Consider the following 72,089-nt stretch of genomic DNA (forward strand, 5'->3'; position numbering starts at 1 on the left):
AATTAGGTTGTTTGGAAAACAACAACAAATAAATGTTAAACATTTTTTGTTGTGCCAAAGTTTGGAAGTTTTACCAAAGCAAAATACCTAAATATAATTGCAAAAAATGTAATTTGTTTTTTGGTGTGACAGCTGTTTTCTTAAGTCAGATCAATCATATATGAAGCTACTGAAGGAGCCGATCTATTTAAAAGGTAGATGCTTCTCTGTAGAATATAAAAAAAATATTCCTTACCCCTACATGCTGATACACAGCTTTTTAATTCTATGCCACAGAATGACTGTAGTCCTTTACAGTCACTATAGCCAATATTATTAACCAGTTAATTGGTCTGTTTATTTTTCTATGAAGCATTTTGAATAACCCAGTGAAAAGTGTTACACAGATAATCTTCCCTACCTCCATGATTGTGGCCACCCGTACAAAACTTTATGGAGGCGCCCCTATTGGCCACTTATATATACAGAATTATTATGCAGCTTTTCATGATTCATTTCTCTCTGAATCAAGTGTTTGTAGATTTTACCGCCTTAAGACAGTTTTCATATTCAACTTTCTTGTAATCCAGTGAACGCGCGGTAGGCGGTGTCAGACCAGAGAACCACGTCCCTCTGAGCTCACTTCCGCTTTTTGGAGTCGTATACCCTTCACTGCTTTTGTTCTCCCATTTCCAACGAGTCCGCACTTCCGAGAAGAGGTTGGTCAGCCTGCGAAGGGAACCAATACGAGGCAAAGCGCGGAGCCGTCCGACTGTAAGCCACATGCGAAGCCCCGTCTACTCTTGGGATACTCGGCACGACATAACAACATAAACGGACTACTTTTTTGTCTTCTTGTTGGAGTTTTCCCCACGCTTTTTCATCTTCCACGATCCACACCGACTGCCTCTGCGAACTCAACAAGATGGAGAACGACGATAAATATCTCCCCGAACTGCTGGCGGAGAAGGACAGCTTGGACTCGTCATTTACGCACGCTATGAAACTTTTAAGCGCAGGTAGACAACTACTAATTTGTGTTTTATCGTGTGCTTTGACTAGCAGCGCGAGGGAGCAGAGGAACACAGTTGCACTCTTGTAGCGCAGTGTGCTTTGGCACAAGACCTAGAATGCCCCCCCAAAACTGCAGCGCTAACACGGAGGGCTCCTGTAGCTCTGTGGTGAAGATAAATGGCGGTTAATGACTTATGACTCAAACAGAAAATAACCTAAACCTCGGGCAGCGTCGCACACTTCCATGTAGTCAAGCTGAAGGATTTCCGTTTCCCCCTCGCGCAGCTGCGACATGTAGTTACTGATGTCGGTCACACAGTGGAGGCTCGTGCTGAGTTTAAACTTGCAAACTTTAATGGCTCCCAGACAAACCGTCCTTTGTCTTCGTCGTTGTGTTTCTGTTGGTTTCACTACGTGTCTGCCAGCTTTGTTGAACAGCAGAGTACAGATACAAGTCAAGTATCCAGGACACCGCTAACCCCAACATCTGAAAGCCGAGATTCGGCCCTCTGTTAAGGTGTAAATGAGCTCGAGGTCCCGGTGTGAGCCGCCGTTCTGTACAGAGACGGCAGCCATGGCGGATCTGGGACTGCTGTTCTAGTTCCTGCGTTGTGGAAACACCCCCCTCTGCCCATTTTAGTTCTTCACTTTGGTCTCTATGTAACTTAATTTTGTTGTGGTATTTAAAAAATATATATATATATATTTTAATGTTTGAACTTCTGTTCAAGTGAAGAAAATGAACTCTTAATACCCTAACATAACGTAGTACATTGAAATTATTATATAATATGATGAAGTTCTGCAGGGTCATAGCAGTGACGCTATTAAAAATAAAAATTAATTTTAATAGAGATGCACTGGTTGCATTTTCTATTAATTGGATCACGCAAACTTTGACACTGAATGTTTTTTGGGTTTTTTTGCATGTTCTTTGATAGAGGCAGTTCGAATCAAATAAAACATATTTTTGCATAAAGCCATATATATTCCCCATTATGTTTCTTTGGACTACTTTTGTTTTCCACCTTACTTTTTTGGGTGCTAAATTGATCTGTGCCAGATGGAGTATTTAGTTCATATTTTCTCTAATTTACTTGTAGTTAACTTTAAGTAAATGTGATTATGATGCATATAAATGTGAGCAGTGTTTTTGCTAAGGGCTGTTTTCTGTCAGTCAGTTGTTAGGATTTCAAGCCAAGTTTCAGTCAGCCCAAACAGGGAGCGGAACTAAATGAATAGATTGTAGGAAAGTCTTTAGATAACATACAAACAAGCACTTATCTCTTATGATTTGTTAAAGTAGTTATTGCAAAATAAACTAATAAGGAATGATTTCACTACACACTCACAAAGTGGCTTGTGGGAATGAAGGGGTGAATTGTCCTGTTGCAGTACCTCACTTATTTTGACTAAACATCACTTTAATATGCTCACTACTGATGGTTTTACAAGTGACCATAAAAGTGGTAGGACACAGGAAAAATGATATGAAGAAGTTTTGAATTTGTCACAAATGTAAGAAATAATGGGATTATCCTTATTGTATCCAAGTGAAGATCCCAAAGAGAGACTATCAATAAAACGAAGATGTTTATTAAAGTACATTCTGTTAATTAAGGAATCTTGAGACAGAAATCTGGTCATGTTGTTTGATAAGTCTGGGGAAAAAGTAAAATCTAGAACCCTAAATATTTAAAGTGGTCTTTAAATATTCGACCCAATGATGGAACAATTGGCTTATTCCAGCTGATAATTAGTGTCTCTTCAAGAAATACAATATTTTTCACTATTTATTTGGCAAATTTCACTTTTATGTCAATGGCCAGTTAACTGGTGCACCACAACTTTTTTTACTTTTGAACTTTTAACGTTTCTGTCCGATCACGTTCTTTACAACAGCCTGGACTGCCGTTTCCAATTTTGGCGGATAGGGATTATTTTTGTCTGAAAAGTGCTAAATATAGCGACAAAGTTGCTAAATTGGCAACAGTGGGATGGGCATAGATGGGATATGATTTAGATGGGACGCTTTTGTCCAATGACATTGGAAAGGAAAAATATCCAGCCTTCTTGTCTGTACTGGGAAAAGTGACACCGGTGGGTGCCAGGCATTGGATGGGGTTTTGAGGTACTTTTTGTTCTTGCCGTGTTGCAGGTAAGTCTGTCACAATAAGCATTAAGTCAATTAAGGGAACGATAAATTAGAATGAGTGCAATCATTTGAACAACAGTCGTTAAAGAGATGCTCCCTGTAATATTGCTGAAAAGACACTGGCAAAAGTGGCAGGTAGTGCACTGGCAAAAGTGCCTTTGCCAGTGCAAAAATTGAATTAAAATGCAATTTTTCTAACAGTGACTTCATAATCCATTTTAATTAATGTTTTTTATGTTGGATATTTGAAATTATTTAGAGTGTTATCTTAAAAAATGTTGTTTTAAAAGAAATCCTTATATAGGTAGACATATTGCATTGGTTTACCTTTCAGCTAAAGTTGTTTTGGTGACGAGACTAGTTGCAGGAAAGAGGGTCAAGAAAGGAAAGTAAGCAAGTTGTGATTTACTTTTGAGTTTTTATCAAATCTTACTTTTTAAATATTTACCTTAGTTCCTTTAAAACTGGGATGAGGGGTCCATAAAGTATTTAAACAGCTTTAAGTGTTTGTTTTTAATTATTTCACCACGCCAGCAGACCAAAAGCCATTTTCAGAGAAAAGTATCGTTTCTCTACATTGAAGAGTCTGTAGAAATACTCTAATGCTTTTAAAATTTTGCTTACCCACAGCTAAAATTATGAATTGATCTATAAAATTAACAAATGGATCTGGAACAATATATTGATCTGCAATATGAGTTTGTGCAAGGACTGGTTGGGTGCAATATTTTGTTGGTGGTATTTAAGTCAGAAATGCGTATCATATCACTTGGAAGAACTTTCACTGTCTTTCATGCAAACATCCTAATGCACCATAGCAACCACATCAAAAGACAGAGTGTACATCCGCCTATTTGTAGAACTTCAAATTATTTGTGGAAAATTTACCTATTTGTGGATTTTTCTCTAAAACATTCAAAAGAAAAATGCTTCTGTGGGACCTGAAATACCCAATCAATGCTATTGGCTGGTGTTCACGTAGCAGCCAATCCAGGAGCACCATTTGCCTATCCTTGTTGCTGATTGGCTGTAGCCCCAAGAGTGGTGATGAGGAAGACTATAGATGTTAGCTTCTGTGGTAGTGCTAAGACGGTTTCCACTGTGCTTATTAATGCATATTAAGTTCTATTCAGTGTTTGAACTATTAAAATAGTCAGTTATTAATTTTTAAAGGGTGTCTGAAGCATTTGCTGATTTTAGCTATTTGCAAGCGGTTTTGGTCCCTGAACCATGCAAATGCAGGGGCTTCACTGTAATGAGAACAATGTGGGTTGTCATGACAACGTTAAACAATAAAATAACGATTGCATGTTTCTTATTCGATAAGCGTCAGCAAATTAACCCAGGATTTTGTTTCTTTATTAAAACAAGGCTGAATATTGCAAAATCCCCCAGTAGTGTTTTTATTTTTGAATATGCCCTTCATTTCTCACACATTTCTAGACCAAAGTTTGTAAAACTGTCAACTATCTGGTTCAAGTTTGATCTTTCAACTGTTTTGTGGCTCTTTTATATATTTTTTTCTTCTATGTCCATAATTCTCTCTCGATACAAACGATACGGTTTGGTTGCATAAAAAAGTTTTCCTCCCCTCTCCAGAAATCGATAGAGTGCAGAAAGGAGAGCCGAAGAAGGAGACAGAGACCTACCTGGACCTTTTCACAACAAAGAACATCAAGCTCAAGGAGCGAGTGCTCATACCTGTCAAACAGTACCCAAAGGTGAGACGCTTTGCTCTTGAACTGCCTTCAAATGATTTTACCAGCTGACCACCGTGGCTTTGTATGTTTCAATTTCACAAAGTCAAGTGTTACTCAGTAGCTTCCCAGTTTGGTGCAGACCTCTGCTTTCTAAACTCCTGACTATAACCGCAAACAACAAATGGACCAAAAGGTTAATTTTGATTCCCTCCATGTTCAGATCTTGCTATTCCTTTAAAGTTGAGCCTTGCATGTGGATTAGTCTATATCAGTTCAGTGGGTGTGTTTAAACTGTTGCACTCAGAATAAGAGGCTCATAAGAGTAGCATCTCCCCTCTAAAGATACAGAAACTCCTCAGCAGTTGTGAAATTTTTAATTGTGGAGAAGCCTGTCTCAATAAGCAATTAATTGTTGCCCTTAAAAGTTTTTTTTAAGGGCAGTTTTAATTATGATGTTCAGACATCATAATTATGGTTTTGGTTGTAAGAGGGATTTTTATTTTCATTTTATTGTTTTTTGTTTAGTTGTGTGTTTTGACTATTTTAAATGTCTTAAGTGTTAAGTTTTTACAAAATTAAAGTATGTTCATATTTGAGGGCAAACTTTCGTTATTGTGCCATTAACAATGTATTGCATGAAAACAATGTCAATACAACAATAATATCGTTTATTGCAATACTTACTGGGACAATTTATCATCCAGCAAAAGTTATCATAAAAACCCTACTTGTGGACAAAAAAAATTTTCTGATGTAGTTTTAAGCACTAAAAGTAAATATTTTTTAACATTGGATAGAACTAATTTCTTAATGCATATATATATATATATATATATATATATATATATATATATATATTTCTTAATGCATATATATATATATATATATATATATATATATATATATATATATATATATATATATATATGCATTAAGAAATTATATGCATGATTGAAATTTTATGCATTATTTATATGCATTATTATATAGAAATTATATGCATTAAAAAATTAATGCATATATATATATGCATTAAGAAATTTACTGTTGGCCAGAATTGGATGAGAACTCTTTACATTAATAGAAGTACTGAAGAATGACTTCAAGGTCGCCATTGTTTTGTATTCATAAGATGGTTAAATAAGGTCAGACAGTTTTTATTTTTTTAAGAAACTGAATGAATAGATGTCTCAAATTTTCTAAAGAAATCAAACTGAACAAGAGCTGATCTTTAGAGGAAGTAACAGGAAGGCTGAACATATTACAGGAAAGCTGCTCTATTTATTTCTTTGAGCTTTCAGTGTTAACCTTTTGAAAATCTGAGATCAGCTCAGTATCTATATCCTCCAGAGAAAACAGACCGATTCAGTAATATTATGAGATGCTAAGGATGGTTTAAATGTTGGCTGTACTGATTTTGTTTCAGAAATGTTAGTAATATCGCTATTAGTCTTAACCCTTAAACAGAATGGCGGAAACATTTAGGGCCTCAACTAAATTATTTTAGTAATCAAATTATTATAACGATTGTTTTTCTGGTGATTGATTATTCAGATGATTAGTTGGGGTGAAAAATGGGTGCATTCTGCAGATTTTGCTTATTGGGAGTGGTTTTTATGTAATTCAAACCATGTGAAGCTAAAACTGCGCCTCTTAAGAACAGAGTAAAGCTTACAAACATTTTTGTTTAAATGAAAAATGTATGTATTTTTGTACAGCTTTGGCTTAATTTCTGTTCTGACTGCTTCATCAAAGTTTCCTTGTTTTGGTCTTTATACTCTAAATAACGATTAATCGACTTCTAATTTAGTTGACGATTATTCAAATAATCGACTCATCACATTTAATCCGATTAATTGTTTCAGCCCTAGAAACATTATTATTGTCCTTATTTGTTCCATTGAATGTTGGATCAACATGAAGCCTGAGCGTGTCTTGTGTGGGCGTGACGGCCGTCTGATCTTCCAGACATGGTTCGATTCGGTACATAATGTACCACTGTTGAAGATGATGGAGCTCATTTGCCAAAACTGCTTCAGAAATCAAAGCAGAGACTGCTCCCTTTTTAAAAGCTGCTTTAAAAAATAAAAAAAAATCTGTTACCTCTAAGCACGGTGGTGGATGACAGCTAATTGTAATCCATGGTCATGACTCGGTTCAGACCAAGATTGCAGCTTTTGATCAGGAGGAGAGTCTGGCTCGGTGCATGGATGATAGCAGCTGACATCGCTCCAGCCCTCAGGGGATCATATCGACTCTGTCTGCAGTGTGTGTGTGTCTTAGCAGAGAGCCCCCTGACAGTGATTGCTCCCTCAATCTCTTGGTATTTAACTGGGGCCCTCACTTTGATTGTCAGGCTAATTTTGCTCCGCTTTGTTGTTCTGTTTAGTTCAATTTTGTGGGGAAGATCCTGGGACCGCAGGGCAACACGATCAAGCGTCTGCAGGAGGAGACCGGCGCCAAGATCTCTGTGCTGGGCAAGGGTTCCATGAGAGACAAAGCCAAGGTACGCCACACATTTGTAGCCGACATGGCAAAACATCTGGATTTCCCACGAGGAGAAGGCCAGATGTTGCTAATCTGCAGGAAGTCCAAATGTAAGGCCGAGGAAAGGAGAACGCTGCACATCTGGCTTAGGATACCTTTCCACTTCGGTGTGATTATTGGGCTCTGTAAAAGCAGCAATATCACACCCCTTCTCCTGCCCCCGAGGTGGATGAAACGTGATAACGGCTTGCATAATTCATGTAATATTTGAGTAAGGCTGCGCCCCCTCTGGCTCGCTGACACTGCTCTGATGTTGCTCGTCTCAGGAGGAGGAACTGAGGAAAGGCGGCGAGCCCAAGTACGCCCACCTGTCCATGGAGCTGCACGTCTTCATTGAGGTGTTCGCCCCCGTGCCGGACGCTTACCTGCGCATGGCGCACGCCATGGAGGAGGTCAAGAAGTTCCTGTTTCCTGTAAGTTTCTCCCTCCCAAACTACAAGCGTTCCATTATCTGGTCCTCTGACTTTTTACTTTTGTTCTTTGTGAGATTATTATTATTATTATTGGTATTTATTTATTTATTTTTCTTGTCTTTGTAGACTTAGATTGACTTTATTGTCATTTTGCATGCACAGGGTGTATACAGAACGAAATTTCGTTGCATACGGCTCAGGACAATGTTTTGAGCTTTCAATGTTGTGAGGTTACTCCAGAATAAAATAAAATACAGTATAGAATATGAATATAAATATAAATATAGAATATAAAGTGCAGGAATGACAGTAAAATATAAGTTATTTAGCTCTGTACATGTGCAAGGTATAAAGTGGAGACCAGATTTTAAGTGCAGTCCAGTTAAGAGTTCAGCAGTCTGATGGCAAGTGGGAAAAAGCTGTTTCGGAACCTGGTGGACCTGCACCGGATGCTGCGGAACCTCTTTCCAGAGGGCAGCAGGGAGAACAGTCCATGGTGGGGGTTTGAGGGGTCACTGATGATGTTTCGGCCTCGGGACACGCAGCGATGTCCAACTAAACCTAAAATTTGAAATGTATTTTTATACCTTTGTAAATGTCTAAGGACTCCAAAACACTTTAAACTACAGTAATACACACATTCCCTGTTGGTGCTGAGCTACATTGTAGCCACATCTGCCCTGTAAGGTTTCCATTCAGTCTGCAATCGGTGATTATAGCACAGTCATTCAGCAGACAGGTGTGTCTCAGGCTGTGATGACTTGGAATAAAAACTGTAAACAGCTGTAAGTATTCCTACTTGTTTTTAAAATAACATTTTGATTACTAAATCCAACTATCTTATCTATTGCTTCTGTTACTTTGAACAAGTTTATTTGTATAACACATTTCATCAGCAAGGCAGTTCAAAGTGCTTAACATCATTAAAAACATCATTCAGTAACAAAATAGCCAATAAATGTTGCATTTTGTCAAATGCTGTCATCAAAATCAAGAAAATGTACATCAAGCATGTTGATTAATGTTAATGTTAGTGCTACTTAAAGGCAGCTTTACGCAGGTGGGTTTTAGTCTTGATTTAAAGGAACTCAGTATTTTGATTGTTTTCCAGTTTTCTGGAAGTTTGTTCCAGATTTGTGGTGCATAGAAGCTGAATGCTGCTTCTCCTTGTTTGGTTCTGGTTCTGGTTCTGGGGATGCACAGCGGAACCAGAACCAGGAGACCTGAGAGGTCTGAAAGGTTGATACAACAGCAGATCTTTAATGTATTGTGGTGCTAAGCTGTTCAGTGATTTATAAACTTAGTTTTTTAAGTCTATTTGAGCTACAGGGAGCCAGTGGAAGGACTTTAAGTCTGGGTTGATGTTCTTTATCTCCCTGCTCCATCTAAAGCAAAATACTTAGATTAAACACCATAAATGTAGCAAGAGATTCCAGTTGTATCTTGCTGGTCCTTGTTGATGTGTCCAAAAATCCCAGAATTTGTCTTTGTAAGGGAAAGTGTAGTAGCTCAAAAACATTTTGGAGGTGTAGAGTTACTGCTTCATTCAGCGGAAGAAAGCCTCTCTTGCTATTTGTGTGGTTTTGACATTAAAGAATTAACCTGTAGATAACCTGTATTAAATAAGCTAGCAATAGTAACCAGCCTGGGCTCATCAATCAACAGGACTGTTTTTTTAATTGCAGCGTATAAAATTAGTTGGTAGAAAATAAGACACAAAAAAAAGATCAAGAAGTCAACATGTCTGACCAGATTGACATTGAAATATGATACATATGACCAAAGTGATTACAGTTTTGAGGTTTTAGAAATTAAGAATCTACTAATGGATACAAAAAATGTTGTGGTTGCAATATAACCAGATGTGATTAACCCACATTTTCCTCACTCTTTGCCACTGTCTCAGTGTCCCTAAGACTCTTAACGAGCTCCAGCATCCTGGCCTCCAAGTCCTGTATGAGTTATGGGCATCAAGCCAAGTTAGTTCATCCAACTGGCTGCAGATAGAATTGCCTTGCAGAGCTTAATTGCGTCACACTTGATAAATAATGGCCTAGCTGTTAATATGCAATTTTTGTTTTTGGACACGATGGTGTTGCTGTTCAATATTTTTGCTCAGCTCTAACACTGCTTCTACTGTGTAAGCTATTTTCTAATCTGCACATCCTTTAAGGTCTTAAACTTGTCTAAAATTAAGGCCTTAAAAATGTTGAATTCATAAAAATCCAGTTGGCATTAAATATGTCAGTCACAGGTCTAAAATGTTGTTGCATGACCATTTAATCTAGAATATTCTATGTAGTTTTTTGTTTTTCTCATGGGCTTTTCTGGCAGTCAAAAGTTTGACTCGCATGCAAACATCTTGATTGCATCCTGTCACTCGAGGCGGTTGAGGCTAGCTGCTAATACAGCCTTGCAAGCTAGCTAGCTAGCTAGCAAGCTTTTTTGGCTTCATCTTGGGCACAAAGTTGGGTTCTTAGTTTTTGTTATGCTTGATTATAATGCAGCAAGAGTCCCCCCAAAACATTCCCTACATCTATAGTTTTTTTCTGTCATAAATTTGATTCAAGGTGGCATTAAGATTGTCTTAAAAGTCTTAAATATGAGTTTCAGAAATCTGCAGGTGTCATGTTTAATCACAGGCCAGAGAAGATTGCAGAATGGCTGGAGGTTTTTATTTCTATTTTTACAGAATATTGCCCCTCCCCCACCTGCTGCCTCTCTGCACTGCCTGTTAATAGGCTGGAAGAAGAGTGTAATTCTTCAGCTGATGGCGAATATTTTCAGTTGCTATAAATGTGAAAAGTCAGCCATTTTTTAAATAATCAGCAGTAGGAATAATTGCTGATTCTCTAGTAGAACTAAAAACAATTGAATTATATACGTTTTCTTTTTATAATATGAAAATAATTCATATTATATTGCATATTACATAATCATACAGTGAGAATCCCATATTGGTCCCTGCCACATACCAATATGGCTGCTCAGTACATTAGTGTTAAATTATTTTTTATTTCTCTAAAAGCTAAAAATGGTAAGTTTTTTTTTTCTTTTCAAAATGTGTTTTTATTCAGATTCCACCTCATCTTTTCTGATCGCTGGAATCTGAAAGCTGTTTGCATGCAAACCTGATTCGTACAGGGCTTCAGTGCCTTACCAGGGCGACTTGCTGCATTATAGATGGAAAGAGCTCTAGGTGGGAGCCCAGAAAAGACAGGCTGGGGAAAATGGAGTGGGTGTTTACCTTGAGCAAACACAATCCACGGCACAGTCCAGAAATGTGAAGCAATCGGCTTCAAAGGGAGGAATTGGGGCTGCATTCGGCGTGTCAGCACGGTGCCCGCATGTCTGTCCATCACTGCACGCTCAACAAAGTCCCTGCCTGAAAATGTCCAACTCAGACACACACAGAGCTGACACCAGCTTTATTGGTTTCTATCTGCTACACTCGAGCCAGGGAAGGTCTGCATGTCGGGCTTGGCTCTGGATCGTAACAATCCAACGAGGGTGAGTCGGGCTGACGGGCACCCTGCACAATAAGGCCTTATTGTGCAGGGTGCCACAACAGACTCGTTCTGAAGAAAACCAAGATGAATAAGTGAGAGAACTAGTTGCAGCGTTAGTATTGCTGTCATGTAAAGAGCTGTCCCCTGCAGCACCTGTCACAACAATTAAAGCCTGTAATCTGTCGGGCTGTCATGTGGAACAAAGCTGGAGTTTGAGAAACGGTTATAGAAAACGTGAGGCTGTGTTGGAGAAAATTTGTCCTTTAGCTCCATTATTTGTGTTCAGGTATTCCGAGGATTTGACATCCTTCTAGCATCTGTGCAGCCTCATATTTTACTGCTGTAAATGCCACAGCAGATCACTGCCGCAGTGTTCCCGTCCACAGCGCTACATGTCTACAGATCCGTCTTTAACAAGGCTGCATTGGGGTTGATGAATGAACACGAATTGATTGGGTCACAGAGAGAGAGAGAAAAAAACCCAGCAGCTCGCATCGCTGGAGTTGCGCTGCTCAGGCACGCCGCTTCACTAATTCAGCCCAACTTATTGTTTTGCAGATAAAATAAGGTGGCTGCTGATGCAGTCACACTAGTCTTGTCAAGGCTGTGTAGAGAGATGAGATTTACATTTTCTGCATGATGGAATGATGGGATGGAGTGTGGATGGAAGCTTTCCAGCCCACCCCACCTCCCTGTTCTTCCTCTCCTTAACAGTCTGAGTCACTGGCACAGAGGCTTTTTTTCCCCCCCACTTGCTCTAAGCTCTTGTATATCCTCTTTTTTTTGCCCTTGTTTTGTTTCAAGTCCCCTTTCTCCCCCCCCCAGCCCCCCTCCTGATTTTTGCAGTCACATTCCAACGTGCGGTACTGATGCGCCTAACGGTTTCTTTCTGTGTTTTTCTGCTGCGTGTGTGTTATTGCAGGATATGATGGATGATATCTGCCAGGGCCAGTTCATGGAGATGAGCTACCTGAACGGGGGCCAGGAGCATGGAGGCAGAGGCCGAGGGGGCATGCCTGTCAGGGGCCGTGGTGTCCCCCCTGCTGGAGCACACAGGTAGAGGGGCAGCCCTGTTTACACACTCATTATAAGGTTCAGGGCATATGTACAGCAGCATTTTCCCTCATCTCTGTAGCTTTATATTGCAACGTTAACATGATAAAGCTATGATTGCTGAGAATGTAATATACTATATATAGTAATATACTCCATTAATTATTTAAAAAAAGCCAATATAAAAGCTAAAATCCACTGAATTGCCAATGTTAGCTTAAATGCTAATTTTACTATAGTGGCTATCAGTAGCATGTTAGCTAGTAAGGAATTTGCTCTCTGTATAAAGCTTTAAACAACTTTATATTGGATATATTGGAAAGGTAACATAAAAAGTTGATTATTGTTATTGTAATATAAGCAGTATATACCGTAATACACACTCACTATAAAAAAACAACATAAAAGCTTTAAATCTAATGTTAGTTTAAATGCTAATTTAAACTAACAGTGGCTAACAACGACTTGCTCCATATATGCTTTAAGCAGATCTATATTGCAACAATAGCATAGTAAAAATGTTGATTATTTTGATTCCAATATACTCTGTTCATGATGCAAAAACAAATTTACTAAAATGCTAATTTTTGTTATAGTAGCTAACAGTAGCAAGTTGGCTAATAATAACTTGCTTCATGTATAGTGCTTTAAACGGCATTCTATTGCAAAGTTAAAATTATGATTGTGATTGCAATATAAAATATAAAAGCTGAAATATGGTAAATGCTAATGTTAGCTTGTATGCTAATTTTACCTTTGGCTAACAGTAGCAAGTTAGCTACTAGTTCCTTCCTCCACCTTTGAAACGCTTCATATTGCAAATTTGATGTGAAGTTACATTTTTGAGTTTAATCTGTATCCTTCTACCCCGACATTTAAAAATCAAAACCATGTGAACAATAATGCTACTTTATATAATGTGCTTTCTCTATGAAGAAAATAAATGAAGTAGTCAGTTTAAAAGGTCCTAAACAGATAACAAAGTGACATGTTGGCTGGATTGAACCGTTGCTCTCCCCTCATGCAGAAAGCCATGCGTGTTCACTCTGCCCTCGTTTCCCTCCAGGGGCAGGGGGATGCCTCCTCACGGTGCTGCGGCCAGAGGAGGTGTGACTCGAGGAGGCCCAGCCAGGGGCGGAGCAGTGAGGGGCGCCCCCGCAGGCCGAGGAGGACCTCCCGCTGCCCCCGCCAGAGGGGCTGTGGCACCACGCGCCAGACCCCCGGCTGGCGGCCCGCCTCAGAGGATGGCTCCGCCCCCTGCTCACCAGCACACAGCCGGTGCCGGCGCAGAGAACTACGACGAATACGTAAGTTATTTCCAATCCTCCAACTCCTAATTTTTTCCAACAGCTGGCTTTAAGTTGATGGCGCGCTAGAGAGCAGTTCTAGATGTGAGCATAAGGGATCGTGTCAGCTTTACTGTCGGGATGTTTTCCAGGGACATCTTGACTCTCAGGATTGGTGAACAAGGCCGTCTTATATCTCTCTCTGTTTCTTCTGGTCTCCAGGGTTACGACGAGAGCTACACAGACACAGCCTACGAGTCTTACGACAGCTATTACAGCCAGCCGCAGGCGTAAGTGAATCAGACGACTCTCTGGTTTTCACCTGCTTTTCCACGTTGGCTCTGCATCACACCGGGAACCATCAGAAGTACAATTTCAGTTCTTCATGTGGAATTTAGGAAGATTCGATTGAGCTCAGATGTTGTCTAATGGAGCACTGAGATTAGAGCTCATTTGTAAAAGACAAATATCATCTCCCTGGTTATTGCAGTCAGCAGCTAGTGATGTTATGCAGAGATGAAAATTTCATTTCTCAACTGTTTCATTTCTCTTTTTGCAACTACCAGAGAACCAGAGTATTACGACTACGGACACGGAGAGACGACCGAGTCGTACGAGTCATATGGTAAGAGCCGACTTCTATGAGCTGAGTTTGCTTTAGTCATTTAGTTCCAGTGAAAAAATCTAAGCTGGTGCAGAGCCTTGGTATAAACCTGAATGTAATTTATTTGGAATTTATGTAATAGACCATAACAGTAGTGCTAGTAGTGTAGAAAGAAAATCCTCAGTTTTGTTTTTAAGAAATGGAAATCTGAAATGTGGCATACTAGAATGCAGATCCTAAATCATGTTAATGTTTGATTTCTGCCACACAAAGAGTTTAATGTTGGTCTCATGTGAACACTGCAGCTTCTAACTCTAGTTCACTTTGTATCTGGATAGAACATGAGGAAATGTGGCAAAGCCCCTGGGGTATGAAACCTTTTACAAAATGCTATGTATGTGGGTGACTTGTTGTTTGGATTATGGTGAATAACGTCTGGTGTCAGGTTGAAATTCTGTGTCTATTTTTCTTGACTGTATTAGTATAAAAGAAGAAACTGTCCATCAATCCATTTGTCTTTTCCTGGATTCCTTGCCATCCTCCCAGTTAATGTTTGAATACTTAACTTTGAAAAATTGCCCATTATATCAAAAATCTTCCATAACTTCCTTCTGAACTTTACCTAAAATTCTTGTGGGACAAATTTGATGCTGTAAATCTTGACTTGGTGGTGGGTTTTTTTCTGTTCTGACCCTTCTCAACTTGGCTCCACTCCACCCAGTTCAGGTGGTTTTTCATTACTGTTGACCACCCAGCAGCTTTGGTCAGTGAGGTTGTTGTTGTGGGTGACCACCAGAATCTGAAAAGTAGCGCAATGACAAACGCAACACAACGGTTGACATGGACTGTGTATGGTTCATTCTTTTTTCTTTTTTTCCCAAACTGAAACATGACAAAAACAAATTGGGTAGTACTTTTTTTTTTCTTAAGCTAAATTAATGCACATATTACAAAAAAGACTACCCTTTATGTATATTTAAATAGTTCAAGCTAAGACATGCTTTAGGTTTTGTTAGTGCATCTTTTGGAACTGGAAATTATGGCACAAACTCTGGGCGCATTACATATTCACTTAGCACTTTAGAAACGGCCCAAGACTCACCACTGATATGTGTGTCTTATTTAGAGACTTTGTTGTTGAGTCTTTGAGATCTGATGATCTTACCATGAACAAACTCTTCTTCTCTCTTGTGCCATTTCCGAGATCACTACATATTAAAACAGCATAGCTGGATTTAGATAGCTGAACTATGGATGGACATTTTTTCATTTGGGTTTTAAAAACAGAAAAGAAACTAAACAAAACTCTCGTTTCCTTTTTGCGATTTTGTTTTGAAATGGAAAACCCCAATAACGAACCATGCACAGGTTATGAATGTCGTGTGTTCTGCTCAGTCTGCTGAAAAACTCCAGATCTGCTCAGTAGTTTTTGGAAATTGTTTGGGAATCACTCACTGGTTGCTTCACCCAGAGTGACTCCACCCACTACCAACCACTGATCAATAGTCTTCTGATGCTTTATGGCCAACTCTTCACTCTTGGATTCCTAATAAGTAACTGTTACCATGTAGCCGTTGCTAGCAGAAACCCCTTGTAGCCGTGTAGAGTGGAGCCACGCCCGTGTTAAAGGGCCATTTGTGTGCTTGAACCATTTGATATTGACTTTATTTTCCATCTACTTCCTGTCCAGCCCAGGACGACTGGAACGGCACCCAGCGGACGGCTCCAGGGAAAGCGCCTCCCGCCTCTAGAGGCGGCAGCACGGCTTACCGGGAGCACCCCTACCGACAGTACTGAAGTGAAACGGACCCTCTCCACCCTTAGTGTTGCCCCGATAAATCGCCCGTTACCACGGCAGCTCTCGCTTTAACAAGCCTGACAAAAGTAATTGTCCGTTTGTCTTTGGGTTGGTATTTTTATTTTTGTTTTTGTTTTTTTGTTTTTGGTTTCCCCTTTTCACTGGACTTCTACCCGACAGAGCCAATTGGGAACTGGAAATTGGAACTGTTTTTTCCAGATTTGACCACAAACGCCACCCCATCCCCTACTCTCCACCCTCTTTTTGTCATACTTCCTGTCCAGCCAACCAAAGTGGCTTTCCGATTGGTCAGAGAGGATTCGTGGGCACCTTGTGAAACTTCCATTTTGATTATTTTCTTCTTTTTCCCCCCATTCCTGCTGTATATTTTTTCTCCCCCCCTCTTTGGCTTTTTTGCATTGTTTCTGTTTCTCAATGTTTGGGAATGGTTAGTTCTGGTAGAATTAGTGGCTCAAGAACTAATTGTCTAAAGAATCAGTTTTAATTGTTTTAAATATAAAGCACCTGTTAAGGGTCAGTTGCAGATTCCCACTTAGGCTACATTTCAAAATTCTGTTAATATAGCCCATTATTAAATGACCTTTTAACCCTTTCTTTCTTTTTAAATCCTGTAATATCTAAACCAATACCAAAAAAAATATATCCTAAATTAAGTTTAAGGCTAAAGCAAAGTTAATGGAATCGGTGCAATTCATTCTCTATAATGGTTTGTTTTTAAATAGTTCTAAAACAATTGTTCAATTAGCCTTAGGCAGCAATATTTGTTATTGTGCGTAGAGTTTTGAAATATAGCCCTAATAGACACTGTTGAGATGGACTGTCCTCATATCCTCATTTTTTTTAATCTAAAAAAGAAAAATAAAATAATTATTTTTAATGAGAATCTGGCTGGTAAATTATAATTTAAACACAGTTCAGGTCTTCATTGTGATTTGACTCTATACAAACTGCATGCACAAAGTCCAAAAAAAAAGAAAGAAAAAAAAGAAGGATTGGGACAAAAATCTCCACATGGGTCTTCTCTTCCTGTAGAGAAGGGATCCTGCAGCTCAATCCGAACTCTTGTACATATTTTAAAAATATCCTAATTGTACTTACTCTGCCACTAGTATCTGTACCCTCTCCATTAAAAATGCATTATGCTCCATGTGTAAGCTTGGCTAAATAGGTTACTAAATCTGTCCAAAAGATGTTTTTTGCAGCAGTTTGTCAATAAAGCTTAGTTTTTTGTTTTTTATGAAACCTTAACTGGCTTTATTTGTCTCCTGTCCTGTTAAAAAAAATCAACAACATGGTTTTAAACGAGCAATCAGATGTAGCTGGTTTTCCCCTTTTGTTTCCTTCTTCAAAAGCGCTTTTTAAATCTAAATGAATGTATTGACGTCTGGAGGCTTTAACCGTACTAAATGATGTCTTGACTGATTATCAAAAGAGCACAACTTATTCTCTCTCTCTCTTTCTATACTTTTTAAAAAGGAGCCAGAGGTAAGACCTCTAAAATAACCTGGATAGCTTCCTAATGTGTATAGAGTTCTAAAGCATTGAATGCCTGGGTATGTATAAGACTTTTTCAATCCTTATACCTGTGGTCGTAATCGTCAATGAGAATTTGCTTTTATAGCCGCTTGAAAATTAACTGAATTCAAACCACCATTCAGGTCTAGGCCTCGTTGTCATGAACGATGCTGGCGCGATGGCTACTTTAGTAGAGAGTAATGGCAGTGCAATGGAGAGGATGCTTATAACCTAGACAACTCCACTGTAAAGGTAACCTAACCCTAAATGTTTAATTATTAATTTCTTAGTATGTTTTATCCTTTGACATAAACCTTTTGACATAAAAAAAATTCTTACAATCATGAGTACAAAAAAAAAATTCAGTTCAAAAGTAAAGAGGAGAAAAAAAGTAACTTCCAACATTATACACTTTTTTTAATGGACAAAAATAATTTGTTTTGTTTTTTTTCTATCAAAATATGTCAGGGTAGTGTTAAAAGTGAACAGAGCCAAATCTGTGTCCAGATCTTCTGCCGTTTACTTTTTCTTTTGCTGTGTAAAGGTTGTTTACTGTAGGGTTTTTTGACAATGTTTCACCTGTAGAGTTAACTTTAACAAAAAAAAAAAAGAAGTGAGTTGCATGATTTTACTTTTTCCTGTAGACATTGCATGATATGTTTCAAGTTTTTATTTCTCTCCCAGCGTTTTTAGACGAGGTACTGATTAGCGCTTTGTCCTTCCTTCAGGGACGGCTGCTGGTCATTGAGCATCCATAGAGACGGTCTGCTGGAGACCAAAGAGCCCTCAGGTTAGTCTGCTGCTGCATGCTGTCTGTAAAAAAAAAATATATATATATATATATACGTATTTGTATATGCATGTTTTTTTAAATGTATCAATAGCGTAAAGATGGAAGTTTTTATTGAAATGAGCAAAATAGTCAGATGTTTGTAAGTATAGGGACATGTAAATCATAACGAAACAAATGTTTGTTGCATTATTATGAGACAGGGCTACAATTTTTAATTTTTATTGTGTAGATTTTCTCTTTTTTTTGTAGTTTTTGCTCTGCATTCATTCATTCAACCTTTATTTAACCAGGATTAAACGACTTAACATCAAATGTCTGTTGTACAAGAGTGTCCCGAGAATGATTAATTTTAAACACGGAGTTACAAAAATGCCCACAATATCATTAGCATCATTCAGAAAAGAAGAATAGGTCATTGGTCACGTTCTCCTGCTGTTAGAGTAAAGTGTACTTTTGAGCAAACGTAGCTGAAAAGATGTGACTATATGTACTACAAATCTAAAGTAAATATAGATAAACTAGAAACCCTTTTTCTCATTTGAATAAAATTAACACCATATCATTTGGAGTATGTGAAATGTCCCATGGGCCACTGTTCAGTTTTAGCTGTTTTAGCACATGCTAGCATGCTAGGCCTCATCATTTCCACTAGTCCCACTCAAGAAATTGGCTGCCATGCAAATATATTCACAGGCCTTCAGATTTATTTATACCACTTTGTCACACAACCACAAACTTCAATTTATTTTGGGGGGGATTTTACATGGCAGTCAAATAAAACATTAAGTGAAATGATGCATGTTTTTTTTATTTTTTTAAAGTAAAAAAAAAGAAGGGATTTTGTGTTCGTCGGTCAACTTTTTTGTGCCATTATACCCCACTTTTTCATGGCAGAAAATAGTAAGACTAACATTTCAGTCAGTTTTTATCTGTGTCTAAAGTTAATGGCAACAATTAGTCAAACTTCTTCACACAGCGAGAATTTTTTTTTTTACAATAAATGATAAACGATGCAGTAAAGGCATCACCCTCAGTTGAAACATAACAAAATCAGTCATATCTACTATTCATCCCGTGGAGGAACTAGCTTTCTGTTATGTCTCTCACTCAACTAAAATAGCAAATTCATTTTTGAAATAGCCTTGTGGATCCAAACCCCATATTTCTGTCGGCCATCTAAAACTCTGAAGCATAATATTTGCAATTTAAGGGTTTAAATAAATCAGAACCGCCAGTGTAGTCCTTTAACATCTCCATTTCCCCTAAAGACTCGCGTAAAAGAGTTTGCTCCCGACGCCCGTGGGCTTTTTAGCCACTGTAACGTTACTCCACATCTCCCATGTTCACAGAATTTCAAAGCTCGGCTGATTCCGATGATTGCCCAGCTTTCTGGAAGCGGCCTTGCTTCTGACAGTGGTTGTGAATCGGTGTGTGGCCGGGGCGCTCTCCTCCCCTCAGCCAGCCTGAGCGAGGCGGGGGCAGCATGACGCCGGCGTCACCATGGCATGAGGGGAGGTGACTAATGAGAGGAGTGGGAGACGTAGGCTCGCCGACACAAGGAAAACGGAGCAACGGGGGGACTCAGAGTCCAGAAAGGGAATGGGATTTCTTATGATGTCCAGACTGGACCTTGAACGGAGCGTAAAGATGAGACAACGGCAGCAATGTTCACAGTTTGATTTGTTATTGAATGCCTTTGTTTTTTTTTTTGTTTAAGGGTATATGGAATTGTTTTTACAGTGTTTGCTTTTGGGCTTGTAACTCAGGAATGCTATGATTTCTGTCAAAAATGACTGATATGAGAAATATGGCAGAAAAAAAAAGAAATGAATGCCCTTCACCAGCCTAGCATACTACCAGTTATATTCCACTGCAGCCAGTGGCTCTGTCAAAACATGAAATTGTGTGTGGTGAGGATACTTGACATTTTTTATCTATTCTGCGTTCAGACTTTATCAATTCCATTTCTTTCAACAAAAATCTCACCAGAATATTGTACTTTGCATTAAATCCTAGTAGAAATGAATGGAAGAAGCCTAAAGTCTCACTTTTCTTCTTATAGTTGTTCAATGTCTTACTCATCACGGCATCACAGTAACAAGGCTATTGATACCTTCATCTGAGGATGCAGTCTAAGCACATAAATGTGTTTGTACTTTGTTTCTAACATGTTGAATGGTCCCCTGAAGCTAATGCTAAGTGTAGCATCAGCTACACTTAGAAAAGAAGTTAAACTGTTGACCTACAGTCTGAGAATGACTTGGCTCAGACTACGAGGATAAATAAGTGATATGATATTGATATTAACCAGGCTGCCATTAACTTCCTCAAATATAGAATGGACCGCTGGGTCAGTTCATCTGGCTTTTTTTTATTTTTATTTTTTTAGTGCAACTGTACTTAGAATTTAAGTAGGGATTCACAAACCCACATTCAGTCTTAGCATGACGACGCTCACACTGAGCCCGGTATTGCTTCTGCTGAAGGTTTCTTCCTGTTTAAGGGGAGTTTTTCCTTTACAATAACTGTCTTCATCCAATTGTCATAAGGATTTTGAGCTAACAGGTTATGCAAAATGCAGTTTTGCCCAGAGTAGACACTGCGTATGACTAATAACAGGAAGTGGAGGTTGCAAGCTAGCAAAAAAATACATGCTGGAGGTCCGGATTTTGAACGTTTTCTGAGTTTTGTGCCTTTTGCATGGTGCAGACCCACCAGAATCAACTAGAATCAATTGGAAAATCTAAGACTGGATCAAATTAACTATTTTTTTGTAAAGTGCCTTGAGTTGACGTGTTACATCAACAATAGATGTCTTCCTGTCTGAGAGATGTAGCTCTAAATACTGTTTTAATGGCAAAAAAGCGACTGCTTTGAAAAATAATGAGACTTCAAGGTTAATGTTTTAAGAAAACTATTTGTTAATGAATCATATCAGGTGGGTTAGCCGTCATGCGTTATATATGTCTAACATATAAAACGCATATGTCCTTGATTTACTAGACGTCTGGCGTTTTGCACTCCGTCTGCACATTTACTGTTAATTAAAAAAGTAATGTAGTAATGTAATGTAGTTTATTCAAAGTTCCCAAGACCTGCGTTTAATCACAACTTGCTTAAGAAAAATGTTGCTTAGCTACTGTAGAAAAGCTGTGCAGGTTGGCAGGAAAAACGCCTCTAATTAATGCAGCTTATAAAGAAGTTTTTTTTTTTTTTTCCTACTTGGCATCTCGTACCTCCCATCTCTAAATCGCCTGTTTTTATTTCATTTTTTTCCCCCTTTTCAGCAGAGAAAGTGGAGCAGGTCGCCGTTAAGAAGGTGGTCAGATGAAACTCAGGGGCATCCTGACGGGGAGGGAAGAGCGCAAAGATGGCCGCCGAGTCGGGGCCAAAGGCAGAAGCTGTCCCTCAGAAACACGAAGAACCTTCTGTGAACTGTTGAGTCGTACTGGTGAATTAGTGTAATGATTTTCTTATCTTCGAAGACTTTCGAATGCTTCCGTTCACATTTTCCCTCCTCTGGCGCCTAATGTAGCAGAAAATGAGCGCTCCTTTATATAGAACGCCGTGAAATTGTTTTTAATTTTCATGAACCCCCCTGTATCTGACCTGAAACGCTTTTTTTGGCTTTGACTCAGGCACATAGTCATACTTCGAATACATTTTTTAAAAAATTACTATCATTATTATTAGGGAATCGGTTTTTAAATTTCATGCCTCATCGTTGCAGGAAATGATACTCAACAGTTTGCGACAGGGAGGGCGTGAATCCGGAGATGTCCCACGCCAACGCAGAAGCACGTTTCGCATCCAGACGCTGTCCTGTTCTCAGCACTTTCACATCCAGATCGTTAGAATTCAGTGAGACGCTGAGCCTTCGAGCGGGATGGAAAAGAGGAGGTGGGGAGGGGAAACAAAGACAGTGAACACCGGCATCCTCCTCTCATCCATCCATCCTTCCATCATGTTTCTGTTGATTCGATCTGCCGTTTTCAGCCATTATCACTCATGACATTACAGCAGCCCGTGGTGCCGAGTTACACTCAGAGGTCAAAACTCTACTTTCCCATATTGAAAACAAATTTCCCGGCGCTGATCCGCTGGTCAGAGGCAGCATTAGCTCCTTTCGGCTTATTGGAAAAAGCCTCTGCTGAACGTTAGACATCAGGCCTGGGAGAGAAGAGGGGAAAAAAAAAACATCACTGGAGATGAAACGTCAATGGAGCCATATCCAAAACACACCATTTTTCAGTCTTTATGCGCTATTACGTCTCGAGTAATGATCCCCGCGTCTCCTATAATCTAATGCCAGATAAGTGATGGTGTGGAAGCAGTCTCGTTTGGGAATCGACAAACTGTCAGGAAGCATAAAGGCGGAGAGGAAAGTAAACGTTACCGGGGCGGCGATCGATGAAAGGTAGACTTTTGAATATGAGTCGGGCCGCGGATCCGTCGCTTTTCCTCTCTGCCCACGTCCGACGGGTCGGCGGCGCCTCGCCGAGGGTGGGATGTGTTAAAATGCAGAGCGGACAGCTGGATCGCTTCCCCCTGGCCTTGATGGATTCACACCATCAGAAGAACATCGCATGCTGATGCCTGTTAAATATAAAAAGAAAAGAAAAAAGGTGACAGCGAAGCTCTCTTCCAGACGCAGCAGGACGGGCGGTAATCTGGAGGCAGGAGGGGGGCTTAATGTATGCCCGCCTCATGCCTGGTGTCCTTGATGGTCCAGGGGAACTGCAGGAAAACCTCTGAAGATTTATATGGATAGATTCTATTAATAAATACTGTGTCTGTGTGTGTGCGCACTGTTTACACCAGGTATGGGGAGAAAAGAAATGCTAGTCTCAAAGATACAAGGTGGAGGTCAGCGGCTTTATTAATTGTGAATTGTAATAAATAAAAATGAGGTTAGTTTATTTTCATGTCTTAATGTGCTGCCAAGATCCAAACCTGCAATTTGGGATAGCATTCATATATATTTTTTTTCTTGCATTCCAGCTGCAAATGTCTGTATCTTATGTAATAAACACAAAGTGTAAAACTAAGAAGAATGAAAATTGTATACTTTTACAAATAACTCTCAAAAGTGCTTTGTGTTTGGTAACCCCACTTTACTCTAATGTACCTAAATAAAGGTGCTCTGAAGCAGCTTTCAGGAGTCAAATCATCAATCCAGCTGTTTACTTCAGTCAGAGGCTCTTTGGATTATTTGTGATCCCTCCTCTACAGGAGGAGTATTTTTCAAAGTATTTTTCAGTTTGATTTCAGAGGTTTGTTCGAGAACATCAGAGAACAAATGGAGACCAAGGAGCACAGCACAAAAGTCGGAGAGGAAGTAATGAAGTTTAAAATGTCAGCACAAAGCAAAGGATGCTGGGAGAATTATAGAAAATGATACAGGGTGCAAGAACAGCTGAGAACATTTATAAGAAATTATTTATGGTCAAGTGTAGTAACTTGACCATTGCTCAGATGTGAAGTTTTACCTGTAGGTTTGAAAGATTGACTAATTTTTTTTTTATTGTGAGAATTTTTAACTCGCAATATAAAGCCAAAGGCAAATTTCCATATCTGTGGACAATAAAGATGATTATTATTCATGCAGTAGAATGGCCAAGTCAAAGTCCAGTACTAATCCAAATTATGCTCAATATTCTAAAATTAATGTCCCCAAATTAACCCATCCTTAGTGTAGCGAAGTGGATAAAGGTCTTTTACCTCAAAGACCTTTTGGAGGTAAAACAAGAGATTCCAATAAGGTATGCAACACAGAATACATGCTAATTGGAATGGTCTAGTAAAAGTAAAGACCTAAATCTGACTAAGATGTCACAGTAACGTAAATGACTGATTTTCATTTTGTATTTAAAAAGTGTCAGCCTGAAATAAAAATTTGCTTGATCCCCATTGTTTAGGGTGTAATATTTTACATATGCTAATGTTTTATGCTAGCTCACTCATGTGACCTATTCCTTTTTGAGCTGTTATGTGCAAGGAAATTGTGAAATCAGTACTGCCATATGATAAAACATTTGGGATAAACCTCAAAAACAAACATAAAATTGCAAAGAAAATATACACTAAATTAATATTTAGCAGACGGGGGGCGTCGTAAGTATTGACTCCGATAAATAAAAGATCCGGAAGTATTTCTTGCGCGGCCCGGTGATTGGGGACCAATGCCTTAAGGTATCCAACATTTACAACCATATAGCTGTTCATTGGTAAAACAGGTGGTCTCACTTTTCACTGTGAAGAACTTGGTTCACTTCTATTAATATACATACAAATAGTAGCTTTCCCCAGTAACGTAGTAAACAAAACAATCTGAAATTATCCGGACTGGGGAAAAAAATCAGTTCAAAGGAAATGCTCCTTTTTTGGGGGGCTTGTCAACAGTGGAACCCTACTGAGTCTCTGGGTTGCTAATCAACCTGGAATTGCATTTCCTCTACCACATCTTCACAAGGCATCCAAATTCAAGAACAGATGAGAAGCAAAGTCGCTGGCACCTATCAGTCAATCATATATCAGCCTACAAATTGAGAAAACATGAAACTGTGGTAAACCTTCCCAGAAAGTCTTGGCCTATCAAAATTACTCTAAGAAGGCATTGTTGACTCGTCCAGGACTAGGTCACCAAGTGTTTTGAAAAAAAAAAACGTCCTTAAAAATTATAATGTTTGGGCATAAGCTCAAGCGCGCTTGGGTTATGACAGTCAATAGGTGAAGTGTAAGGAGGCACAAGAAGCAGGACTTTATTATTGTCTCTATTCATGCTTGACTGATAAACAAACCTCCGGCCACTAGGTGGCAGCAGTATTCGAATGAACCAACAGGCTGCCTGTTGAAGCCAGCAGAAAGAGTAGCCTGAACCAGCACAATGGGCTTTTTACACCTGCCGCGCTGACGTCACAACGCTTTGAGTTACCATGACAGCTAGAAAAGACAAAGTCTTATTTCAGACGAAAATAAAACAATACTATGAACATTGCTGTCTACCTAATATAATGGGCTTTTAAGTTTTCATGGATTTCCAAGGGATCCTGAATTAAGAAGACGGTAAATATTTATAGCTTGTAAATATTTGTCGCTACCAGTTAAAGCTAACGCTGCACAGCAAAGTTTGCAGCCTTCACTTCACTCTGGATCAGCTTCTTCAGCCTAAAGAAGAAGGTAAAGGAGCCTCCTGTGTTATTTCCATGGAATCACTTCTGTATTCAGCCTGAAAGAGAGTTTATGGGAACGAGAGAGCAGACCAGAGCCAGACAGCTGAGCTACTGATCCGCCTGTACACACTGCTGTAAACACTGTGCTGCTTCACAAGAAGCATGCAAAACTAATAAAGCGAAATAACACGGAGACCTTAAGGAACACGGCCATATTTTTCTAAAAGCAACAACTTTGAACCTGAACAGTCAGCTGAACTAGAACTCTGACACCAGAGCTGCTCTACTGTTAAGCTATGGGCTTGTTGTTCCTCAGGCTTCAGAAGCAAACAGCTTGAACCTTAAAATCCCTCGTTACTTGGTCTCTGACACTAACGACAATAAACACACGTAATGTACTTGAAAACAATGTAAAAACATTGTCCGTTAGAATGGATGAAAAATGTTTAGATACTTAAATGGCACATTTTTACAAGAAAAATGTCTAGCATAAGCTAAAGCTAATGTTAGCCACAAAGTTTAAAGAAAGTAAAACTCACCTTCGTATCTGTGTATAACTAGGCGAACATCTTAAAACCTTTCTCCAGCTTACTTGTCAGGGCTTCAGATCGATGTTCATCATTAATTGTTACCTTGGACAAGCCCTGCAAACACCCAGTGTAAAGAGCCTTTTTCAATAGATCGGAAAAGATTGAGCCGCTTTTCCCCAAACGCAAGCTGAGGTGCAAAGAGCCCATGGCGTAAACAGCTGACGAAGGAAGATATAAGCGCGAATAATTTGAAACATAGCCACCTCCAGAGAAGAGAGCTGGAAAAGTTTGTGACAGAGAAAAGAAAAATGGCCGCAGAGGTTAGTAATGAAAGTATCATACAGATACGAGAACCTTTTATATTTTTCTTAAATACAAGGACAAAGTCATATCATGAGGATAGTTGTACAATTGACAGACTAAAGATGGAACAAAGTGTAAAATTATGAGAAAAAAATTGTTTTAATGGGGAAAAAAAAGGCTTCAATACAGTTATTAAGAGCTGACATGACCAGCTCAGCAAGTCCGTGGTTATGTCATTGAACTAGATAAAGTCTTACTCTCCTTATTTGTAAGGAAGATAGTTACCACATCTTCACAAGATGCTCAGTATTTCTCATTGTAACGAAGTCGGTGTATAGTTCTTATAAAATTATGACTTTATTCTCGTATTAAAAACAAACAAAACTTATTGGTCTGACCCTGTTACTCCGCTGCGAGCAAGTAACTAGCGGTCAGAAAAGGGCCAGGAAATAGACGGCGACGCTTTACTTTTCATCTCTTCTGACAAGCTGAATTATAAGCAATATTGTTGCAAATTTTGCATCCAAAAACTTTGTAAGCTATATATTTTTTGGAAATTAAGCTGTCAAGTTACTACTGCTAACAGTTTTAAAAAGTTGATGCATGAGTGACTTACTATGCAGTCTTCCATGAGTGCGTGTTACTTCCCTCTGCCCAGCCACTTGGGCCAGCTCCTCTGGGGGAACCCCACGGCGTTCCCAGGCCAGCCGAAACATAGTCCCTCCAGCTTGTCTTGGGTTTTCCCCGGGGCCTCCTAACCAGATGCCCGAGCCACCTCCACTGGCTCCTCTCGACGTGAAGGAGCAGCGGCTCTACTCTTAGTCCCTCCCGGATGACTAAGGGAGAGTCCAGACGCCCTATGGAGAAAACTAATTTAGGTCACTTGTATCCATGACCTCTTTCTTTGACCCAAAGCTCACGACCATAGATGAGGGTAGAGCTTCGCTTTGTGACTCAGCTCTCTCTTCACCACGACAGACCGACACAGCGCCCGCTTCACTGCAGACGCTGCGCCAATCCATCTGTCGATCTCCTGCTTCATTTTTCCCTCTTTTGTGAACAAGATCCCCAGATACTGAAACTCCTCCACTTGCGCCAGGACATCCCACCCGACCAGGAGAAGGCACTCTACCATTTTCCGGCTCATTTATTTATGCATTTATTTATATAGCTATGAAGCAGGAGGCGTGGCTAATTGTAAAAATGTCTTTGATCCAAATCAATTAGGCGTGTAAAGATTTACCACAAATATCACCTTTAAATATAACATCCATAATGGAACAACTATGTTTGTTCTGTACTAAAGGGATACAAGTATATATTGGACAACTATTATTATCCGAGTCACTTTTCAGGAGAAATTAAACCGTATCTCTATATATAGAAATGGGGGTTTTGGGAAAGAAAATGACCACCATTATTTTGTTTCACTAGAATAATGTAGCATGTTTAGTTGTTTCCTCATCTACTGTTGAAGTCTGCAACTCCAGCACTCCAGAGCTTAAAATCAGGCCTCCATAAATTCTTATGTGGGTCTCTTGAAAGCTTCACAAAGTAGAACACATAACTTTTAAGACTAAATGTTGGCATTTGCATTGGGATTTTGCGCCACTCCCCTCCTTCCTGTCCCCCCTCCCCCACACTCTACCAGACATACACACACACACACGCACACACACACACCTTCTCAGTGTAGTCTGCAAAGGGCCCAGTCGTCATCCTGGATGGCAGTGCTCAGCGGGGGCTGCGGCACACAAACTAGGCCAACTATATAAAGTGGACGAATCTTCATTTTGAAACGGTTGCCATGGAGTATGTACAAGATGCTGCAGTGCAAGACTGGACACTTTGGAGCGTGTGTGTAATGTGTGTGACCATCTTGGGTTGTTTGAAGATGCAACTAAACAGTCTAAATGCATAAACGCATCAGAATCAGAGAGGTTGGGGGAGGATTTTTGATCTTAGAAAACCCAACCAGAAAATGCCATACCTGTCATGTTTCCTAAGTAACATTTATCAAAATGTGAGATTACTCCTAAAGAGCAAGCCGGCCCGTTCTTCAGCGCAGGTTCCAGTCTGACTTCTCCTGACAGCCAGACCTTTCACTAATCCCATTGATATTCACAAACGGACACGTACGGGAGTCAACTCGGCGTGTCGAATTCTCCTGTCCTTCGAGTGACAGGCAGGGGATCAATGAGGACGCACGCCTTTCCTGAAGTCCAGCTTTTCGTTAATGAACATACGGCTCGGCTTCAGAGCCACGGTTGAAACAAGGAGAGGCGCTCCGGCCGGCCCTACTCGTCCTCCTCGTGCCTCTGCAGTGGTTCACCTGTCAAAAATATTGACGGTGCTGACTTTAATGTCAGCCGTGGCAGCGCCGTGTGTGCAGATACATGGTGGCGAAATACCGACGGTTCAGGAAAAGAGTTCAGAGTGATTCTAACATTGATACTTACCTGAGATTTTACTGTTTTATTTTTTTATTTTTTATGGAACCTCCTACTACTAAATAAGGAGGCAAATTAGACCTGATTAGTGCTTTTGGGGTTATTGATGTTTTAATCTGAATCGAGAGAGTTTTTCACTGATTTATTGTTTATTGTTTTTAATTTATCATAGCCTAGTAAAAACCAAATCCATGATCTAATCTTTGTTTTGTACAGAGGCCGTTGGGAAACGATTGCTTCCTGGAGGCATGGACTCTGTTGAAGTTGTAAACAATTGAATCTGATTTTATCCAATCGCTAACATTTGGCTGTGTTGTAAGTATGTAATATGCTAGCTTGATGAAGCTTACCAAAAATTGTGTGCACTTTAAATGGTCGCGGTAGGGGACCGTCCCCCACCGCGAAGAAAAAACTTCCTCTTAGTCCGACCTTAATTGCTCAATATTTGAAACAGTCGGTCATTCAACACCGATTGAATGACTTTCTTCACTTCCTCTGCTGCCGTTGCTGAACTTCAATCCTATCTGGGCAGACTACAATTCTAAAATGGCTCAGAAAATTAATGTCGTTGTTTGCACACTTCTCAAACAGGAGTGGTGTGGCAGTGTGCCAGATATTTAAAACAAAAGAACTAATCAATAATCATCGGCATCGACTGACATGAAGTGCCTATGTCATATGTTATAGACACTATAACATATGATGCTATATGTCATAGCATGATATAACATATATCGTGCTATATATGTTTTATCATATATGGCATGATATATGCTGGTCTACCCTAGTTGAAGGGCTACACCAAAGAGCAGAGAGAGGAGAAATGTTCGTACTATCTCTTCCATCAATTCTTACGGACAATGATCACATCCCGTACTCCGTCTTTGCCCTCTGGACATTCGACCAGAAAGTAGTTTAGCAAAAGCAAATTAGATGGATTAGCAGCATTTACCAACAACTTACATTGTCTTCAATGATTAAATATTCTCTGTGCTGTCAGGATATTGAGCTGTTAGCATGTCATGATTGTCATACAGCAACAGTCTTTAGTCAGAGGCTGACTGCTACCCAACATCCATTCCCACCTACATCACCAAACGACCACTCGACGACTCTTTGATAAATACTCTCCAAAAACTACAAACTTTAAAAATTCCAGCGCCCTACTTCTTCCCCTCCTCCCACACAGCCCCGTCTCGTCGTTCCTCTGCTGTTCTTGTTAGCGCCGCTCTGTTCGTTCACCTCTCATTAGCTTCTCCTCTGCTGACTGGAGGCACCTGTCCTCCGGTCCCACAGCGGATATCTCACCCTCTGTTTAAATCAATTTCTATGTTAAATAGCTGCTGGGAGGGACAGGAGGGAAAGGGAAGGTGGGTGGAGGGGGTTGCTTCGGTTAGGGTGAGGCATTACACCCAACCACAACTCTTTCACACCTCTGACCCTCCAGGGTGATCCACGGTCCCCGTCGGCTTTGCTCTGGCTGCCACTGCCCCTCCGCCCCATCTCCCCCTCTCTCCCTCTCTGCTGGTTCAGCCTTTTATCTCTCTGCGTTCTCCCCTTTGGCTTTTCTCTTTCATTTCATTCCCCTCTCCATCTTTCCTCTTTTTTTTAATTCTGTATTTTGACTTCCATTCCCCCAGTGTGACCCAGGGCATGTTCTCATTTCAGATTAGAGCTCTAAAAAGGCTTGTGACAAGGTGGTGTGTGTGCATTTGTTTGTGTGTGTGGGTGCGCTCGTCTGTGTGTTTGGCCCTTTAGCTAGGAGCTGATGTATTACTTCAAATGTAGTCTCTGTGTTATAAAACCTGTTCCTGCAAAACCATGGGATCTTAATGGAAGTCTATTTTTTTCTTTTTCTTTTAAGATGTAAGGACACAAAGTATCTGCTGTCATTAACTGTCATTTAGATGGTTGAACTAAGATATTATAGTGCAAAAACAGAAAACCAGGGTGACCTCAGATAACATTAAGGGTTCACTGTGGCAGAATTAGGTGTGAGCATAAATGTCACCGATATCTTAGTGTTGTGCTTTATAAAGAGGAGGTGAAAACCAGTGCAGTCATGGTTAAGATGTTTGCTTTCTGCATATTAAACAGTCTATTTATCAGCATTTTATTTTTATTTGACTGAGGCTACAGGCAGCTATACAGTGGAGTAGTTGTTGCTTTGCAGCAAGAAAGTCTTGAGTTTGAATCCTGCCCAGGGGACTGAGTTGGGAGGTACTCCAGCTTCCTCCCGCAGTCCAAAAACATGATTGTTTGGTTAACTGGTCTAGATTGTCTTTGTGGACGGTTGTTTGTCCAGTGTCTGTTTAGCTGTTTCCATTTGAAATGTAGGCAAAACTTTGTGAATATTCTGCTAATGTCAAAAAACACAATTTCGAAATTGTGGTGTTTCCGTTAATTAAACGTAATTAAAATCGCATGTGAATAAGTTTGTTTACCTATTTTATTAAAAACATGCAGCGCCGTCGTCCTCCTACCACTTCCTGTCATCTTCATCTTTTGTTGTTTTTTTTTCCCCCAGTGGCAACATCCTGTTGTTGATCACGACTTGTGTGTTGCGACATAAACCGATTTCAATATGGTCAAAAAAGAAAAAGAAAACATTATCTTTGGTCCTGAATTTTCTATCAAAGAACAAGACCTTTTTTTTTTTAATTGCTGTGTTTCCATTAAGCAAATATCAAATTGATGGTAATTATGTAGTCTGTGGAAACACAGCTTGTGTTGCTCTGCGATAAACTGATGACCTGTATAGGGTATACCCTAGCTTTTGTCCAACCACTGCTGAAGATAATCATCAACCCCATATCTAAAGTACTCTAAATGGCTCGGGAAACTGGAATACCTGGGAGCAATGCCAGTTGACTTGGTATTAGCTAGCATCTGTAAAGCAGCTTATATAGGAGCTACATCCATTTCGTTTGTGATGAATAAAGAAGACTGTAGATGTTAGCTTCTGTGGTAGTGTGGTAAAATCCAGCTCCTTGTTCTATGGTGTTTGCTTTGTCCACTGGGTCTGGTCTCTCGGCTCCTGGGAAACGATTCCTCCCTCGAAGCATGGACTGTGTTGAAGTTTTAAATTTCACCCAATCTCTAATGTTTGGCCGTGTTGTATGTTGTGTGCCAGTACAACATTATGAAGTTTACTGGAAATTGCCTGCGCTTTAAACAACCAAACCAGTCGGCTGTCAATAGCAGCCGTATAGGAGTAGTAAAGAGGTATGTGTTATCAAGCGAAGCTGCATAGGAAGGCTTCTTCTGTGGTAGAGCTAGGACGCTTTCCACTCCGTGTATTAATGCATAATAAGATAGGGGTGAATATTTATACAATCAATTATATGTTTTTTAAATTATTTTAATTCATATTCATTATTTTTTAGAAATTAGCTGTCTTTGTCAAAAAAGTTTTGTCATAAAAAGTCAAATTTAGGTCATCCTGACTGATTTGCAGCGTCAATAAAAGGGTAAAATATCAAAAAGGATTAGTACTTTTAAACAATACTGTATGTTAATTATAACTTAAAGTTGCCACTTCATATTTTTATATATCTTTTTTTCTTGTTGTAGTCACATTTCATGCACACTGTAGCAGCAAATTAGTCAACCCATAAATGCCAAAAAACTTTACACACAATTGAATAATCTGTCCCCGACTCTCATGAGTCCATATCAACATTCTGTTGTCCGGTCACTATCCTAACATCATATGAGTAAGTCAGGAAAATAAAGTTATCAAAATTTATTTTTTGGGGCGTGCCGTGGTGGCGTAGTGGTTAGCGCGACCCATATTTGGAGGCCTTGAGTCCTCGCGGTAGCCGTCGCGGGTTTGACTCCCGGACCCTACGACATTTGCCGCATGTCTTCCCCCCTCTTCTTCCCCGTTTCCTGTCAGCCTACTATCATATAAGGGACACTAGAGCCCACTAAAAAAGACCCCCTGGAGGGGTAAAAAAAATAAATTATTTTCTGACATTTTTGTGATAAATAATGTTTAATCAAATAATTTGAGGACAAATAAAGGCACTTTGTACTGACTTTAATGGCTTAGCTGGAAACTATGAAATTCAGAGGTGTTACATGTACGACACACAGTTAAACTTGAAGACTGTAAAAGCTGTGGTATTAATAGGCTGGTGGATGTTGGGTAATGTATGTCTTCTGCAGTCAGATTCTGCTCATAGAGTCCGGTATAAACTGTTAGCCTGCGTTATAATGAGAGAAAAAAGGCCCTTTAAACTGCTGCAGAAATCAGTATTTTTCCTCCGTTTATAGATGCTGACAGCCCCTCAAGCTTTCTCTTGTAAAGAGTAGTCTAGTAACTATGCTGTGCCATTGCAACTTGATGTAATTACAGCCTTGTTGCAGATTAGCACATACACAATGCAAATTACCCATTAATCGGCCAAGTATACGCGTGTGTGTCAGCGTCTTTGTGCATGCATGGCATTGTGGATTGTAGCTGCAACTTCAGTGCAGCGTCGGATTCCAGTTGGAGCAGCGCATCTGATGAGATAAGAGATTAATGACTCTGCCTTAATCTCCATATAAAGGAAATGAGCCTGCTTGCAGATAAGACCATCACCTAAAGATTAATGAAACGGTGAGGAAACTCTGGTGTTACCCCGCTATAAAAACACACACAATGCAGTACAGTGACAGGATATGATGGATGATGACAAGGACTAAGAGATACCCTCACTTGATCATTTAGCATTTACATGTACAGTGTGTTTATTGGCCGTCATGCCTCATGGGGGGAATTTATTATAAACCGCTGTAGCTCAGCTAAACTTGTGCCCTCACACCTCGTCTCGCGCACAGCACTGGATTCGAATGCTTAATATTCACAAGCTGAGCAGGCACAAACAGTCGCAGCTTTAATTTAAACCCAGGCCTCTTTATCTGCGCGCCCGCGTCGTCGAGGAGATGTGTGTCGCGTAACGTTGGCGTAGAGCCCGTTCCGTGATCAACGATGCTGTAAATGAGTGGCGGGGGAAGACAAAGGATCATGAAGCTTTACAGCACACTCTGCCTCCTGGTACATGCTGTTAAAATGTAATATATTGGATGAGTTCCATAACAAACTGTGAGTATTGCAAGGCGCTGCAGAGTTCCCACAAGCTCGGTTTGTTTTATTCTTGAAATTAGCACCAAGATCAGCTAAATGCACTGCTAAATAATAGCCAGAATTTCATAGGCTTAGCATAAAGGGCTCTGATATTAATGGCAGCATTGAGCACAAAGTAGTATGAAATTGTAGGCCTTTCAAGTTAACAAATTTTGCTGGACTATAAATTCTCTCAGTAGTTATGTTGTTTTGAGGCGATTTTCAAGTACTACATTGATAATGGCATAATTCAGTTTGCGTTTTATTTAAATGGGACAGTGCATATTAAGGAAAGTACAATATTGTAAATATGCTGAATTTAGCAGATTGCGTTGTAGACAAAATTACCTTTCAAAAAGGAAAGGAATTATTCAGAGAAGACAATGAATGGATGGCAGGTCTGGGGGAGCTGCAGAGATCCAAAGCTCAATTTCATTCTGGCCAACGTTGAAAGAGACGTATCATTCCCATTGTGACACATTGTGGTGGACAAGAATAGGGAAACTGGTGAGAGGTGATGGTCAAATAACAGAAGCCAATGCTTTTGAAGGCAACACGCTACATGCTGCAGGAAACCTGAAACTTGAAAATGGACAAAAGTTCCTCGTCCAACACGACATCGGTAAAAAACATACATTCAGAGATACAATAGAATGCTTTATAAATCAGAGCACATTCATGAATTTGGGCGCCAAGTCAAAGACTTAAAGAGTTAAATATCGATTGGCAAGAGTTGAAGTGTAATTTTCACATATGCTTTTCATCAAATCTGTCTGGGCTATTTTGCAATTGGAATAGGCAGAAATTTAAACTTCTAAGGTTTGCAGCTTTTAGGGCCTGGGAGCGGGGTTGTGCTTATCCAGTGATCATCAGGAGAGAGGCAAGGTACACCCTGTACATGTTACCATTCCATAAACCACAGAATAAACAAAACTCTTAAAGGCAATTAAAGGAGACCAATCAACCTAACATCCTCTGTTTTTGGACTGTTGGACGTAAAGAAACCCAATAATGAAACGGGGGATGAAAGACTGGCTGAGACCTGAACCTAGGACCTTCTTGCATCAAAGCAATGTTGCCAGCAATTGCATCACCATGCATCCCTCTAAGTTCCACAAAGTGTCAGTGGCTCAAAGGGAAACAAAAGTACCCCGCACTTAACAAGCCATCAATTTTCCTTCTACTTCACAGTAAGAAGTACTTTATGTTGTCCTATCGCATGTGCTCCCAGAAAGGGTAATTCCATTGTTTTCTCCAACAAAGCCTCTGCAAAGAGTATAAAGAAGCAGCTCACTGCAGTTCCTCCTCTGGCTTGACAGCAGGGGCCACGCCTGCAGAGAAGAGGAGAGGTAGCAGTGAGGGGATCGGTGAGGCATTGTTGAGGTAATGGAATGCAACCTGCTCGGTATGCGCTAAAAATGTGACCACAGCCGTGCCAGGCAAAAAATAAATCTGTGTGATTCCTTGGAGAAAAGGCTGGAGTCAGCCACTTGTTTTCCCACTTCTATCCTTTTCATAAACCATCAACAGCCTGCTGGCTTTTGTTTTCTTCCTTCAGACCTGTCAGGCATAATAGTCACATCTGCTCCCCTCCGCCCCTATCTCCTTCAATTCATGGGGACACAGTTGGCAAAGCTGCCAGCTGCTGGCCAGAAATGTAAGAGTACGTACAGTTTGTACGCAGCGGTAGTCTATTGTGTGCGCGTGTGTGTTGTGTGCCTGCGAGTGTCGATGGCGACTGGTTAACCGGTGCTTGTCACATGGGACGTCATTAGGCCTAGTGTGGCAGAAACCGGGATGAAGATGGAAGCTTGGGGAGAGACGGAAATTTCAGGCAATTCCGAGGAGAAGCTTGTGCTTTCAGAGTGAGGGGTTGATTATGAGAGTGGAAGTTTAGGTAGTTTAGTTTTCCTTCCCTTGCTCTGTTCTGCTCTCACACCCACACAGCCTTGCTATTGCTCTAGCAACAGATTGTGGGCTCCTAACTACGTTCCACAGCTCACATCTTTGTCGGAGCAAAATGCCAGTTTGGGCCGATTGGCTGCACCTAAAGAAGACTGGAACTTAATGTTCCCTGCTAATTATATAGAGCAACAATAACAAGTACGGAAAAAACTGGAATAGAATATGAAAGTTTCATCATAATCCCCCCCAACTTCAAATTCATCTGGTCGTAAACAGGTATTTTAATTTAGTACAACTCCATGCCGAAATTTAGAATACAAAAATAACAAATGAAATGTGACATTCTAATCTTAAATGTCATATTTTAGTTGTAAATGAAAAACATAAACAAAATGAACAAAGATAAAGGCTAAATGCTAAAAACATCAATCTTTGTTTAATGGTCTGTAAAATGTGTTTCATTTTGTGAACTGCTACTGAAAAAGCCCTTAACGTTTACCATTCCTTAACTGCGGTCAGGGGCCACATGAAATTACTCCTAGGGTCACAAATGGTTCCCGGGCCACACTTTGGACATGCCTGCCTGAGGGTCTTAACTTTGTTTCTTGCAGAAGTGAATAAGGGATCTGTTGGGATCTTCAGGGTGTGAGGAGTTCACAGCTAAGTGGCAAAGGGCTGGGATGTGATGGTTCTCCATAGGAAAAAGATGAATAACCCCTGTAGATACAGGGTCAGTCTCAGTTGCAACTGGAGCAGTTAAAATACCTTTGCAACCAGTTCCTGAGGGGAGAGTAGGATGGAGGTCCATCTGACCAGGTCAGATGGAGACCTGGTCTGGAGTACTTGAGGCACTGCTACTGTCTGTCATGGTGAAAGAAAGGCACAAGTCAAAACGTGAAGCAGTTGAGTTACTGGTCTGTCTATGATCCAACCCTCAGTTATGGCCGTATGTGTGTCATAACAAAAAAATAAGACCCTGGATACAGCACTCCTTCATTTTCTCTTGAGCACAGGTCTGAGCAGATGTTCTGCAACGTTTAGATGTGTCCCCGTTCCAACACACCTGGAGGTTTTCTAGGCATGTCTCACTGAGAAGAGACAAAGACTGGTTGGTTGGTTGGCAATCATCGGATTGACCAATACCCTGACCAATTGGAAAAGTGTGTTCAGCTCTAATAAAGTGTAAATAAGACAATGGTAAATTTGTTCTATTTGGGAATGTCTTTTGAGGTTTTTGTTGACCTTTCTGAAGTGTTCCCAAAGTCCTGACCTCATCTACGGATAAAAAAGTAGAGCACAGGACCAGAATACCAGACATTTTAAAAGAACTCTACCAGTTCTGCCAACAAAAGTCATCAAATAGCCACCAGAAATATCCTCGAAAGATGTTGGGGGCAACCAAATTGGAGCTGAACAATAGCTCTATTTGTAAAATCCAGACATTTTCACACTTTGCTTCTCCATACAGTTGCATGTCTCTGTCTAAGGCAGAGCGCAACCTGGACAGATCCATCACAGGACAAACAGACAGATGAGACAATGCACCTTCACTTACAACAACTTATAATCACCGGTTTATCCAGAGTGGATGCATTTAGCGGAAGACCTTGAGACAACACATGCAGTTATGGGAAGAATATGAATATTCCAGATATTAAGTCTTTGCACTGCTGACATTCCTACTACCAACCTTACTACAGTTGGTGCTAAACCCCAAACCATGACACGGCTATTGTTCTGTTGTTTTTCTGTTTCCTGAAGATGCGTTGGTCTGTGTCTCATCATCCTATTTGTTTCAGGAGAAGCTGATGGACAATGCAGTGAAATGAGCAATAGAGGTTAAATTCATATACTTAAATCCCTCAAATAAATTTGTTTCATGCGTTCTTTTTTTTTATTCCTGACTCACTAGAGATCGGTTTCTGTTTTTTTGTAAAATAGCACAAATAAAAAAAAAGGGTGTGTTCTTGAGTGGTCCAAACAGTTGATGGAGAGGTGATGGTTGACAGATGTTTGATGAGAAATGTCCCAACTGTCAAGTTTGGGATGATTGAGTAAGTGCTCGGTCCATGTCAGCATCGTCAGAACTACAGATCAATACTGTAGAAGCTGTCTGAAGTCAGCTATTATTTACAACGTTACTGTCATACAGAGCCTGGAAGAAGCTTTCATCCCGGTTGAGCATTTTTTCCTTCTTTGTCACGTCACAACTACGAATCGCAGTGTTTTCTGTTGGATTTTTATTTGGTAGACCAACACCTCAAAGATTTGGACGCAGCAAATGTGAAAGAAGGTTCTCTGGTCGGATGAGATGAAAAGTATTGCATTATGTGGTGACGTGCGTTTGATTAGCAAGGACGAGGAAGTCCGTTTGAGATTATGGAAAGAAGGACAGAACTACAAAGAGGGAAATGCTGAAAGAGAAACCTTTGAGGCTCCAAAATTTGGTGTTTCTGCTGGAAATTGAAAGAAAATGTTTTTTCCTTAATTAAAAACACACCACCCCGTCATCCTAATACCTTCTTCGTCTTTCCACCATGATCAACGACCGGATCCGTAACATCTTGTTGTTGATCATGTGACACGAACAAAGGATTTCCATTGTAGTTTTCAAAAAATACCAGTTTTGATACATCCATTAAGTAACTCCTCCTAGCACCACAACCTTTTATCATAAAAGGTAACGTTTTTTGGTTTTTTTTTCAAAATTAGTGTTCCCATTAAGCAAATTTCTTTTTGTAACTCCAATATGCTCAATTATGTGGCCAATGGAAAATTAGCCAATGAGCTGAAACAGGTTCCGTTTTCAAACTGAACTTCTGATTTGACACGAGCACTCGCATGACAACAAATTAGCAAAATTAAAAATTCCTCTTTTTCTTCTTGTACAAAACAATGTTACTTGCTTCAAAAAGCCACTTTAGGTGGAAAAATGCCTTCTGTGGAAGAAAAAAAAAACCAACTGAAGCTATTCTCTGAAAGGTGGAAACACCAGCCAGATTTAATAAGGTAAGACACCTTGTATTGAATGAATTATTTCTGCTTCGCTGCACCAAAACCTTTTCAGCAGCAAACCCTTCCTACAGTACTGGACTAGAAAAGAGAACGGGGCCATACAAGCAAAGATGAGGAGGTGGGATAAAAAAAAACAACCCCCCCTGCTCTATATGTATATAAAAAAGCCATGTATTTAAAAGAGAGACAGTGTGAGTTTGTCCTCTTTGTAGAGTGTAAGAAAGCACGCTCAGCTCCGCAAAGCTTCCCTGCTCTTCCGCCTCCCTCTCTTATTGCCTTGGAATCGGCGGTATTCAGACTTGGGGACCGTAGCAAGCTCCGAGGCCCGTCTTTCATCCCTTGCACATAAGAAGGAACGAGGCTTTCTATTATAGTGGCACAGCTTAGAAGAATATTACTTAAGCCCACGCACACAGACAATGCCTGACCATAAATAAATAATACCCATTTCACCAAGCAGTGCAGCGTTAAGAAGTACAAGAGAAAGACATTGAGAACCGGGGAAAGAAGGGAGGATTGGAAGTGGGGGGCGGAGAGGCGGGGAATCAGGCTTCAGAAGACAGATGTATGAAAGGGAGAAGACATTGAGAGGAAATTAAAAGCCAGGGCCAAAGACAACTTAATGGCACGCTATTTACTTTTCTTTTTTTACCCCCATCTGATCTTCCATTTCTCAACAAACCTTCCTCCTCGCGTCCATCTGTATTTTCCCTCCGTTTGGCTGCGCGTTTGTCCAAACTCTCACGAGTCTGAGCTTATTGTCCACTGCTGAAATGGAGCAAACATTCCATTATGTTTGTCATTATAATTGGGCATTGTTTTGGGACGCTTACGCTAATTAAGTGCTTAATAATTAATGTGCCTGGAAGTTTGCGCCTCTGCTCAACTTTGCATTCAGAGATTCCTGCCGGGCTGGAGGAAAGCTGGTGGAAAAATCAATTGTTTACAACTCCTGTAAAAGCCTGTGGAGGAAATGTCAACGCAGCCATCTGGAGCTGGAATACATTAGGGGCCTGTTAGGAAAACGTAACTTGCTAAAAAGCTTTTCACCAGAACTTTCTGGATTCGTTTGCTCTCTAAAGTTCTCTAAGTGGAATATCTTTTTAATAACAATATGTAGTTAAGGAAATATGTTACTGTGTACAAGAAAGCCAGGCATGGGCTGGTATGAAATTATGCCAGGATGATAATCTTAGGTAAAAATATCACAGTATTACAACTACAGCTCTAAAATGTATTAATTAGCATCAGATTAAATAGCGTAACAGTCTTTTTAAAATCACTTTAGGAGTTTTTATTGTGTTTTAGATTCTGTGGTGGTATTTGACATAAATTAATCATATTCATCCAGACACGACAAAAATCACAAGTATGAATGCACGTTTATGAAATGCATGTTCAGCTAAAGAGCTATGGAGTCACTTGGTACTTTCACCTCTAACTAAACATCAATCAAATACACAATCCAACAACTCCTAAACACTGATGCAGACAAGTTGTGACCTGTATAATGTGCCTCAGTAACATGGTGATAATTGTTTCACCAATCCCAGATGGTGAAACGAGGAAACTCATTCAGTTCAAGACAGCATAAACTTTACCTTGAATTTAGCTAGATGTGCGATAATCTTCGCCTCCTCTGGAAGCCACAAGTTGCACCCTGTCTCCTTACCGTAGCCAACGTATTCCCATAAAGTGGACTTTGTTCTTTTAGATGGGGGCTTACAGGGGACAGAGATAGGAGCTATGGAGGTGGTTGCACTTTATCTCTGACCAGACAAAAAAAACAAAAAACCCCCGCTTATGCTGCAGGAACAGTATGGTGGAAAATGTTAGTGGTTTTGAATCCGTGACTTTTTCACATCGTGGTATACCTTGAAACTGGAACCGGCCCGTGACTACAGGCAGCAAAAGCCAACTCATAGAGAAAATGCCTTTGTCTTTATAGAAAATAGTTTCCCCTATGTTAAGGAGAAGGAACAAATTCCCAAAGAATCTTCCTATAGGGCTTTGGGAGACATGGCCGACCTCAAGGTGAGAGGTGAGATTCAACCTTAATGGATCACAAGTCTATCACAAACTATTAGGGCAATGAAAGTGAAAAATCAGAACAGTGATCTGAACCATAACCAGGGGGTCCACTGCATTTTTTCAGCTTGTTGGGGTTGTCTGTCTTTATTTTTATGTTGTTTACAGTTTGGCAAATAATTGCAGTAGTTTGTGAAGTTTGCAGCACAACATAACAGAAAAGCTAAGAATCACTATCTGCTGTGTGCAAACCTTGGTCAGAAGTCAATAAACCAAGGATATATAGTCAACACAACCCATTTCTTTACTTTGTAATCAATTCATGACCAAGACTTTTAATCTTTTGTAAGATTGATAGCAAATCTATGTTAATCACTTTTAAAATGTAATTCTAATCGTCTTAACACCCCTCACCTCGGTGTTTCCTGTCACTTATTTGGGTCATGACAACCACGATGTTGATTCTTGTTCAGATTCTCCTGCACTCTGTGAACTGGAGTAGCAGCACTTTTATTTCTTCTCTTGTTCTTTCACCAGAATCTTAAATCTTAACCTGATCAATAGAAACTTGATGGATCTTGTGTGTCCTCAGTTGCCTCGGTTAAAGGTAAACAGAGGGAAAGTAACTGGAAAGTTTAAGACCCTGCTATTGGAAAAAAAGGGCCTGCTGTAACAGTGAATTTCATGCACCACCAACAAGGCCTGCTGTTTAATCAATATGCTGTGCAGGTTGGACTTACAGCACTTAAAACTTGTATTGATCCATGTGCCTTTTTGGCTTCCATAATTCACTATGACCCTAGACAGCCATAGGGTCTGTGCAGTAAGCAAGGTTGGACACCGAAGGCAAGAAAAAAAAAATCTGGATTTGGTACAAATTTAACAGCTAAGAAAACAAAGTATGGGTTTAGTGTTTGTCTATATTTTATCCCAACTCGGATGTCCTTGGTTTGACATGCAGGGAAAAGAAATGATCCAGCATTGCATCTAACATGACTTGGTACCTTATTGTCACAATATCTCATGACACCAAATGAAGGATTTTTTTTTACGTCACATTTCGTTTGTGCAAAACCTAAAATATTTTGTGCTGACGTGCAACATGGAATATTTTACTCTAAATGCCTAAACGCCACTTCTTGGTTTGACACCCTGCTAAGGACTTTAAATGGCATCTGCTGAATCGGTTCCACCAAAAGGAAAACACAAAATTCCAATTTTAGTTTTCCATGGTAAGGGAATCACTTTGAAATCCATAACTATACTATTTCCAGTACTTTTTTCTTTATTTTAGATTTTACACAAGGTAATTTACTGTGACTTTCTGGCTTTCTTCTTAACTTTCTTTCTCTGGAAGCAGATAAGAGTTTTCTGGGCTGGCATTTATTATTATCTTACTCCACACTCGTTTTGCCTTCAGATTCCTGGTAGATTTTTCTGATTGGCTACCTCTCTTCGATTAGTTGAAGTTTGCCAGCACTAAATGCTCTAAGACAGCCCACACCACCATGTTCTCAACTGTACATTTTGCACTTTTGGTGTGATGTTTATCATATTTTCCAAATATTACATTTGTGCTAACATCCAAAGAATTCAGCTTTGAACTTATCTGACTACACTATATCTGTCCAAATCTTCTGCAGCAAATTTTAAGCAGGTTTTAACATGATTTTTCTTCAGCAGTGGAGTCTTGTGTAGCAACTTGTTATAGAGGCCATTGCCATTCAGTGCATTACTTATTGTTTTCATGGAAAATGCTGTACCTGTTACGTCCAGGTCTGTCTGAAGCGCTCTGTGAGTGCTCCTTGGTTTGGCAACTCCTTCATTATCCTTCTGATTCTTCTGCCAGAAATTTTACAAGGTGCCGATGAGCGAGGCTGGTGTACGGTAAAATTATTTTCATTTAAAAAGTTTGCTTTTTAAACGTGTACAGCCAGCCTATAGTGATGCATACAAAGCAGTAGAAATGCTTTCTGAACAATAACAGATTTCAGGTGCCGGTTTATTGGCTCTCCGTGTATTTGTAATGTGTTCAATACTTGTTCTCTAAATTTATAACTTAGCATTCAGATTGAACCATTATTATGGATTCTTTACACGTGTGGATTACTTGTGGTGTTACGATGTGAATTTTCTTCTCATGGCCCCATTTGAAATTGAATATTGAACTCGGGAGAATGTTGACCTGTTCAATACTTTTTTGAACCGAGTACTGTCTTTTGTTTGTCTTAGTCATAATGAAGCATTTTGGTCATTAATGTTCTCAAAAAAAAAAGTAAGTATCCAGAAGAGGAGTTTATTTGCGCGTCTTCTGTATTGGCTGTACAAAATTTTATTTAAGGGGATGCGATTAGAGGGGTTGCATAGAAATGCACGCCACAATTTCCAGATTTTTGTTTGCGAAAAATTTTGAACGCTATTTTCGAGTGTCCAGATACAAGAACTCCCAATAGATATCTTGAAGTTTGGTGTTGTAATGTGACATGTGAAAGACTTAATCAGGAATAAATCTTCTAACTAAGTGGTGGGAGTTTGAACATGGCTGCTGGCCTCAAACACTAGCTAAAGTGGATATCTGACTGACAAAAGAATCGGTGCTATCAACAAAAAATAGAAAAAGAAAAAAACTAGTTTTAATTAGACATAGTCACTAGAACTAGTTCGGTGAAAAAAAAACAAACCCGATTAGAGTTTTTGAAAGCTGTAATCTTTCACTTAAAAGGCACTTCACATGTCTTTTTAACCCCTTTTGCTACTCCACAATTATCTCACAGTTATCATACTACCACTATCCTTCTGCTGGTAACGTTTCGTCCAATTACCTGGGCCCACACCGCGCCGAGCACGAATTCATTCGCTCTACAAAAGGTAATTAACGAAGAGTCGTCATTACCGAGTTCATCTCGCGCTGAGCAGCAAACCAGAAGGCTCGGCTTGATGTGTGCTGACAGGCGGACTATGAAAAGAACTGTTTGTTTTTTTTCTCTCATTTTTTTGATAGCTCAGTATGAGACTGGCGCTCCCCGGCAGGGACCGTTTAATTCAACTTCTACTATCCCGGTGGTCAGCAGCACAGGGCGCAGTCTTTCAGCCCCATTACACACACTGATGGAGCCCCATGCGATATATCCTCCCTACGCAAACCTTTCTCTCCACTCCCCATGCTGTCTGGAACACAGAGCCACCCCTCCCTCTCATTTACCTGCGCTCCATCTCCTTCTATCTCCTTCCATCTCTTTGTCAGAGAGAAGAAGAAGAAGGGAGGAAAAAAAACACCCACTTACTGTAGTTCTGCTTGAGTGCTGAGTGGGAGAGTCCAAACAAACTCCGCTCCAACTTATCTCAATTCCTCCCGAAAGCCTTTGCCCTTCGCCTACAGACGTCCAAGTTCAACGTTAGATATTAGAGTGGCGGCAAAGCGCCCGTGGTGAAACAATAAGCACGGGGTCTCAGAGTGCATCTGCAGACGCATCTCAGATCCTCCGTGGCCTCCTGAACTCTGACCCGCGGGCTTGAAACTTTAAAGACGAGACCGGATCCAGACTCGGGAGGTTCCCAAGGCAACTTGCAGTGAACGTTTACCGTTTACTGACTCATGCCAGGCTAAGCTTTTGTAAAGTAAACTTGTTTTTGCTAATGTTTGAGTTACAGGTAGACAATGATCACCTGATTGTGAAAGCAACATAGCTTGTCGTTTCTAACTTCCACAATTAAAACCAATGTTATAAAAACAAACAAACAACTGTAGACTGGTTTTTCCGTCCCACCTGTGACTTGGGTTCCTTGCTGTTATTGTCATTATTTTGGGTAACTGTTCTAATGCTGCTTTTTGATACTGATGTTTGTGGGTATGTACTATATAAATGTGCTGTTTATATAGCACCTTTTCAGCAACAATGCAGTTCAAAGTGCTTTACTTAAATTAGAAGAAAATGCAAACAAACAACAAGCCAAAGGAAAGACAAAAAGATAAGGAATTTTACATTATGGCTATTTGTTTAGTCAAAGCTGCTCTCTGTTTCTTTTTTTCATCCTTAGTTGGTTCTATTTTTGCAGTCGATTCCAGCTTGTTGTAGTATGGGTCCGTAACTCGGAATGCGCTCCCAGAATTGTAAAAACTAGACCCAATAACGTGGCTCTTGAAAGTGAAAAATTGAATCTAACAGCATATAATTCACCATATTATTAATTTCTGAAGGTCCTCTGCAGTGCCTTCGCTCTTCCTAGAACTGTTTCCCACTGGAGAGAAATCTGAGATTGTTCCTGGAATCTGCCGAAGTCAATGTTTCAGTATTTTCACAATCTCAAGTTTGCTCATGTGGCGAAGGAGACCGCAGGCTGAACTGAGGCCTCTCAGTTTCACAGCATCCTCCTCATTGAGGTCTTGGTATTTTTCAACCTTCAAGTCTTTCTTCTGCCTGATTTGTCTAGTGATTGGAATCACTATCACTGCTGTATGATGGAGTAGGGCGAGGCTAATGTTCTTTTTGAATTACATTTACACAATAAACACCCGCTTGTGAAAGCAACATAGCTCGTCACTTGTAATTTCCACCAGTTAATTTTGGAATTATCCTTATTTAATTATAGGAGTAAAGTCCTTGTATTATGAGAATAAAGTCATAACATTAGCAAATAGGAACAAAAAAAGTCATACAATTACAAGAAAAAAGTTGTTTTAATGAGACGCTTCAAAGCTAAATTCATAAGATGCTCAACATTACTCATTTTATTTTTAATAATTTTTTGTGTTATATTCCCATAAAGTTAATACTTCATTCACCAAATACAATGATTTTATTTTGGTAACATTATGACTTTATTCTCATATTACTATGACTTTATTCTTGTAATGTTTTCACTTTATTCATGTAATATTCCGACTTTTTTTGTAGTGCGATTTGATTCTCGTAATGGAATGACTATTTTTCTTGTAACGTGACTTTATTCTTGGATTATCACATCTATTCTCGTATCATTTTGACTTTGTTGTCTTATGACTTTATTCTCAGATTATTGTTACTTGTCATATTATTATGACTTCATTCTCATGTGACTTTTTTTTCTCGTAATATTACTTTGCTCTTGTAAATTAAGACAATACAAATTACTCTTAGCCTCGATCTTTCTGCCAGGGTGACAGAAATGCTACTTCAGCGATGTTCACAGAAATTTAGGAGGCAGTTAAGGTTTGGTCCAAACCTTTGTTAAAGACTACTATGAATATCTAAATGGTATTGCACTTGATTTGAGTTTATGGCTGATCGGTTGCAGTGGTGAGGTACTAACATCAATACAACTTAACGTATTCTCACCCTTCCAGGCAACCAGTAGAGTCCTATAAAACGCACTGTGCTGACTCGGAAACAACAGATATTTCATTTATTTCAACAGTTTTGGACCGTTGGTCCAAGAGTTGACTTTAGTCCACAACAAAGCCTGGCTTTAGCTGTTCCCAGACCGTTCGGTTAGATCACAGGTAATTACGTCAAAGCAGAGCCGTTGCAGAGATTCGTGCCCGCCAGCTGCAAGTCAGCAGGTCAACTTCACACAGACTGATGCAACCCTCTGTAGCAATGTCTGCTTTTTAAGGGATGCTCGTTACAAGTCAGTCAGCTATTATGTTGCAAGAGATGGAGCGTGACAAATTCTTCATGTTGAGACGGGCCACGGGTTGAAAAGGTGCTTTGGTCAGCTGGGTGGGAATTATAGTACCTCGCAAAAAGTCTTCTCTCTACTTGGATTTTTGAAGAGACAAGAGAAAATATTACACTGTCTTGAGTAAGATGGATCGTCAGTCCTCTTCCCTATGCAGTAAATGTGGAAGAGAGATTAGAACCTATTCTCACCACTATTTTTGACAATGCAAACGGATCAAAAGATTTTGGGATGCGATTTCTAAAGAGTTGGACGTTGTGTTTTGTATCAAGATCAGCAGTGGCTCAGGACTCCTTCCTCCTTGGTCTTCCATCGCTCTACCTCAATCACACTTCAAACGTTGTGACAAATTGTTATTATTGGCTAGGAAATGCATTTTGATGAAAACAAACCACTATATAATGGTTATTTAGGGTGCTCCTCCATGTACGGTTGGAGGGATATTTAGCAATATTTCATCGTGTACTCAGCTGTTTACCTAAAGAACTGATTCCACTTGTGATGAGTTGACAGAGTCTAACAAAGTGATCAATCTCACCAGGTTCTAGCAAGCGAACATCCTCCTCCTGTGTCAATATGCATTTTATTATCACTATAGTTGCTAGCTTTGCTTGTCTTGTTGTTTGGCTTCAAATTTGTGTGTAAATGTTTGGTGACCATTATGACTGTAGGTAAGTCATTAGACTGTTGCGACACGGTTCAGCGGCAATTTTATTTTTTATTTTTCTCTTTCTTCTCCTCCACTTACGTGGAGGACGTACCGTCTTGTGAAAACACAAAACTAATAAAACTGAGTTTGAAAAAGAAGAAACGCTCCAAGTGCCCGTGGTGTTCACGGGGGTTTTACGGCAGAAGCTAACATCTTATGTGATTCCTCATTTCTGCTCTTGGAGGTATGGCCAAACACCGGCAGTGAAACTAAATGTAGCTCCAAGTTCCGCTTTCCCGAGGTTCGTTTTCTTTTGAATATTTGATATTATCTACGAATAAATTTGCAAATACACAGATTATCCACGAATAATTAGAAGTTTTGTTTAATAGGAAAACCCAGGAATCGGTGGACCCCCAAATCCTGAAAAAATGTTATGAAGGGGACACGGGAGCGTTTTGACATACATTCACAACTTTAACACCTCACATCACCCTAAACACACCATTCCCACTGAATTCATGTTCACTGGTGTTCTTCATCCAATCTGACTGAGGTAGAGATATTTTGTAAAGCTGAGTGGGAAGCAAAATTATCTACAAGTGCAAAATCTGAGATATTCCCCCAAAACTCTTCCAGCTCTGATTGAAACTGGCTCTGAGAAGCATTGACTAAGGTAGTGTGTGTGCAAATGCATGTCCTTCCTTTGCAGATAGAAATTTGTGAACATTGTTAAAAACTATTTCCCTGTACAGTGCAGTACATTTTGCCCCATCCTCCTAAAAGATGTTTGCGATAACGTAGATTTCCTGGAACTCTGCAAGAGATTCGGCCTGAAATCAGGCACGTCTGTTTTCGTCATTTCGGGGCGGGGCGGGGGATCTGCGCCAAGGCAACAATTATGAAGAGCTGCTGTTCCATGTCGAGCTCCATCTGGCCCAGTGAAGTCGCATGAAATCCTGTCAGGGCTCTTTCATTTGTTTTCAGCAGAACACCTCGTTATAATCCAAATCCAAACGGAAACTCCCACGGAATTCGTCTCTGGGGAACGTCTAAGTTCAACAAAGTTTTTTGGGGAGTTTTTTTTTATTCTCCCAAAAATTTGTCGTCATGTGAAGTCGAGAAGACGTCGCTTCAACTTGCAGATTCTAACGCTCAGAGCCGACATGCGGCAAATACCACAAAGTGTGTCATTTTAATGACTTTCATGCGTTTTAGCTACACGTGCACATGGTCGCCGCACGTGCGTGGGAGTCGGGAGTTTGTCTGCGCTCCGGGGACAAGGTGCTGTAATGGAGTATTGATGTCGCGGAGAGGTTGGTGAGAAGAGGGCGATAATTAGATTCTCCTCTCACTCTCTGTGCACTGCTCAGATACAGAGCGTTTCTAATGAGAGGGGAGCTCTTGCCAATAATTACCTCTGTATTTCTAAAAAATCCTTCTCAGCACGGCGGCCAGCCAACGCCTTGACCTCCAAGAACCCGTCATTAGCCAGCCTCATAATTAGGTGTCATTAGATGATCAAGCATGTCGAAGAGGCGCAGTTTTTAAGTGGTGGCCTAATAAACGAAGAGAACAATCATCCCCGTTCTGTCTTCCTTGGAATCGCTGGCGTGTTGGAGAGCAACAACAGCAGCCCAGCCGATTGGTGAGGCTGTTCTTCGACGCGACATTTCCTCGGGTCAGGTACAGTTCCTTACCTCCTTCGTCTCCTGCTGGCCTCTAATGAAATACTCCGTACTGGGTGGGAAGTTTGCAGGCCTGATGCGCTGGCAGTTATGAGGCAGTAGAGAACACACACACACATCTGGTAAACACTCATTGCACAAGCAGAAAAGATATGCATGGTACATGTGTGGTAGCCATTTATGTTAGATTTATATGATTAACAAGTATTAATCAGTTTAGTTTTTTTCTTTAAAGAGGCAGTTTTATGTGTTTTCCAGCCACACAATGCCATTTTATAGCACAATTAAAAACCTGTTAAAAAAATGACTTAAAAGAAATTTTTTATTTAACACCTCGAAATTGGACCTCGGTCTCTTTAAGAAACTCCCAACTCCACCTTCAGGAAGTCATCACAACATGACTCCTCTATTAATCCGTTAGCAACGTTTGCTCTGAGAAGTAGCTCGTATCATGTGGTGCAACAGATGCGCAATTCCAGCAGGTGTTTGCTAATTGCTGCTGGCTAGTCTGAAGGAGCTCTAAGGAGGAGCTGCACCTCGAAGGCGGGGCTAGGTCCAACCAGCCGTTTTGCACAGCTGAATGGTTGCCATGGGACATTAATGGGTTTCTCAAACATGCATGAAAGAATCAAAGCAACACTACAGATACGTTTTTGATGAGAGAGTAACATTAGAATGTGATGTAAAGCTCAAGAAGTTCGATGTAGCAATGGGTTTGATATGAACAATAATCCATGCCAAAGAGGATGACTTTTAGATTAAAATAGCCAAGTTGTGGATTATCAAGATATAAAAGCAAATTGTTATTCATGAATACGCGCCTAATAAGTCTCAGATATTAGATAATCATAGATGAAAGTTTAAATTCATCACTTATCAAACATCAGAGCTCTGCACAAACATAGAACAAACACAACTATCACTTCAAAATATAAAAGTTTATCAACTAAATGTTTCAGCCTTAAAGTTAAAAATTCCTTAATTCCCAAACTCACTAAGCTACCAACACTCAAATAAATTCCTAAGTGAAAAATGAAAAAGTAATGGAAAGTAGTAAACTGCCAAAAAACTAAAATTGGTAACCTTCAACAAATAAGAATAGAATCAATAACCAATAAAAATGACCTGAATGTTGAGAAACCAGCACGTTTATTTTGAGGTATTTGGAAAATAAGGCCAGTTTAGCAAACAAATGAAGTTTACGTTTTATTTACTTCTACAATTTGCTCCCTCCTTATGCACCCCAAACATTTTCCTCCATTAACACTCTTGATGTAGCGTAGGCAGCAACGTTCCCTGTGGATTTCCATTTTCTGTCAGCTCCATATTCATCACCCTTTATCCTAAATATCTACTGTAGCGCATGTCCAAACCATCCCAGCCTCGTCTTTTTAACTCCACGTCAACTTGAGCTGCCAGTCAGTAAACTCATTTCTGTCCATTTTGGTCTGTTCTATGAAAATCTTCCCAATCTTTCTCTGACACCTTCAGTTGTACCTTCAGTCAGAGCCTCTTTCTTCGCACCGCGGATCTTGGCACCGGCGTGTCCCGCTAGCATCGTGTTAAACTTTCGCTTCTGCTGCCTTCTGCTGTCATGAATCACCCCTGACACTCGTGTCTACGCACTGACTTAACAGTTGACTTGTCCGATCGACCTGGCTTTTAAGCGGAGTCCACAAATTTTTAAGCAGGGTGGAAGTCAGAGCTCAGGAAGGTCATTCAGAAAGCTCAAAAATAGTCTGTTTTTATTATTCCAACAGCTTGTGATGTGAATCTGGGATCCCTTTTTTTTTCCTGCTGAATACCTTCCAAGTGAGAGAAAATTGGTTAGGATCCTCAGGGATCCCAGAGGATCCTAACCAATTTAGGATCCATTTCCCGTGAACTGGGAACTGCTGAAACACCAGAATTCCTGTTGAGAGAGTTATTGTTATCCTCATTATGTCCACCGCACACAAGACAAGTTTTATGGTCAATGAAAAATAGGATTGAGATATTTCTTCACAAATCTTCAAACCTCAAAACACAGCATCATTCTGTAAACTAACAGATTGAAGGCAAACAGTCAGTAATGCAAGATAACACAAAACTAAGCTCACATTACAATCGTTCTGCTACAGAGAAGTATCTATTTTTGTTTTTAAAATCAAAATGAAACAAGCAGAATACACCATGTTCCAAATTATTATGCAAATTGGACTTAAGTGTCATAAAGATATATTTTTTGTTGTGCTGTTAAATTCATAGATGGTATTGTGTGTCAGGGCTCTTTGAATAACTGTAGTTAATTTCAGAGAGCTGGTTGATTAGTTTGTCTTGTGAGCTCAATTAAAGGAAATCTACTTAAGAAGGATGTTCCACATTATTAAGCAGGCCACAGGTTTCAAGCAATATGGCAAAGAGAAAGAATCTCTCTGCTGATGAAAATCATCAGATAGTGTAGTGCCATATGACAAGGTATAAAAACATTAGATATTTAACAAAAACTGAAGCGTTATCATCGTACTGTGAAGAGATTTGTGGCTGATTCAGAACAAAGATAGGTTTGTACAGATAAAAGCAGAATGAGGAAGGTTTCTGTTGGACAAATTCATGGGATTAAGAGAGCAGCTGTTAAAATGCTCTTACAAAGCAGCAAACAGTTATTTGAAGCTGCTGGTGCCTCTGGAACCTCAAGGTGGAGGATCCTCCAGAGGCTTGCGACGCATGAACCTACTATTGGGCCCCTAACCAGAGCTCACACTCAGAAACGGTCGCAGTGGGCCCAGCTGTATATTAAAATTAATTTCCTAACAAAATTGTTCACTGATGACTGCTGTAACCAATAACAGCAGTCCATCTGGATGGTCCAGATGGACGCAGTAGTGGATTGGTGGTGGATGGCCACCATGTCCCAACACGGCTGTGACGTCAGCAAGGAGGTGGTGGAGTCATGCTTGGGGCTGAAATCATGGGGAGAGAATCATTGGTCGGCCCCTTCAGAGTCCCTGAAGGTGTGAAAATGACCTCAGCAAAGTATATGGACTTTCTGACTGATCACTTTCTTTCATGGTTAAAAAAGAAGAGCCGTACCTTCAGTAGCAAAATCAACTTCAATGCACCATCTCATGCTGCAAGGAATACCACTGTGTCATTGGCTGCTATGGGCATAAAAGGGGAGAAACTCATGGTGTGGTCACCATCCTCCTCTGACCTCAACCCTATTGAGAACCTTTGGAGTTTCCTCAAGCAGAAGATCTGAGGGTGGAATGCAGTTCATATCAAAACAGCAGCTCTGGGAAGGTATTCTGACATCCTGCAAAGAAATTCAAGCAGAAACTTTCCACAAACTCACAAGTTCAATGGATCAAGAATTGTGCTGTGATATCAAAGAAGGTCCTATGTTAACATGTAACTCTGTCTGTTAAGATGTTTTTGATTGAAATAGCTTTTGATTTTAGTACATGTGACCACTTAATGCTGCACATTCAAAGAATGACCGTTTGCAGTTCTTTATAATCCATAAAGTGTTTAGAAAATCTGCTGCACATAATAATTTGGAACAGTGGATTTTGAGTTTTAGATTTTGTTTTAAAAAAAATACTATTCTCATGGGGATCTTTGTTCAGTAAAATTTGATTTATACTGTAATAGTTCATGGCTTGAAAATTATACTGACCATCATTTGCACTGACCATTTAAGAAAATCTGAGATATCACTTGCAAAATAATTTGGTGTAGTATATATATTGATTTATTATATGTATTTACATATATGCATTTTTCAGTTCTAAATTCAGTTAGGATCAGTGAGGCCCAGAGCGTGGGACAGTGGAGGGAGGAACTGCTAAAAGTTTGCTTGGTTGTAAACTCAGAAAAAGCACTTCCTGACTATCTTGGGATCATGGGAAATGTATGAGGAGGAAGTAAGAGCCACAGCAGGGGAGGAACATAAATCCTTGTTTTTGCTCAGCTTTGCTGTATGCAGTTAGTATCATATATCAGGAAATGCAAAGGTAACACAGTAACTTTTCTTGTAAGCAAAATGTTTTGGTTGATATTAGATGTTGCTCTCCCAAGAAAAAAGATGTGCGCTGCAGAGGTTGGCAAATGCTCTGAATGTACTTTTTATTCCTAATAAAATATTTACAAAGCTGATTTTTCTTTAGGTTTTCTGTTCGCCATAGCTTATATCAATAAGTTTATTACCATACTTCAAGTGCATCAGTTTAAAGTTAAGAGATATTGCTCTTTCAAACACCTGCAGTTGAGGTTAAAAGATGCATTGTTGGCTTTTACATTAGAGAATATGAAGAAACATCATCATAGGTAGTTTTTCCTACCTATGCTAATTAGCTACAGATAAGGTAAACAAAAATATTTCATACATTAAACTAGTGTTATTCATAAAAAGAAAAGTGCCAAATGAAATGTTGTGAAATGTTCTGGCAGCACCTCAAAGATATAGTTTGGATTGTTTTTAATTAATTAATTAATTTATTTTTTTAGATGAGATTCCATTGAGATATAATAAACAATCTGTATCTTACAATCTAATCTCCATTAGCTATCTATGTAGAATTTCTAATTCCAAGTTGAAAGTAAGCAGCTTCACTTAATATATCTAACTAAATTAATTTGTTTCAGTTATGTTGCGGTAGTAATATTAATCCTCTGCATTGTTTTTCTTATTTATGGGTGACGTAGGTGTCAGGAGTTCTAAGCTTGGAATTGTTCTTCTCTTTCTTCTTGCATGCTAGTCAGTCTTCACAAAAACAAGTCTATATTTAGACTTCTAATAAACATCTTAGATATGAAAGAAAAACATTCACTTTTGAATCAAATACCAATCAAATATAGTCTGGATGCCTGTGAGCCATTCAGGCATTGTTTAGACTTACACTCAACAAGAAGAGAAAATGCTCACTGTGTGGAAGCGATTGGGAACGGCATCAACTCGGCCTCAGATTGGAAGGGCTCTTGAAATCCCCAATTGGGGTCAGGTAGAGGTCACCTAGTTTCTGTGGAGTTAATTGCAATAGCCTCCTAGCTTAAAGCAGGTTTCAGATTAGCTAAAGAACACCGCATAGCATGGCCCTACAGCTTGAATACAAACTTTACATCATCAAGTGCAAGTGAGTTTTAATTTGGCAGTTGCTAGGAGCCTGACTGCTCTGTGTCAAGTGTCAAGTTTGGTGCAGAGATGATTATGGTGTTTGATTAGGAGTTGGGCTCAGGCCCTCAGTAATAGGACTACCATAATAGGACTTTTCTAGTCTTACCAACCACTCAAGCCACAGTCACCCATTCACACTCACAAATACACTGGGCAACTTTGGGTTAAGTGCTTTGGTCAGGAGAACATGAACATGTGACTGAGGGTAAGGTGGAATTGAACCTATAACCTTCCAATTTCAAAACAACTACCACTGATCCACAGTCATCCAAAAAAGTATTTTCAGTAGAATACCTGTGGAATGATGTAGGTTGCGTTCACACCAGCCCTGATTACTCTGTTTTAATCAAACTCTAGTTCGTTTGCCTAGAAAGTCGTTTGCATCAAACTCTGATGTGAACTCTGGTCAGCCTTAAAAGCTAGGACTCTGTTTGGTTGAAGGTAACTCTGGCCCGGTTCGAATGCATATGCAGACCAGAGACTAGTCCAAAAATAGGAAGCGAACTACAGCGCATGGCATTCTGGGTAAATACAACCAAAACAGACATGCTAGTCTAACACTAGTGGGAGAAATGGTTTGTGATCTTTTCTCTAAGATAATAGCTACAACCGTTAAAATCTGATGTCACGGGCGTGCCGTGGTGGCGTAGTGGTTAGCGAGACCCGTATTTGGAGGCCTTGAGTCCTCGACACGGCCGTCTCGGGTTCGACTCCCGGACCCGACGACATTTGCTGCATGTCTTCCCCACTCTCCTTCCCCGTTTCCTGTCAGCCTACTATCATATAAGGGACACTAGAGCCCACAAAAGACCCCCTGGAGGGGTAAAAAAATCTGATCTGATGTCACTACGTTTTTGTTTACGTTTTGCAAAGAAGGCAGTTGAGTTCAGTGTCTTCTGAGGTTTTCGCATCATTCTTCTCAGTGGTTATTGGTGCGACCACGTGCGAGGGAGTAAACAGGTTTTTCTAAGGGTGTGGTTCGTTTCACACAGTGGAGTGTGAAAGTGAACCGCACCGACCACAAATGAAACAAATGTAATTTTTGGTCCCCAGTCAAACCTAGTCTACCGGACTATCAGATGTGAAAACACTCTTAGTGTTAACCTTGAGAAAATCCAACTTGTCCAACAACTGTGTCTGACCTCTCAAGTGCACACCTGGAAGAAAGACATAAAACTCTTATGAACACACTCCTAAACCTTGTGGAAAACCTGTCCAGAACAGCTGAAGCTCTTAAAGCTGTAAACTTTGGGCCAATGTCTGGATAAACCTAATAGATTAAGAATGGGATATGAATATTTTTGGTAATGTAATTTATATATTTGAGTGTAAAAGCCTGAAAAAGAAAAGTTTAAATAACTAAGTAAAAGTCTGAAACATATGAATGATGTTTAGTGAGTATAAAACATATGGCCATCAGAGTACAGTCTTGAGAGACAGCATCTGGATATCCATACACCCTTCCTAGCTCCATCAGTAAATCCCATGGCTAACCAACAGATTGAGACAATTAAGAATGTTCAGATGCACTTTATGTCCTTCTTGTTGACTGTTTTCCACAAATTTGGCTTCTCTTGCCAAAGATATTACTGCATTTTGCAAAATAAACAACTCATTCATCACCAAAATATTCACACTGAGGGACAAAGTCAGCCATTCCTGACCAAACTAATGATCAAATCCAGCTATATAACCATTTATATAGAAATATAACCATTTTTTAAAGATGGAGTCACACAGAGACATATACACATATACCCCCTCAAACCACCAAGATGACTTATTTTTTTTATTACCCTCCTTGGTGACCTCATTCACACAACTTCAAGATGATTTTGATCTCTACCAGGATGCACTGAACCAGTAAAACCTCTCTTCGCATTCCAGTCCCATGGCACATGCACACACACGTGTGCCCAAACACACAGTCACACACACCCATCAGATCCCCCTTTTATGCTGTGTTCCAGATAGCTTGTGGAGATCAGTAGCATTTGGTCCATGGATTGGTTCATCCGGGGGTCACAGAGTAGCATATTGATGGTGGCTTCAACTCGTGGAGCATATATTGGAAACAAGTTTCTGCAAATACAGCGTCAGGTATATTTTGTCAGGCTGGCTAACGGTTTGACCCGGAGAAGAGCCTCGTCTCGAAGCAGAAAATATGACGCTTTCTAGTTTAAAAGGAAGAAAAATATCTGGGATGTGACAAAAATGAGATGTTTTTAAAATCGGTTCGCCCTTTTTTTCCCCCTACATTATGCCTGTTTCCTGCCAGCAGAGAGGAGCGAATAAAAAAGGAGCCGAAACATTCCGAGTGTCATTTCTGCCATCCTGGTGGACTGATGGCAGTGGGAGAGTAATAAAACACCTTTACACTTCATTGCCTCATAAATCCTAATATATTTCACAAATTAACTGCCGCATCCGCCTGCTCCCTTACTTAGCTCCCTGTGTTCATTTGCCTTCGTGACAGGAGACAGATTCGTTTACCAGTGCCCTCAGGCGGATGCTGCACCACCACTGGGACCCCACTGAGTTGCTGTCAAAGGATTAAAATTTTGCGTTCCTCCATATCCATTCCCTCCTATTGGATGTTTTATTTTTTGCAAAGGTTCGGGTGCCCGTGCTTACATATGTGGGACCACAGAGCACTTTTTCATGTGGGTGGAAGATGGCATGCCTCAAGGACTTGTTGCTGTTCTGTTTGAGCACGAGAGCCGACTTTTTTTGTACCGTGAACTCGAATGATCATTGATTTTGCATGAGCTGGGTGTTAATTCTAATAACCTTGAGGGGGGAATTTAAAAATTTGGAGGATTATAGTTAGCAAGTTGGTGGGTATCGCATATCATATTATGTTTCCACACGATTTGACTCGGGATTCAATTTGTTTTGCCTGATTTAGCAGGGAGGATGACCCACAGGGAGGATGATGAGTAACTAGGGAGGATAATTAATTTCCCAGGGTATCGAAATTAGTTTGCTCCTCGCACGTGAGTTAAATGGGACACTTGTTTGATGCAAATGCACGAGGATTTTCAAAATACTCCCTGGGGTTCTGTGGCTGAGATACATCTGTGTTACGGGCTTGCTTGGTGAGTCATCACGATGAGTGATGAGGACTTGGCAACACTGGCACAAGCATATCACGGTAGATTTGCCGTGGAAATGTGCCGTGGCAAACACTCAAAGCAATATCAAGGTCTTTTGCTGAGATGTGGAGGAGGAATGGGACAGAAGGCTGTTTTCAGAGAGAAAAGGTGTGCGTTCGATCAACTCTTGTGGAAGTGGTTGCACAAGAAAACATCCACTGAAAACATCCATTCCACCATCCATCAATCCATGAATGAATGAATGATCAGGTTAGGGGGGGGTAAGAGGTCCAGAAACAATCTCCTAGACATCACTAATGACACTTTCCAAGACATAAACAATTCTATTCCGCAGTTTGTCCTGCTTTTTTGGGATCTGCTCCAGAGTTTTCTCCCGGTGGGACGTGCCAAGAATAGCCTCCAATGGGAGTCGCCCAAGAGGCATCCCAGTCAGTATTTTCACAAGGAAACATTCACTGGAATCCAATGGATTTTACTTTCTGTTCATCAAGCATTTTCCTCATATCCAAGATCGGGTTATGAGGGTAAGAAATCCAGGAATGATATCCTAGTCATCCCCAATGAGACTTTCCTAGGTATTGCCAGCCCTGAAAGATTATATTCCAAATTCCCTCCAGCTTTTTTTGGATCTTCCCCCGAGACTCCTCCTGGTTGGACGGGCCAAGAATAACCTCCAAAGGGAGGACCCAACAGGCATCCTGATCAGATGCTCAAACTGACTCCTGATATGTAGGAGCAGTTGCTCTTCTCCGAGTTTTCCCCTGGATGTAAAAGCTTCTGGCTGTCATCTTTTGAACTCGATTACGCCACTTTTAGAGTATCCGGGATCTTGTCGTTCGGTGATGTTCTATGTCTCATCCTGGTCACTTTACACTCTGTTGGGAACCGTCCAATTACATGTTGAAGGTCGTGAAGAGTTGCACAAAAGACATAGTTGCTCTCCTGAAAACAGCAGAACACTAGATTGTCTAATGTCATCCACTTTGCCTGTCAGGGACTTTAATGTTATACCTATCCATAAGCATGCATGTAATTCCAGTGGTTTATCAGCCTTCAGTAGAAATACTGCTGTGCTAACTCAAATGTTTTAATCAAAAATGTATATCTTGATAAAATGTTTTTCCTTAAAATGGAAAAGCATCTGTGTGTGTATATATACACTTGAGCAAAAAATTTTGAATTAACCCTTGCTAAATTACTTTGTAGTTTAAGTAAACTTTCTCATTGCTCACAACGTTGCACCATTTAGCTCAGGGATCTGTGACCTTTACAATCCAAAAAGCCATTTTTGCCCTAAGTCCACCAGAATAAAACTCACAAAGCCACTAATGTTACATGACCTTCTGAAAAACCACAAGGTATACAGTTTGATAAATATCAACTACAGAAAATTTGTCGTCATTTCTCTTTAAAGAACCTAATTTTTATTGTAATTGCTGGGTTTTCTTAAAAGAAAACATAAAACCTTTGCTAAAGAGGATGCACACATTTTCTTCTATTGAATATTTGTGGGAAATGATGATAAAAACATAGTTTACAATATAATAAAAAAATATCCAGTGTCATTCGGTTGTGGAAATTCAGTGCAATTATGAACATTAGTCTTCTGAAATAGTCCTATTGAAAAGGAGGAACTGGGCCTAAAAGCCAGATTTGTGGAAGACAATCAGTTCTAATTAGCTCTACCTTTTTATGATGAGAAGAGTGGTTATGAAAGGGTGTTGCTACAGGACATTTATCCAGCTGCGAGTGAAAGTGTATGTATATATTTGTACTTGTATGTGAAATATGACCTTGTGTGAATTAGAGAAAAATTATAATGCAGTAGCCTTTAGGGGGGATTTGGAGGGGTTAGCATCCACAAATGCCCTCAACTTGAGATCCCCTCTAAAAACGCCTAGAACTTTCTATTTTAATAGTTCAAAAGCCAAATATATCTTAATATAGTACAACAGGTAGCATTGGTCCAAGGTATTTCAGCTTCCAAACTACATTTTTTCCCCAGATATTTTAGCTGTGGTCTACAAAAAACAACAAAAAAAACAAAAATAAAATAAAAAATCCACAAATAGGCGAATTCTGTGCAAAAAAATTTGGAAGTACCTTTCAGAGAAAAAGCGTTCTTTTCTTCATTCATTGAAGTTGTATGTTGTAGAATCTTTCCAGCCTAGAAATAATGACTGAAATGTGTCTTTAAAAGTGATAAATTATGATATTCCTCCCAATGATGAGGGTATGTAAACACAAAACACAAAAACATGTCAGGAAAACAACATCCTACCTTCGTTCGAAATAATTGTGGATTTTTTAGCTAGTTTGCTTGCATGTAGGATAAAACGTATAAATTTAAACTAAGGCAGATTTTAAAATGATTTAAACTGAAGTTAAAATCAGAGCGCTCCTGTTTGAGATCCCCATCTCTTTATCAGAGCATAGCTTCGCTTTTTTAAAGACCGAGAGCCTGCTTGTTTACACTCACGCTGCGTCTGTCTGCCATTCTGCACTTTCTGTATTACCGTCTGTCTGATCGCGTTTGGTTAACAACAGGGCACCACAGAGGACGTAAAGCGCACTCGAGCGTAATCTGGTCCTAATCCGTGCCAGAGGCAGCCAGCAGCTGGAAATTAAAGTGGGATTTCATTTTTTTGTTTGTTTTTTTTCTTTATTATTTTGCACTACCTACTGTCTCAGCAGCAGAAAACATGCAGCATTTAATCAAAATGCCACCCCTGTGCCTGTGAAGAAAACTCAAATAATCTGTGCATATATGAGCTCAGCCAAGTTTCGCCATGTTTGCATGCAGTGACTTTACTAAACTGCCAGTCAAACCAAAATTCATGTACAACTTCACATCCACCTGCTGCGAGGCACAGCTCGGCATCACGCGGCTCGAATGAAGGCCTCCCCATGATATCGGTTGTTGCATTCCTCTGTCTGTGTGTGTGCGTGTGTCTGTGTGTGTTCTCTGTTTTAGTGCATCTCTTTTGCCAATTTGCATGACAAGCAAGATAAAAACCAAAAAGAATACTGCCGCGGATAATTAATAAATCAGATCGAAATGATGGAACGCTGGAAAGGCGTCGTTTCATTAATCGACATGCCCGTCCCGTTCCGATATCTTCCATCTCTGCGTTGCTGTTTGAGGCTCCTAATTAAATTGTACTCTGTGTCGATCGCGCTCATTACTCAGGCAAAACCAATCAGCGGACGGCAGCTGGGCCTGGCGATGTAGATAAACACGGGAGTAAATGCTGGTTGAAGAGAACAACAGAGGGATCACCGGTTGCCTGGATTGGTGGCGACGTCGTCACCGCTTTGCCTCCAGCACACTGGAATCTGATGTATTTACTGGGGATGAAGCAGAGCTTTCAGACTCATCGGCTCCTGCTGGTTTAGCAGGGCCTTGTGTGGAGTATAGAAAAGCTAAGACAGAACAAGAAGTTAGACAAGTCTTATTTTCACACTTTAGCCTTGACAGCATCGCCAGTTTAAGATGCCTGAATGTAAATGTTGAGTCACTGAGTCATTTATCATGACTCAATGTAGTCGAACCTTGAGGACTTCTTTGTCTTCTGTCAGTATCTTGCTAAAAGAGCCTGTGTTCAGACTGTACACCTTTCTGGCGTCAAAAAGTCATCAAGTTGGACGCTTGTGAACTTTGAAGCCAAACACTTGATATAGAGCATTAAAGTCGTCAAAAATGTGTACAGAGGCACGATGGGAAGAGCCTCTTTGTACAATCACAGATAAAATGGAGGGAGGAGGGAAGCCTTTCCTTTGCCAGCATATGCTAGTTAGCCTTAGCATTTGCCCCTCGTCTGGAACATAAAAAGAACCGGAACATCAGTAGCATTTACCTTCTGCCAGCACTCATGGGATATATCAGATTCATAACTTGTGAGCTTGTGCTGATCTCTCCTTTAAAAGATATCCGGGACATGGAAGGACTCTCACCCGGCTTTCTGTTGGCGTGCTTGGAGGCTTGAAAGGTATGAGGTCTCTGTAGCGCTGCTAGAGATCCTATCTATTCAGTTAGGCCACGCGTGACCCTTCTCCATCCCGACCAACCCTCTCTCACCTAGACACTGGCTGCCTCCAGCTCAGATAGCGAGTGCTCAGAGGGTGTGTGGGCAGGGATTTCAGCGAGCTGAAATAGGGCTCGCTTTGTTACTCATCGGGGTGTTTGTAGTTTAAAAATGAAGGTCACAGTGGGGGAGCGCATTGCCCGAATGCAATTCCGCAGATAGCACAAAATGCCAAACTGTCCAGGGAAAGCAAAACGGATTGGTGCTGGGTTTTTCTAAGGTATTCTGTATTAAGAGTTGAAAGAGGGGAGTTTGATACGCAGTTTCTAAGGGAATCATAGCGGACTACATGAATGACCTAAATGTCTTAACCCCAGTTCAGCTATCTTTATTATTAAAGGAAGATCACCTTTATTCAGTTGCAGTAATTCGTTAGAGATGCACTGAAAGCATTTCCGATACGGATACGGATATCTGAGGTTTAGTATTGGCCGATGGAATCCGATAAAGAAGAACAGTCGACTTAAAGACAGACATACATGTACAGAATTACACATGCATTTGCTAACTCTGCATTAGCACAGCACACTTAAATACACCAATAGCTTCATAGCTTGGTCAAACATGTAAAACATATAAAACAAATGTTATTTGTTCAGTCAGTGTATTTAGGAGTAGAGCAGCCAATGTAAAAATAAATAATAAACTGAAACTGAAACTTATAAAAACAACAAGTTTACTACCCTTGTCAGATATGTCAATGTAAACTGCAACAAACCTTTCAAATGTTTCAGAAAGTGCATTTAGGAATTGTAAATATAATGTAAAATGCAGCTCTGGAAAAAATATGAGACCAGTGCACTGTTCCCCACTGAAAACCTCATGCTAATTTCACCAAATGTTGATTTCTGAACTCTTCCTGAGTTAAAACATTCGTGTTGTTGTTTCTAAATGAATATAAACTTGTTTTCGTTGCATTATTTGAGGTCTAAAAGCACTGCATCTTTTTTTTTTTTTTTTGACCATTTCTCATTTTCTGCAAATAAAATACAAAATTTCTGCTTGGAATTTCGGAGACATGATGTCAGTAGTTCATAGAATAAAAGAATAATGTTCATTTTCAAACATATACCTACAAAGAGTAAAATCAGAGAAATTGATCATTTTAAGTGGTCTCGTAATTTTCCCCAGAGCTGTAAATGATAAAGCTTGATGTCACTCAGAGCACAAAGTATAGAATTAGACTGAATAGATCTGACCTTATGGCACATTGTCACGATACTTGATCTAGAATTCTTTTCGATATCAGGACAGATATTATCAGATCGGAGCTTCTTTAAAATTCTTTGTTTTCCTCCTGTGAATTTTTCCAGCCTTGACTTCGGTCCCAGGCGGCTTTAGAAAAAAAACTTTCTGATCCAATGGGTTTGCTTTGAGCCTCCCCACTGGAGCAGTTGGGGGTTAAATGTCTTGTGAAGGGAACACATGGACGATAGGTGTTTGGGGTATTATTCAGTTAGTCTACACACACACACACACACACACACCCACCCCCCCCCCCCCCCCCCCCCCCACACACACACACACACACACACCATAAAAGATTCTCCCCAACAAACACATTGTTTACATCCACCTCCCTTTTGGAGAAAAAGGTGTGCTCAGTGCCACTTTCACTGAGGAAAGATGGAAAGACAAGTGATGCAATGTTTTGCCCGTGGCAATCCCAGTCGATGCCGTGTTGGGGTGTGTGTGTGTGGGGGGGTGTGTGTGCGTGTGTGGGTGGTAGCAGAGCAGGCAGGGTGGGTTAGGTGGGTGGGCTTGAAAGTGACAGGGGGAGATGGTGAGAGAGATAAATAGTCACAGTGAGGGAAGCGATAATGGACTTTTCTTGTCTGCACAGTGTCGGCTTCTGCAGATGGCGAAGCCGGAGCAATGACAGACATGCTGATGTGTTTAACCGCTCCGGCTCAGAGAGAGAGAGCCGGAGAGACAGGCGAGACATTCAGAGAGAGGGGAAGGAGGGAAAGAAAGAAAGAAAGAAAACGGGTGGGAGGGGGTTGCTCGTGCTCTTTAACTCCTTTCCACATTGCCATTGGCAACAAGACCTCCGTCGGCGCTTTGACAGATGCATGGTAATGAATCCCCACTTTAGGTGGAACCCTCCACCACCTTTCCTTTGCACGTTCACAATCTGTCCTTCTCTCTTTTTATCTTGCTTTCTTCATCCCTCCTCTCTCTTTGTCACACACCTTTCCACCTCTCCGTCCCCGCCGCCAAACGCCACAGGAATTAAAGAACCCAGACCGTTGTCAGAGAAATTAATCACTTCAACCGGATTCAGGATGGCAAAAAAATGAACAATAATAAAATGTATGAAGTCGTAATTGCATTGTTCGAATGGAAACTAAGCAGCAAAAAAACCCCACAAAGTTGCTTTAAACAGCTTATTTGTGTCAAATTTAGGTAAATGTTTTGGTTATTCCTCCAGCTCCTTATTACCGTGACAACAAATGCTTACTCAAAATTGTTCTTCACAACAAATTGCACCACATTTTCTGAACAATAAAATCACTAGGGCTGGAGAATACGGCTGATGCAATGTAAGCGTATCGTGTCGGTCAATGTTGATAATCTTTGATTTTCTTTTTTGTTTTAAATATCTGAAGTACTGACAAACTGGTGACATGACCTTGAATGTTTCATCCACAGCTCTTACTCCATGCTGTTTTTTTCTAAGAATGTTTAAGCATTTACGAGGCGTGGGTGACGAAACATGAAACTGCTGCTGCTGCAACTTTTTGGTTGTTGCTAGGTAACCAAAAAGTGAATGTTAGTTGATGCCACCATCTAGCTTAGCTGACTCTGAGGGATTGAGCAGCTAAAGCATTTCCCCTGCCTACATCTCCCAGAGTGCTTTGCAGTCCTGAATCAGAATTCTGCGACATTTATGAAAATTCTGCCAGATGTGTTACCTACTGATGCTAATCAACTGTCTATTATGATATATATTGTTAGTATATAAGTCGCACTTTTTTCTTAGTTTGGCTCGTCATGTGACTTATGTTTGTTGTTTTTTTTCTCTTCATTTTTTGACTGAAGTGACCTGTTAATCTGGAAAATACGGTAGATTTAATAAAAAAATATGGGGAGTGCTGTGGTGGCGCAGGGGGTTAGCACACCCCACGCCTTAGTCCTCGACGCGGACGTTGCGGGTTCGACTCCCGGCGACCTTTGCCGCATGTCCTCCCCCCTCTCCTCGCCCTCTTTCCTGTCTGCCTACTGTCGCAAAAAATACGAGCCACTAGCGCCGCAAAAACTCTTCGGAGAAAAAAAAAGGAAAAAAAAAAGATTTTATCAATAAATATGTTTCAGATATATTGTAGATGTACAAAATTATAATAGTACCTTGAAAAAGTATTCAAATCCCTTAAATGAATCCAAGTTTTGTCCAAGCACAAAATTCCATGTGTTTTATTGGGATTTCATGTGATAAACTGTTTTGTTTTTTTGGGGTTATTTATTCATTTATCTTACTAAAAGGAACATGAAGAGTGTGCTATGTCACCTCTAAATATAATAAACTACATGACCCTTCATCTACTTCAACTCCTGTACTCCAGGTTACCACCTATAGACCACAAGTTTGGTCGTGACCTTTCACCCTACACAGGTGGTCTCTTGGAATGTTTTGCCTCTGTTTTCTAGTTTTGCCATCTAGAAAGCCTCAGAATAACGCACAACTAATCTTAACTTTAAATACTTGAATAATGTGCATCAGGTCGGGGTAAGGCTACAAGTAGGTTTTAAAGAAGAGCTAGGGTTAAAAAACAAGTCCTAAGTTTTCAGATCATAGAGGAGAGTTTAATCCAACATGCAAAAATTTAAAAAGTATATTTCAGCTACAATCCTACCAAGATATGGTCGTCCTGCATAACGGACAGGCCGAGCAGGGAGAGCATTAAACGAAGAGTCAGCTGAGAGGCCCAGGGTGATTCTGGAGCAGCTGCAGAGATCCTCAACCCAGATCCTCAATATGTCAGCAAGGCAATTAATACTTATGACTCTCTCCTTAAATGCGACCTTTTAGGATGAGTGGAAGGCCAGAACAAGTCCCGATGCTTAGCACTGATGTGAAGATGGTCAGAAGAAGGTTTTCTATTCACGGTTTTGTTTATGCTGGTTAAAAGCAGTTGATAGAAACGTTAAAAAATTCAAAACAACTTTGCAAAAGAAAACGTTTTAACGCTTGTTTCAGGTGGGTTTTGGCTTCCACAAAAAATAGCTAAAGCAGTAAAGGTGAGATGGAAACACATTCGCCAAATAAATTCTGAAGTGGCGAACACTCGCATCCACAAAACTCAGAAAAAAATCAGTTTTGGATTTAAATCGCGTTTATTACAACCATGCGTTGCATCGACATCTGATTCTCTCCAAATCAGTAAATGGAAACACGCCTAAATTCACATCTTCTTTTCCTTTTTTGCGACATTTTAAAAGTTCTCTCAAAATTTGGATGACAACTTACTAGAAACCTAGCTACTAGAGTGCAGAGCAATTCTAGAAGAAAGGCTGCAAAAGGCTTGAAGCTGTGGTTGAGGTCACCATCCAGCAAGACAACAACCCTAAAAACCAAACCAAAGCCTCAATGGAACGGTTTAGATCAAAACATATTGAGGTGTTACAATGGCCCAGTCAAAGCCCGTATCTAATTTCTGGTTTTAATTCTTAAAAAGTCAAACTTTGTGTTGCCTATCTCAAGCAATACAGTTAGCAAAACCCACACATTTCAAAGGGAAATCAACAATATTACATCCGTTAAACCGAATCTTGTGAGCAAAAGAAGAAAAATCAGAAGAACAAGTTTTGGGGGGGGGGATAAAGTCTGGTCTGCCTGATGCACTGATCACTTCATCTCCTGGCTGGTTCTCCCTCACCGCTCCCATCGTTAGTCACTGCCAACATGTTCTCGCGTCTCGCTGTCCGGCCGAGTTGCGTACCCGAGTGTGTTCAGACGTGAGCCGCTGCAGGTGAAGCCGAGACAGATGGGCCGACTCCCACATGTGTTTGCTCCCTGTCAGAAGGCTCTGCCAGGAGCTCTGAACCGGCACGCCTCTGAGGGGAGCCGTCTCCCTCTCAAAGTGGCCACCAGGTTGCTAGTTCAGAACCCCGACCTGCTGTCTGCTGCGAACCGCCAGGAAGAAGTTAGGATGTAACAGAGTAGGAGCTGGAAACACCCAGGAGACAAACACAAACAAGTGAAAGACCCGTTGTTCCTCTTTTAGTTCTGTTTAGGGCTCCAGCTAGCGATTATTCTATTGATTATTCAGATGATTAATCAATTAATTGGTTGGAATCCGTCATCACATTCTTCTGATTTTCCATTTAAGCATCTTTAAAAGATGCTAAGAACAATTCATTTCCTTTTTTAAATGAGAAAATATACATTTGATTGCCTAAAATGCAATAACATGGCACTTCATTATTGATTAATACACTTGATTATTTGTTGCAAAGAATGAATCTACAGCTAAAACATCTGTTAAAACTTAACATCAGTTCAGTGTAGGGATGATCTGTTGATTATTGTTTGGATAAAGCTATTAATAACTGGATTGTAAAATGTCCTTAATGAGTTTTTGTTTTTATTTTTACAAAATTTGAGCAAGGTGAAGCTAAAGCTATGCCACTTTAGGAACTCTGGGTTACCGACAAAGGTTTTGTTTATCTTAAAGGTAAAATGTTTATGTGTTTTTTTTGTACAGTTTTGGCTTAATTGCTTAGCATATTGTTCTTTCAGCAATCGGCCTTTTTTGAGTCTGTATGCTCTACTTAACGATTAATCGATTGCTAAATTTGGTTATTTCAAGAATCAATTAACCGCTATTTACCCAATTAATCGTTTCAGCCCCAGTCCTTTTAATTTGCTCATGTAGCAAACCTGTCTGACCTTTTTACAGGCCGTGCTGCTCGATTTACCCATCATTCCCCATCCATCAAACCTCATACGGCGACCTAAATCCTCTGACAACTCAATCAGTCAAAACGCAGTGACATCAGTGCCACAAGGTAGGAAAATGAAAACAGCTTTCCAAAACGCTTGCCTGGGCTTTAATTTAAGTGGAACTTTTTGTCTTGGTTTGTGGGATAACATTTGCCTCATTATATACTGTATATATTCCCTTCAGGCATCATCAGCAGAAGATGAACACACACAAAAACGAGCGAACGCTGGGTGAAGAGCTGAAGTGGCCTGCAGAGCCACTGTCCACAAGGCGGGGGGGAGTCGGTTTTGTTTGATGGGAGTTGTGTTCAAAGCCCTGTGGCTGGCGCCGAGTTCAACATCTGCTCCTGACACACTCGGGGACGAGTGGCAGAGCGCCGTGGCGTGCTGGGCTGCAGCACACAGCACACACACGAGTACAGCCATGGTGAGAGATAAAAAAACAACTTCTACCGTACATATTTCATATGTTTGTGTCTGGGGTTGGTTTGGGTTGGGCTTCATTTGATGTGTGTCTTTGTCCATCTTAAAAGGTTGATTGGAATGGCAAAATTTGAAATAACTTCCTCAGTTTCGCTAAAACGTTTTTCCGCTAGCTTGAGGGGGTTATTGGCTTGTCCGAAAAACACGGAAGCGCATTTACCGAATGAGTTCTGACGTAGTGAACATCCAGCTGTTTTCAGCTGTTTCCGCTTTTGGTGTGCATTAGCTTTCCTGTCTCTGGACAGTATGAAACATTGCCAATACTAGTTGACGTGACAGAATTACAACGCATTCTTGAAAGCCTCTCTTTTTTTTCTGACACGTGTGCTCCATGCTAGTTTGCAGCCTTTACTTCCTGTTTATTGTGATCAACATCTGACTAAGTTACACTTTGTGCAGCCTGATTGATTCGCTCCAAACGAAGCTAGCTTAAATTTCTGAAGAAGTGTCTGTTGCTTCTCCTAGCAACATGTCCGGACACATTGTCCATTGCAATTTATCTGTCAGGGCTTCAACCAATCCATTGGGTTCATATGGTCTGTCCGCTGCTGAAAGCACCAACGATGGGCAAGAGTATCAGAACTGAACTTTGGTGAATGATATTTTGAGATGTTATGCTTGGAAACATTGGATTCTTCTGTCCTTATGGATGCTAGTTTGATACATACTAGTTTGATACATATAATGTATGAGCATTTGCACAATAATGACCATTTAAGAGTTTCAGTCAAGTCTGAGTTCATCATAGCGCTGAAAGTCACTAGGGATATTCCCATGGCCTCAGGTCTGCATTTGCACTGGTCAAGGAACAAAGAGTCTTTATGGATGAAAGGACCAGCACTAGGCTGGTTTAGGTCTGTTTTGTTTGTCAGATTCCAGTTTGTTCTTGTTAATGACAGCTCTTTGCACTCCAGCGTTACCTTTGGAGTACCACAGGGTTCGGTGCTCGGTACAGTTCTCTTCTCTTTACCCCGACACCTTGTCGGTGGTTAGGCAGCTTCAGTTCCTCCAGGTAATTGGCATTTTACAGATCACAACTGCCGATTAGTCAGTTGCTAACAAACCCTGTGGATTGATTGCATCATATGAATTGGTGCCATATAGCTAAACTGAATTGAATCTAATCGCTATGCACAATAATCTAACAACGATGTGAAAAGCCAGTGCTAAACCTGAAGATACAAAGTTTGAAAAAGACCGTAAATTAGAATAAAAGCTAAATCTGAAAGCCATTACCTGAGAACAGCAGAACCAATGAAGCTATCTCAAAGCATGGTTGAAAAAAAGCCATTGCATCACACAAATGTATAATAAAAGCAAACTTCACATTGCCCTGGGTTGGAACAACGTCCAGCAGGCGCAGACAGATTGAAATTAAAAAAGCTTTTGCCTCTGCTCTTTTCTGCATGAGAGCACATCGCCTTTTAATGCTGAGCTCTAAAAGCTTGTTTCTTCAAGCTGATGTTTGAAGACTTTGTTTTTACCGAGCTGACAACAATGGAGCGATTCCAATTCGGTTATCTTGCGCGCGTTTGCATCAGCTCAGATGAATGTGGTGTTTGTGGCGACGGACTTGAAGAAGGACGGAGGCAGCGTTTGAGAAGGAATTCAAAGAAAGGCGAGCGTTCAGACAGACCCGCGGCCAGCTCAATCACTGTAGGAGCAGCGGAGCAATGAAAGAAAACAAAATCTATTATGTATGATGAATATGATCACACTTTTTTCTTTTCTTTTTTTTTTAAATCTCAGCCAGGTGTAGCTGTCCTTGGCTTTCCGAGCTGGTATCTTGACACCTCTGTTTCAGCCTGGTGAACCCACAATGTTTATACAACTGCTGTGTGAAGAGGATGTTTGAGACAAAATGTCTTCCACCTTCTGTCTTATAGTCATGCTTTGAATCCAACCTTCATTGTATAACTGAAAGTAGGGTATAATGGGGAAATTATTTGGGAAAATGAAATATGGATTCTCATAAATGTGCACAGATATCCTTAAATTTAAATAATTGGTGTCCAAACTTTTTGCCGCATGGGTCAATATTTCAAATCAAGTAAAAAAAAAAAACAACTATTTTTACCTGCCTAACATTAAATTAATCATGCAATATTTTAACGAAACAAAGAGCTCACTCTCAGTAAAGTCATCTGACTCAAAAAAACAAAGTTTTGTTCAATTTCAATGCAGTGTATGTTCTTTAGAGCTCCAAATACATTTAATACTGAAAAAAAATTATTTTTAGAAATCCTCAAAGGGTTTTAAAATGTATGCCTTTTCTCCAGAAATGTAATTAAATAGCATTTGTATTTAATTTGGGGTTCTGATGCAGGCTGTGTCTCAAGTGGAAAGCCCGTTCACTGGTTTCTTCAGTATTCATGGCAACCGTTACACTCACTGCACTCTGGTGACCTTCATTCCACTCGTTGTGAGAATATAAGCACCAACTAGCTGGACCTCCGTTGAATTAGGTCAGTCACGTTACAGAAGGTGAATATTTAAGCAGTTTGCTTTTATTAATTGTCATTTTTTTCATGAAAGTTGGTTTTCATTTTGACATTAAATGTTTTTTTGGGGGGTGGGGAGTTTTGCAAATTTTTAGGTAAGGTCACATTTTGTTGGTACTTAGTTTCCGTTGACCACATAATTTCGCAATTTGACATTTCGAAAATAAATTCGCTCAATGGGAACAAGCTGATTTTGAAAATGCTCTGAAGTATTTTTGGCCGTATCAAAATGAGTTTACTTTGAAAAACACAATTCACAATTCACGCGATCAACAACCGGATGTTACCACTGGCACAAACCACAAAGAAAACAGGAAGTAGTTGGAGGATGATGGCATGGCGTTCTTTTTAATGACTTATCAAGCTTATTCACATGTAATTTTGATTGCATTTCTTATTTAGACAATTGCAAAATTGTGTTTTTCGACATTAGCTGAACATTTTTGTATATTTGTAATGGAAATGCAGCTATTTGTAACAGCAATGAAAGGGCAAAACATATGGGCATTGTACATTTACATTTTGTAGTTGGAACGAGGTGCAATATGAAAAACTGACATGAGCTCTCTTGTTAGCTTGTATTCTGAAAAGCAGGATGCACCACACAGGAAAAATAAACATATGGCAGTGTGGAAGAATGTCTCAGTAAATAGGAAACGGGGTAAGCAGAGCCGGTGTGTAAAAAACCCCAAAACAAAACAAAACAAAAAAAACCCAGGTGGGCTGGGAATTTAGTCAATTGCAGAAGCGTCTTTGTCAGAGTTTCTGCATCTGTCAATTAGGTAAGATCCTGCAAGGATAACAAACATAAAGGAGGGAGGAGACCTGGATAAAGGTGGTTTCCATGGCAACTGCTACTCTCTAACACTTTTCCCAGTCGTACGACATTTCACCTGTGCCTGTGCCTTGCCAGGATGCTTTGCAACGCATGGACAAAACAGATTTCCACAGAGTGCTTGCAGAGATGCCTGATGATTGGCAGTGAAGGGGTGAGTGTGCACCAAACTCCGTCCGATGACGCAGGGCGCTTCCGTCAGCGGCTGCTGGTGGTTGGATTCACGAACTCTCTCCACATGTTAGCCAGTATCCATTTATTAAAGGAAACGTCTGTACAGTTATTTAATCCACTCTGCTGAAAGGGCAAAAAAAAAAAAAAAAAAATCAATGCAAACATGCTGAAGGTTTCAACAGGAGTATAAACTGTAAACGCTCCCCCTGGGTCACTCACTACTTGAAGAAAAATCTTTCGTGCGCCACTTGTCTGACTCATAAGACATTATTTCCTCATTTGCCAGACCTTTGTGTCATTTGCCGGCCGGCTTGTGTACGCGGGGCGCGCACGTGCGGGCAGATGGCGCTCCAGCCAATTAGAAAAGCCAAGAGGGAAGGGAGCCATTAGCGAGCAATTACCCTCTGATTGCTTCAACATTGTTTTGCTCGGGCCGCGGCGCTCTGTGAAATCACCAAATGGCACTTCCTCGGCCTTCTGTTTGGGCTCCTGTACCGTCACCGCCGGCCACCACTGCTCTTGACCCGGCCACAAACAGCCCCCGGTGTATATCTGCTTTTTTCACTCTGACTTTTCTTGTTCCGTGTCTCCTGAGCTCTTCCTCTCCCTCCTCACGTTTGGCTAGCCCGAGCCTGTTTTGCCACCTCTCTCTATTTTTCACTCCTCATGTGTCTACTTTTTCACTTAATGCTAACCTCAGCAAGTCTATTTTTCCTCCTGTCTGCTTCACTTACTAATTGCACTTGCCTTAATTAATTTCTGCGTTTTGTCACAGCTAAATAAAAACTGCCTGCATTCACTTCTATGCAGGTCTCTGTTTAAGGAAAGCAGTTGCTGTACCCTGTAAAAGCATTAAAACCCCAAAGCAGACTAACTTTATTCATGTAGGCGACAGAGT

At 40.3% G+C, this 72,089-nt stretch overlaps 1 protein-coding gene across 3 annotated transcripts; it reads left to right on the forward strand.

Moving 5' to 3' along the window:
• Window positions 1-649: 649 nt before the first annotated feature.
• Window positions 650-23,541, forward strand: LOC102227363 (KH domain-containing, RNA-binding, signal transduction-associated protein 1-like). 3 transcript variants are annotated; one of them, XM_023344819.1, is made up of 12 exons: window positions 650-998; window positions 4,748-4,869; window positions 7,238-7,354; window positions 7,662-7,808; window positions 12,240-12,373; window positions 13,437-13,677; window positions 13,879-13,946; window positions 14,223-14,281; window positions 14,599-14,628; window positions 15,951-16,144; window positions 18,323-18,384; window positions 21,675-23,541. In XM_023344819.1, the coding sequence occupies exons 1-10, from the start codon at window positions 905-907 to the stop codon at window positions 16,055-16,057; spliced, it is 1,119 nt and encodes a 372-aa protein (XP_023200587.1). In that variant the 5' UTR covers window positions 650-904; the 3' UTR covers window positions 16,058-16,144; window positions 18,323-18,384; window positions 21,675-23,541. The 3 variants fall into 3 exon arrangements, with proteins under 3 accessions (XP_023200587.1, XP_023200586.1, XP_014328131.2); XM_023344818.1 differs by having other exon boundaries at window positions 15,951-17,846; window positions 21,675-22,734; XM_014472645.2 differs by lacking the exon at window positions 14,599-14,628 and having other exon boundaries at window positions 15,951-17,846; window positions 21,675-22,734.
• The last annotated feature ends 48,548 nt before the right edge of the window (window positions 23,542-72,089 follow it).

The sequence above is a fragment of the Xiphophorus maculatus genome, chromosome 13, assembly GCF_002775205.1.
Source record: "Xiphophorus maculatus strain JP 163 A chromosome 13, X_maculatus-5.0-male, whole genome shotgun sequence".
Classification (NCBI taxonomy): domain Eukaryota; kingdom Metazoa; phylum Chordata; class Actinopteri; order Cyprinodontiformes; family Poeciliidae; genus Xiphophorus; species Xiphophorus maculatus.

What these genes read in the sequence shown, in the direction of transcription:
- LOC102227363 (XM_023344819.1), top strand. Translation starts at nt 905, where the DNA reads ATGGAGAACGACGATAAATATCTCCCCGAACTGCTGGCGGAGAAGGAC. An exon ending in CAGAGAACTACGACGAATAC is followed by an intron (nt 13,678 to 13,878) that starts GTAAGTTATTTC and finishes TCTGGTCTCCAG; the next exon opens with GGTTACGACGAGAGCTACAC. An exon ending in AATGTGGCAAAGCCCCTGGG is followed by an intron (nt 14,629 to 15,950) that starts GTATGAAACCTT and finishes CTTCCTGTCCAG; the next exon opens with CCCAGGACGACTGGAACGGC.